The 51,442-nt window shown below is 39.1% G+C and overlaps 2 long non-coding RNA genes and 1 gene segment (V, D, J or C); all 3 read left to right on the top strand.

Annotated features, from left to right (window-relative positions):
• The first annotated feature begins 3,272 nt into the window (after positions 1 to 3,272).
• On the top strand, positions 3,273 to 4,009 carry LOC149982059 (uncharacterized). The gene is made up of 3 exons (XR_016482544.1): positions 3,273 to 3,417; positions 3,520 to 3,639; positions 3,809 to 4,009. It is a non-coding gene; the product is annotated as an uncharacterized LOC149982059 (long non-coding RNA).
• Positions 4,010 to 5,125: 1,116 nt separating this feature from the next.
• Positions 5,126 to 5,814, top strand: LOC149982060 (uncharacterized). 2 transcript variants are annotated; one of them, XR_016482538.1, is made up of 3 exons: positions 5,126 to 5,320; positions 5,496 to 5,536; positions 5,655 to 5,814. It is a non-coding gene; the product is annotated as an uncharacterized LOC149982060 (long non-coding RNA). The 2 variants fall into 2 exon arrangements; XR_016482537.1 differs by having other exon boundaries at positions 5,676 to 5,814.
• A 2,948-nt stretch (positions 5,815 to 8,762) lies between these two features.
• Positions 8,763 to 24,325, top strand: LOC149982061 (T cell receptor alpha variable 3-like). The segment is given in 3 exon segments: positions 8,763 to 9,344; positions 10,993 to 11,119; positions 24,229 to 24,325. Coding segments are annotated over 3 exon segments (528 nt in total).
• Positions 24,326 to 51,442: the final 27,117 nt, after the last annotated feature.

Here is a 51,442-nt window from a genome sequence, read left to right on the forward strand (position 1 = left end):
TAGACAGCTGTCCCTGATTGAGAACCATACCCGGCTAAAACATAGAAATACACAAACCAAGAAAACAGAACATAGAATATCCACCCAAATCACACCCTGACCAAACCAAATAGAGACATAAAAAGGCTCTCTAAGGTCAGGACATGACAGTACCCCTCACCGCCCCACCCAAATGTGCGACTCCGGCCGCAAAACCTGAACCTGTAGGGGAGGGTTCGGGTGTGCATCTATCCACGGTGGCGGCTCTGGTGCGGGACGTAGACCCCACTCCACCTCTGGCTCACCCCACTTTGGTGGCGCCTCTGGTGCGGGGACCCTAGTCGCCGACCCCGGACTGGGACCTTCTCTGCGGGGCCCGGACTGGGGACCCTCGTTGCAGGCCCCGGACTAGAGGCTTCTTGCCATGGATCATCACTGAAGGCTTCGTGCCATGGATCATCACTGGAGGCTTCTTGCCATGGATCATCACTGGAGGCTTCTTGCCATGGATCATCACTGGAGGCTTCTTGCCATGGATCATCACTGGAGGCTTCTTGCCATGGATCATCACCGGAGGCTTCTTGCCATGGATCATCACTGGAGGCTTTGTGCCATGGATCATCACTGGAGGCTTCTTGCCATGGATCACAACTGGAGGCTTCATTCTGGGCACAGGCACAGGACTAACCAGGCTGGGGAAACATACAGGAGGCATGGTGCGTGGGCCCAGTACAGGTGGCACCGGGCTGGTGACACGCACCTCAGGGCGAGTACAGGGAGGAGGCACAGGACGTACTGGACTGGGGACACGTACTCCAGGGCGAGTATGATGAGGAGACAAAGGACGTAAGCTGCATTTCTGTCTTGCTAGTACAGATTGGAATATGTTCTGGGATTCCTCTGATGGCATTGAGGAGTACACCACATCAGTCATTGGCTTCATGAAAAAGTGCATCGATGAAGTCGTCACCACAGTGACCGTACGTACATACCCCAACCAGAAGTCATGGATTACAGGCAACATCCCTACTGAGCTCAAGGCCTGAGTTGCCACTTTCAGGGATCAGGAGCTTATATGAAATCCTGCTACGCCCTCCGACAAACCATCAAACAGGCAAAGCATCAATACAGGACTTAGATCGAATCGTACTACAAAGGCTCTGATGCTCGTCGGATGTGGCAGGGCTTGAAAACCGCTACAGACTACGAAAGGGAATCACAGCCGAGAGCTGCCTCCCAGACTTGCTTCGAGGCAAATAACACTGAAACATGCATGAGAGCACCAGCTATTCTGGAAGACTGTGTGATCACGCTCTACACAGCCGATGTTAGTAAGACCTTTAAACAGGTCAACATTCACAAGGCCGCAGGGCCAGACGGAATACCAGGACGTGTACTGCGAGCATGCGCTGACCAACTGGCAAGTGTTTTCACTGTCATTTTCAACCTCTCCCTGTCTGAGTCTGTAATACCAACATATTTTAAGCAGACCACAATAGTCCCTGTGCAGGTAACCTGCCTAAATGACGACTGAACCGTAGCACTGACGTCTGTAGCCATAAAGTGCTTTGAAAGGCTGGTCATGGCTCACATCAACACCATTATTCCAGAAACCCTAGACCCACTCCAGTTTGCATACCGCCCTTACAGATTCATAGATGATGCAATCTGTATTTTACTCCACACCGCCCTTTTCCACCTGGACAAAAGGAACACCTATGTGAGAATGATATTCATTGACTACAGCTCAGTGTTCAACACCATAGTGGTCTCAAAACTCATCACTAAGCTAAGGACCCTGGGACTAAACACCTCCTTCTGCAACTGGATCCTGGACCTTCAAACAGGCCACCCCTAGGTAAGGGTAGGTAACAACACATCCACAACGCTGATTCTCAACATAGGGGCCCCCTCAGGGATGTGTGCTGAGTACCCTCCTGTACTCCCTGTTCACTCATGACTGCACGGCCAGGCATGACTCCAACACCATCATTAAGTTTGCAGATGACACAACAGTGGTAGGCCTGATCACAGACAACAACGAGACAGCCTATAGGGAGGAGGTCAGAGACCTGGCTGTGTGGTGCCAGGACAACAACCTCTCCCTCAATGTGACCAAGACAAAGGAGATGATTGTGGACTACAGGAAAAAGAGGACCGAGCACGCCCCCATTCTCATCGACAGGGCTGTACTGGAGCAGGTTGAGAGCTTCAAGTTTCTTGGTGTCCACATCACCAAAACACTAACATGGTCCAAGCACACCAAGACAGTCATGAAGAGGGCACGACAAAACCTATTCCCCCTCAGGAGACTGAAAAGATTTGGCATGGGTCCTCAGATCCTCAAAAGGTTCTACAGCTGCAACATCGAGAGCACTGGTTGCATCACTGCCTGGTATGGCAACTGCTCAGCCTCCGACCGCAAGGCGCTACAGATAGTAGTGCGAACGACCCAGTACATCACATAAAGAGTGAATGCACGCAAACATCAGTCTGAAGATGGAGAAATCAATCAGTGTTTTGATCGTTCTGATTATGACTACAGGTAAACAACACCTCAACATTTTTACTCCTTGCATGCTCATATTCAGATTATTACATTATGGTATTGGTATTAAAACAACTTTTGATGAAGTAAAGTCATTTAAATGTGTTTTTAAATCAGCTTTATTATGTATTTTTCCTCTGCAGTAATGGTATGTGGAGATGGTGTGACTTCTGACAAGGAGGAGTACACCCCCCTGAGGGATCATCAGTGTCTCTGAGATGTATATATGAAACAAGCAGCAGTAACATCTACCTTTACTGGTACCAAAAATACCCTAACCAGGCACCTTAGTGCCTACTGTATAAAGGTGCCAGAGCAAATAGAGTTGACCATATCTCTAGTCATCTGTATGAATCTACAACGTCCCAAACGTAAACTACACTCAAGATAAAACAAGTGACTCTGGCAGACACGGCTCTCTGCTACTGTTCCCTGAAGGACGCCCAGTGATACAGAGTTTCTGAGAGGATGTACAAAAAGTAATAGAGTGATAAATGACTTGTCAACAGAGGGTCTGTAGATGTGATTATTGTGGTAACACGTGCTGTTAGAGTAAGTAAAAACACATTTAGCATAGAGAAACGTATATTACTAAAAATAGAGAATGTTATAAAGATGGATAACAAAGCATTTGAAAATGCATTTTTAGTCCTATTATTCATTCACTTCAGAAGATCCTCTGAAAAAATGAGTTGTGTTTAGAGGAGGAGCTAATATGAGAATGAAAAGGAGACACTCAAAATGGCATGAAGGTCTTTCCTCAACTGTCAGTTAACATTGACAAAGTAGCCAAAACGTGTGGATCTGGAGATCTTCTCTGCTGAAGTGACAGACTCTGCTCTGTACTACTGTGCTCTGCAGCCCAGAGTGACAGGAAACCCATAAACACTGTACAAAAACATAAGACACTGCATATAGACATTTAATTATTTATGTCATATACAACACAACATTTCCTGTCTGGGTAAGGTACATCCCCTTTCTCTCTGCAGAAAACTATCCGCATCAAGCAATGCAGCAACAGAATCCAGAAACCAAGGCTGAGATCTAATCTGGTATTTCTATGTTCCACATGGAGAACTCTCTGATACTGGTTCTCATTCTAGCCTCAGGTAAACAATATGTAATATCATGTTTTATATAATGTGGGAATGTGTAATATGTTTTCTGTCCCTTTTACTTTGTTAATAATATATATTTACTGTTAATACATTTCCACCCCAATTTCTACAGCACATATCTTTTACACTTTGTTACAATTTCACTATTCTTTCTTTACAGGACAGATTGCTGGGGATCACATTAATCCTGTAAATAATGAAGTGATCAGTACAGAGGGAGAACTTGTGACTCTGAGCTGTTCATATGACACAAGCAGTGAATATCCTCTGCTTTACTGGTACCGACATTATTCTAACCAGGCTCCTCAGTTTCTGCTGTATAAAGGTGCCAGATCATGGAGCTCTGAAGAACATATCCCTGATAAGAGATATACATCCACAACATCCCGGACATCAACTGAACTGGTGATAACAAGCCTAACCCTGGCAGACACAGCTCTCTACTACTGTGCTCTTGACACAGTGATACAAAGTGTATAATACACTGTACAAAAACCTGCAGACCAAAATGCTTTGATGAAGTGGAAATCATAATTAACCATCAACCACATTTGATGTCATAATGGCAGAAGTTGAGATCAGAGAAATGTGGTCACACCTGTGCTGTGTTCAATCACCAGGCGGTCTAGTTTGTCTCTGTCTTCATATTCAATGCACTGTGAGAAATATGTATTCTTCACTCTTCAATCAGTAGTCTTCAATTTCACTTACCGTAGGCAGTTTTTTTTATATATTGGTTGGATAATCACTTTGGAATATTGTTATTTATTGATGGCCTTATTCACAATTCACACAGCTTGGTGGTGTAGTAGGAAAGTCAACCTGCAGGGTGCAACCTAACAAAGCACACACACTCCTGAATCAGAGGATGTCATACAGACAGACACCTCCCCATGGTCTACTACTTCATGTAATACAGAACATGAAGCATCAACAGTAGGACAGAGTGTGTCAAAGCTCTGTGATAGAGAGATCAGCATTGTTCTGCTCCTTACCTTTTCCACTTCATACTGACTGACTAGTCATGAGAAATTGGCTGATCCTGCATATTCTGGCTGCATGCTGTTTTGGAATAACATCACTCTGTTCATCTGTCTCTTTCTGCACATTTGTTAATTTAATTTGAAGTGATGTAATTTGTAATGATGTAATGGTCGTAGAAGGACAACCAACAACACTCACTTATCTGTTTGATACAACTTCTCAATCACCATATCTCTTCTGGTACAAACAACTAGCAAATATCAACTGCATGTTTATGCTGAGAAGAAATGTTCACATGCAGACAGTACTACTGAGTTCAAGGAGAGATTTGATGCCCATCTGAATGTCACAGCAAAATCATTCCCCTTGAAGATCCAGAGGTTACAGCTGTCTGACTCTGCTGTGTATGACTGTGCTCTGAGGCCCACTGTGACAACAGGATATACTGCCCCTTTACAAAAACGTGTGTTTGTGTGTGTGTAAAGTATTTTGTGTTGTGTGATGTTTTTTAAGGGGAGGTGTTACATAATTGAGGCGGAGGAAGAGAAATGCATGTTAGACTGTAGCTGGCAGTGAGAAACCAGGGGAGTCATTTTGTCATAATTATACTTGTGTTCACTCTTTTCACTGTGTCAAGTAACACTTACCAGCATGTTACTAGGATACATTTTAATATATGCACTAGTGGGTGAGTATGATACTATTCTTCGTATCTAATTACATATCCAATGTAATTACTGGAGCCTGGAGTAATATTACTGTGAAGGATCTTTTATACATTTTTAAGACACTTCATTGAATTAAGAGTTGAATTTTATGATCATTTCCAAATAAAAAATATTGTTTTCATAAATGTTTTACAGGTGGCTGTCAAGGGAAGGACATTACTCCAACAACAGATAAGGTGTTTGGGTTGGAGGGTGATATCATAAATCTGTCCTGTAACTACTCCTCTGCTAGTACTCTCCAGTGGTATCAACAGTACCCTGGATCACCTCCCATCTTCCTCCTCCTCACTACAGTCTCCTCAAACCCCTCTATAGTGAACGCTACTCCTCCATACCCACGACTGTCTGTTAAACTGAATAAGGAGAGAACCCGTGTGGATCTGGAGATCTCCTCTGCTGTTGTAACAGACTCTGCTCTGTACTACTGCGCCCTGGAGCCCACAGTGACAGGAAATCCTGAAACACTGTACAAAAATCTGACAGCTCATGATAAACACGTCTTGTGCATATTTTAGTGCAGAGGTGGGGCATCCTACTGTATGTTCAAGAAAATGTATTATCTTTTATTAAAAAACTGTGTTGGGACTTCACTCCAGCATTTAACCTCAGCAACAATGGCTCTCTACGGAGTTATTTTACTTTCTGCTCTGACAGGTTAGTAAATTAATGTATTACTGTCATTATTTTTACAACATATATTATTTCCTCATTTCAAATACATTTCTCTTGTAATTGATCTGTCACCTATTCATATTTGTCGATGGCAGTTTTCAGCAGACCTTCCAGACAAACCAACATGAAGTGTATGAAGAGGAGGGCAGTAATGTTCAGCTTTCCTGCTATTACACTCAGCATACAGTGTTTTGTGGTATAAACAGTATCCAGGAGCCCACAGTGACAGGAAACTGAGAAACACTGTACAACAACCATACAACACTCTGCACTATACTGCTGTGCTGTGACGTCCACAGTGACGCAAAATTTACTGACTCAGCAGTGAGCTGAATTTTATGGATTTACAAGCATCTGCTGTCGTCTGTTAGACAACAGTGCCATCAATCGGAGTCTCTAGTGAAAAAAATCAAATGTATATGAAACATCTTTGATTCTACATTGTCAGTAGGAGGAGCTAGAGTAAAAAAACTCAGGATTAGATTATGAATCCTCAAGATAAAACATGATACACCATGAAGAACATAGACAGTTGATGCTGCACTTTTCATCAGCAGCTGGTGCTTATTCTACACATCCTGTCATCTACAATGTTGTTCTGTTCACTATTACTCTTCTTTGACTTGAAAGGTAAGTAATTACATTTTCATTCAAAATGAGTGTGATTATGTTGAGAGGTATTTATTTTTCAAATCGAAGATCATGAAGCACTACATGAAGATACATGTTTTTACTTTGAATACTTCTTATCGTTACACTGCGTTTGGAATTCATTCAATCTTCCATGTGGGTTTAAGTTATGTGACAGATCTTCTTTGTGTGTCCTCCTCTTATAGACTGCCCTCCACAGTCATGAAGTCCAGTGACAAGGTTTTTCTATGTATAATAATGATACAATAGTTCCATACAGTGTTCAACATTCTACCCAACAAGGTGAAACCAAGACATTGCTTGTATTTTCAAGGGCAAGTTACTAGTGAGAGTCAATAGGTGTCAGTAGAGTCTCATAGGTTGCTTCTATTCCTTTCAGCTGGAGATATAAGGTTTTTCATGGGCTGTGTCTCAATGCACCGCATCAGCCTATGGCGCTCTTCTGCATCGGCAGGGGAAGATGGCCAAGCTGCAGCGGTGTTTGTCAGACCATGAGACATCGTGAAAATCGATCTTCTCACAAATATGTCTGTAGCATCCGAACGGTTTGGCCTAAAAAATGTATGTGACCACTCTACCGAAAGACGAGACTCTCACTGTCCATGTGCCAACTTCTGTTTGTGGCGTACCACTAATGTGGCCCCGCTGTGGAAAGGGTAGATTCTCACGAACACGATGGCGAATTTAAGGGGTTAAATATGTGTAAAAAAAACAATATATACATATATATATATTTCCTGAGCTTTCTTATATCTCAGAGTTAAAGGACAGACACTTCATTTTTTGCCATTTATGAACGTGTTAAATCCTTTTATGGGATTTTGGTAGTATAGGGCAAATTCTATATTTTATCAAATCATCTTGTTATATATTTTATACCTAAAGGTGTCCTAAAATTTCAAATCAAGTAGCTTAATGATCCATTCAGTATGTCCTGAGAAGAGATAGTTATGCAGAAGGGAGAAATGTTGATGAGTTTAAGAAGAGGTTTGATTCAAGGCTAAATTTCACTTCTAGCTCTGTCCCCTTGACAATCCAGAGGTCGCAGTTGTTTGACTCTGCTGTGTACAACTCTGCTCTGAGGCCCACTGTGACAACAAGATGTACAGCCCCCCTACAAAAACGAGTATATCCTTGGCACCGGTGTAGAAAAAATGCAAGACTTACATCTGTGGTGGGTGTGACGTGACAGCAGGGCTGTACACCTCACACAGTGACACACAGAAGGATATTTCAGAGGAGAGTGAATGAATGCAAACATTCGTCTGAAGATGGAGAAATCAATCAGTGTATTGATCATTCTGATTATCACTACAGGTAAACAACACCTCAACATTTGAACTCCTTGCATCCTTTATCACATTATTAAATTATGGTATTGGTAGTAAAACATCTTTGTTGATGTAAAGTCATTTAAATGTGAATAACTTAGTCGATTTCTAAAAAGTCTTTAAAAAAGCATGTTATCAATCAGCTTAATTATGCATTTTTCCTCTGCAGGAATGGTATGTGGAGATAGTGTGACTCCTGACAAGGAGGAGTACACCATCACTGAGGGATCATCAGTGACTCTGAGATGTACATATGAAACAATCAGTGATTATATTTCCCTTTACTGGTACAGGCATTATCCTAACCAGGCTCCTCAGTTTCTACTGTATAAAGGTGCCAGATTAAGGAGCAGGGAACACATCCCTGATAAGAGATATAAATCCACAACATCCCAGACATCAACTGAACTGGTCATAACAAGCCTAACCCTGGCAGACACAGCTCTCTACTACTGTGCTCTTGACACAGTGATACAAAGTGTATAATATACTGTACAAAAACCTGCAGACCAAAATGCTTTGATGAAGTGGAAACCATAATTAAACAGCAACCACATTTGGTGTCGCGATGGCAGAAGTTGACACCTGTGCTGTGTGCAATCACCAGGTGGTCTGGTGTTTCTCTATCGTCATATTCAATGCACTGTGAGAAATATGTATTCTTCACTCTTCAATCAGTAGTCTTCAATTTCACTTACCGTAGGCAGTTTTTTTAAAACATTTTGGCTGGATAATCACTTGGGAATACGATTAAATGCAACAATATGGCTTGGTGGTGTAGTATGAAAGTCAACCTGAAGGAGTAAATCTAACAAAGCACACACCACTGAATTAGAGGATGCCATACAGACAGGCACCTCCCCATGGTCTACTACTACTGCATGTAATACAGAACAACATGAAGCATCAACAGTAGGACAGAGGGTGTCAAAGCTCTGTGATAGATCAGCATTGTTCTGCTCCTATTCCACTTAAAACTGACTGACTAGTCATGAGAAATTGGCTGATCCTGAATGTTCTGGATGCATGCTGCTTTGGTATAACATCACTCTTTTAATCTGTCTCATTCTGTGCATTTGTTCATTTGAATTATATACATTATCATTACATGTTGTGAAGATATATTTATCTTTCTTTTCGGGGTGCAGAGCAGAAGAGAATGTAGCACAGTCAACAGAAGAGGTAATGGCCGTAGAAGGACACCCAACAACACTCACTTGTCTATTTGATACTTCTCAATCACCATATCTCTTCTGGTACAAACAAATAGCAAATTTGCAAGCCCATCTTTATGCTGAGAAGGGATACGTTTTCACCTGGGGAAACTGCTACTGAGTTCAAGGACAGATTTGATGACTGAATTTCACAGCAAATGTCACGCTGTAGATTGCGTTGTATGTTTCTATTTTTAGTTTGGTCAGGGTATGATGTGGGTGGGTAACCTATGTTGTAGGTCTAGTTTTTTTTATGTGTTTGGCCTGGTACGTTCTCAATCGGAGGCAGCTGTCTATCGTTCTCTGATTGAGAGCCATACTTAGGTAGCCTGTTTTCCCATTTTAAGTTGTGGGTGATTATTTTCTGGTTAGTGTTTGTTGCACCTGTCAGTACTGTTCGTTGGTCGTTTTGTTGTTTTTGTTCGTGTATTCATCTTGATTTAAAGTATTATGGATACGTACCATGCTGCACTTTGGTCCTCCTCTCCTTCTCCCGACGACAATCGTTACAGCAAAGTCAGTCCCCTTGACGATCCAGAGGTAGCAGCTGTCTGACTATGCTGAGTACTACTGTGCTCTGAAGTCCACTGTGAATAGTATTTACAGGCTCCTTAAAAAAACTATAGGTTTCACGTGTCCATAAAAACGTACAGAACCACTGAAAAATTGGGACCAAAGCACAATATGTATTTCAGATTACTTTAAGTACATTAGCAGTGTAACAGCTGTTTGAAGAAGAGGAACCAGGTGCAGCATGGTACGTGTTCATGATTTTTAATAACACTGAACACTAGAACAAAAAAATAAAGCGGAACACACAAAACAGTTCTGTATGGTGCAGACACACAAAACAGAAAATAACTACCCACAAAACACAGGTGTGAAAAGGCTACCTAAGTATGGTTCTCAATCAGAGACAACGATAGACAGCTGCCTCTGATTGAGAACCACAGCCGGCCAAACACACAGAAATAGAAAACATAGCACACAAAACATAGAATGCCCACCCCAACTCACGCCCTGACCAAACCAAAACAGAGACATAAAGAGGATCTCTAAGGTCATGGCGTGACAAGTAGACCTGAATTATAATACAATATGAGTACTTTTTCACCTAAAAAAAATATACGTTTATCATACTCACTTCATGGAACATTTATGTAATTTTCAATTGCTTTAAGCTACTTTCATTTCATGTGAGCTTTTCACTTTGACTAATGAACTGCAAAGAGTGCTTATATCTAATATTGACGAGGTAATATTGACTCATACATTTCTTTACAATCTTTCCACTCTTTGAACAGGCTCCTCCTTCATGTCTGTCAGTTGATGGTGATATACAGGCTGAGATTGACATGGAAGAGAGAGAGAGGATCTCTACCTATTACTGTAACTCACCAGTCACTCTCAGTGTGTTCTGCATAACCATGTTACTCTGTCTGATCATCTGGCTGGTTCTTGATGTATTCTGCTTCGGTATGATGGAACCTATTCTCTCATTTGTTTATATAATCATCTATCTAATTTTCATTTTTTTTATTTTTTATCTTTCATTATCACTCACTTTATCTTTTTTTGTCTTCCAGAGTGCACAGGAGACCATGTTCAACAGCAACCAGGAGGTGTAATTGCTGCCGAAGGAGGATTGGTAACACTGAGTTGTCAATATAACACCAATGCTAATAATGCATATCTAAATTGCTACGAACAAGATGCAAATGACTTCCCTAAACATATGCTGAGACTTCTCTTTTGGATCTGGAGACAATGCTGCAGGGTTCAACGCAAGTCTTTATGCCAAAACACAATCAGTTCCCTTGACGATTCAGAGGTTGCAACTGTCTGACTCTGCTGTGTACTACTGTGCTCTGAGGCCCACTGTGACAACAGGGTATACAGGACCCTTGCAAAACAGTGTGTGTGTGTGCACATGGGTGCGTGTGTAGAGTACTTGTTGCGTGCTGTTTTTTAAGCCAAGGGGAGGTGTTATTTAACTGAGGTAAAGGAAAGGTTTTGCCTTTTATAGCTGACTGTTGGAGATCTCCTCTGTTGAAGAGACAGACTACTGTGCCCTGAAGCCCACAATGAAACAAAACCCAGATACACTGTACAAAAATGTGAACTGAAAATACTGACATCCCCTAAGAGAAACATGTTCATTATTAGGTTACCTTCAATAGACAAGACATATACATGTAGGGTAGAAATGAATAGTGAATTAAGTGACAGAAACTAATTTGGGTATCTGAAAATGTTGCAGATTTAGACTGTAGATTATACCTATAAAGATGAAAACAAAAATATCTGTATTTTTTGTATATTCCAGTTTCAGCCATAATGTCAACCTACATTTATTTTGCTTTTAGTAGTTGCATCTAAGTACTCTATAATCTGTCAATTTATATTGGTGTTATGTTGAATCTAAACTAAGTGTTGATGCGTTCAAATATAAAATAAGAGGTTTTCATGTTAAGTCTCATGCTTGTTTTCTTCTCCTTCACATGTGATACTTTAGAGGATGATAATACTCCAACCAGTCCTGAGGAGTATTATTTAGAGGGTACCATAGTTAAGATCTCCTGTAACTAACTGTGGTACAGACAGTACTCTGGATCATTTCTCCAATTCCTTTACTTCGTAACAACTAACAATAATCCATATGAAGTGAGAGGTGATCTGCAAGACTTTCTACTGTCTGTTACACTGAACAAGGAGAGAACCTGCATGGATCTCCTCTGGTAAAGTGATGTACTCTGCTCTGTACTACTGTGTCCGAGGCCCACAGTGACAGGAAACCCAGAAACACTACAATAACCTGACTGTAATAAAGTCCTACTAGTAAACACCATGTAATAGGCAAGCATATTTATACAAATAATCATAGATCATGTTCATGATTATCCATCAATTAAGTCATATTTGTTCATCACAGATTATAATGATGATGTAATGTGGGTCCATTTACTGAATAGGAGGAGCTAAGTTGAGAGGTGGAGAGGTGATTCTCCTCTAACTGACTGGAACAGTGGGATGTCTTCAGTTCTGCCTCCTGATAACACACTGTTACACCCATCACCATGTTTCTCTACCCAGAGTTTCTCCTCTCTGCACTTGTTGGTGAGTATTAGTCTGACATTACATATTTTTAGTTTATTTAATGTAACTGTCAAGTGTCATTTGAAAATAGCACTTCCTAGAAGAAATGTAAATGACTGATTATAATTTCACTTGTTTTGAAGATGACACAGAGCATTTAATAATGCCCTATGAACTGAAAATGTTTATCTAAACTTAACTTTATTACATGTGGCAGTTATGAAAATTACATAAACCCAACTTCAGAGAGAGAACATAGCGTGGAGGGAAGCAGTGTTAATCTGTCTTGCAACTACTCTGACTCAGTAGACTATCTTCAATGGTATCGTCAATATCCCAGATCAGCACCGCAATTCCTGCTCTAAACTACAGTCTCCTCAAAGCCCTCTGTATTTAGAGCTGAACCTGATGACCCTCGACTGTCTGTTAATCTGAATAAAGAGAGAACCAGCGTGGATCTGGAGATCTCCTCTGCTGAAGTGACAGACTCTGCTCTGTGCAGGGGGGTGCGTCCTACCGTAGTTTCAAGAAAATCAGTTATCCTGTAAAAAACTGTGTTGGACTTCACTCCAGCATATAACTTCAGCTACAATATAATGGTTCTCTACTGAGTTATTTTACTTTCTGTTCTGTAAATTACGGTATTCCTGTCCTTCTTTTATCTTAATGTTTTGGCTATTGTATAGTTTATCAGTATTTTGGTATTTTAACTACTTTCTTCATAATGACATATAACATGAATGGAGTACCACTGTATCAAATATCCTAGTTTCATAAGTTAAAAGTTTTCCCAAACTTCATTTAAAAAAATAATAAGTAACAAAATGTATAAGTAATAAATGTAACAAAATAACAAAGTTAAATGAAATAAAATACAAAACACAGCAACAATTGCACTGTATTGATTTTAAACTTTTTTTCTTCATAATGTAGCACGAATGAAGTAGCATTGTTAAAAATGAATGAATGCATCAATCCTACGATTAAGGTAAGGATTGCATGGCACACAGATAAAGAAATGTGGTTGTTCACCAACCCGTTTTTGGCAGTAGGTGGCGTTACAACATTGTATCCAATCATTAATAGTGAAAGATAGCTAAAGAGAGAGATATTCAACTCTGCCTGTTTTGTGTTAGAAACTTTTGTTTACTGTATCTATCTCCATGTTGCTGCTTTCATAATTTCTCCTCCTCTCAGTCCTTATTGGTGAGTGATGTATTTTTGGGTCCGTGATGTATTCACAAGCATTTCGCTACACTCGCATTATCATCTGCTAACCATGTGTATGTGACCAATAAAATTTGATTTGATTCAATTTCATCATTTTAATTTAACTCCAGCATATATTTGATTGTTGTCAAAAAAGCTAGCAAAACAGCAGCATGTTTTTCCTTTCTTGACAAGTAGCAGATCTGAAGATGACAAACCCACTAGGCCTATGGTGGGTGGTGTGGAGGGTGATACCATCACACTATCCTGCAGATACACTGGCTCTGTAGACAATCTACAGTGGTATAGTTAGTATCCCAGGTCTAAACCAGAGCTCCTGATTCTCATCACAAAATCATGATATGTCCAGAAATTTGTCCCTCCTCACATGTCAGCTCAGGTTCAAACTGACTGCATGGATCTGGAGATCTCCTCTGCTGAGGTAACAGGCTCTGCTCTGTTCTACTGTGCAATAGAGCCATAGACCCCACAGTGACAGAAAACACTTCCTCCTACAAAAATCTGACAGCCTGACACAAATTTACAGATGGTATATATAGTATAGCATGGTATAGTATTGTGGATCTATTGAAAAAACAAACAAAGATAACAGCAAAAATATGACATTTTCAGATAGGATTTAAGTCTAAAATAATCTAAGGAGGAGGCCAATAGGAACTGAAAACCCTTAATCACAAACCACAGAAGAAGAGTTACATATCTAGTTATCAGAGGAGGGGCCTCATAGTCAAACACTGGTATAGGCTGGGTATACCTGCAACCATGAGGATGTCTCTGTAGAGGATCAACTCAGCTTTCTCACTGTCGTATCTCTCAGTTAGTTTATCTAGTCTGTGTCAGGATGTCACTCATATTACTGTTGCTCCTGTCAGCATTTATAGGTGAGTGCTGAATACTCAGTTTAAACCAAATAACATTTTGAATACAGTGACATTGCTTTTTTTCAGTGAATGATTGCATTATAAACTAAGTGGTATTTTATTGGAAAGTTTAAATTCTTTCTCTTGTCATACTTTATGGGCACCTAATCCACATATTTTTTCTCTTTAGAAAATAACATTAACACAATGACAATACTTATGTTGTTGCAGGTGATAGTATGGAGCAGGAAACAATAACTCCAGTGAAGCCTGAAGTCAATGCTCTCCAAGGAACAGACATCACTCTCTCCTGCAACTACAAGGGCAACATTTTCAATTTGCAATGGTACCGTCAATACCCCAGATCCAGACCAGAATGTCTTCTATGGATCCTACCAACCAATAAGTATGCACAGAATACATCCATTACGACTCCACGACACACTGGTAGACTGAATGAAGAGAAGACCCGTGTTGACTTGATGATCTCCTCTGTTGAATTGGAAGACTCTGCTCTGTACCACTGCGCCTTGCAGCCCACAGTGACAGGAAACTCAGACTCACTGTACAAAAACCTGTCAAGACCCTTGGGGGTGAACAGTGCATTGTGTTCTGATCAATCAGTTACTATTTAGAGTACATTAATACATAAATAGTTTTCCTGAATATCCACATTAATTGAAAAAGTAGTAAGAAAGCACATTTAACTTAAATATTACTGAGGAAATAATACTTTACATTTTCTTCCTGTTCTGATATAACATGATCAAAGATCCTAGTCTGAATAAATACGGAATAAAGAACATTTGTGGTGTTGTTTTGCTTCCTTTTAGCAGGGGATCCCAAACATTTTTAATCGGCGACCCCATTCCAGCATTGTTGAACATCACGTGATGTTTATTCATGTGATATTTGAATGGGCTAAAAAAACATAATAAAAAAAACTTTAGCTGACATGGGCTTGTTGATCTGTTCATTGCTGACAAGTTATAAATAGCTCTCTAAGGTATGCAATGAATAACATGACAAGAGGAACTGATAGTGTCCGAACGGTTTTGCCTAAAATATGTATGTGACCACTCTATGGAAAGATGAGACTCTCACTGTCGATGTGCCAACTTCTGTTTGTAGCGTACCATTTGGGCTATCAAAACATCTTGTTATTTTTGTATACCTAAAGTGGTTAAAAAAATCCAAATCAGATAGCTTAATGATCCATGGTATGACCCAAAGTTAAATGATGCACTCGGCATGCCTTTGCACATTTCGGTGTGGTATCATTTCCCCCAACATTTCCACTAAACAATTGAATATACAATAAGCTCCTCCCATACTGCAGAGCCCCAGAATTATGAGACTTCTCAGCTACAGTGGATGGAACATAAAGTCTATAACAGTCTATTCTTCCTCTATCTTTATATCACAATGCACATTGGCTTAGGAATACTTTACTTATCCTGGCTACATGCTATTTTGGTACAGTATACTGCTTCTCCTTCCTATTCTCTTTGTCAGAATTTTAGCTAATAAGTTATTACATATGATTGATTATTAAACAAAATTATTATAACTTTTTCAGAGTGCAGATGTGATGAGGCTGTTGACCAGCAGAGTGGATATGTTACTGCCCTTATCGGAGGACTAGTAACACCCAGCTGTAACTACACTACCAGTAGTCCATCTCCTGATCTCTTCTGGTACATCCAGTTAATGTCTGCAAAACACCAGAGTTTACTCTGGAACATGATAAAAAGGCCAAACTTGTGTATCTGGAGATCTCCTCTGCTGAAGTGACAGACTCTGCTTTGTACTACTTTGCACTTAGGACCGACCCACAGTGACAGGAAACTTAGACACACCGTACAAAGATATTTAACATCTGATTAAGGTGAGAAAGTTATCAACAGGCACATTAATGAATATGTCCAAAACACAAAACCCCTCTAGTCATAGCCCTAACCTTAACCCTAGCTTTCTGTACACACCCCGGATCAACCCTAACCCTGGCCATAACCCTAAACCTGGCTTCATTTCCAGATCAACTGTCATTGTCTTCATAATGCATTTATAACATTAATGGAGTGTATTTGTAGCATCACTTCTACAATGTAAGGATTGAAAGGGACACACTCCAACACATTTGGTTGTCTACCACCCCCAGGGTTGTGGAGTAACTGATTACAAAAAACTGTAACTGGAATAAGTTACATTACCAGCAAAAATATTGTAACCAGATTAGATTAAGAAAGAAAATACATGACGACACATTTCTGTTTTCTTAATGACATTCAATTCAGCATTGAAAAATGGCACAAGTTTAAGTTTGTTCTGCCTGAGTGAGTCCGAACACAAGTCAGAATCAGAGACCACTATGATGACACACCAAATGCACTTGATGGGGCCCATTGTTGTCTTATTCACGTAGAAATGTGAGTTATAGATCTGTCATTCTCATTCAAAGCAGGTCTAAGAAGTTGTAATTCTTTTCTATGTACGCTATTTCTATTCTCCCCGTTCGTTTTTTGCGTATTTTACTTTCGGTTTTGTACACCAGCCTCAAACTCCTGAAAATACAATATTTTTGGTTATATAAAATATATTTCACAGTGATTTAGATGGTACTCTACACAATGATTGCTTGTTTTGTCACATAAACTGAAATTCGGCAAACTATTCAAATTTTAACAACCAGGAAATGGCAGAAAGATTTCTACATATTGCATATTTAAGGGGAAATAGAGTGCCGTGAAAAAGTATTTGCCGCTGCTAAAATGTTCTCTACTTTTGCAAAAAAAAAACATTTATAGTGAATGTTATCTTCTTATGGCTGCAGGGCAGTATTGAGTAGCTTGGATGAAAGGTGCACAGAGGTGCCCATATTCAATGGCCTGCTCCTCAGTCATGCTAATATTTGCATATTATTAATAGTATTGGATAGAAAACACTCTGAAGTTTCTAAAACTGTTTGAATTATGTCTGTGAGTATAACAGAACTCATATAGCAGGCAAAAACCTGAGAAATTCCACTTTCTGTTTTTTTCCTGGAGGTGTCAGATTTTCAACCAAGCTCTCATTGAAATTATAGCGAGATATGGAGGAGTTTTCACTTCCCACGCCTTCCACTAGATGTCAACAGTAAATAGAACTTTGTCTGATGACTCTAATGTGAAGGGGAGTTGAATGAGACAGGAAATAGTCACCACTGCCATGAGTGGACCATGCTTTCACCAGGCGCGTTTACAAGGGAAGGACTTGCGTTCCACCGGTCATCTGAAGTAATTCTAATTCTCCGGTTGGAACGTTATTCAAGATACATGTAAACAACATTCCAAAGATTGATTCAGTACATCGTTTGACATGTTTCTACTGACTGTTACGGAACTTTTGGACATTTCGTCATGTTATAGAGGACGCGCTTTGTGACTTTGGAATTGTTCACCAAACGCGCTAACCAAAGTAGCTAATTGTACATAGATAACGGACATTTTCGAACAAATCAATAATTTATTGTGGAACTGGGATTTCTAGGACTGCATTCTGATGAAGTTCATCAAAGGTAAGGAAACATTGATCATGTATTTTCTGGTTTCTGTTGACTCTAACATAGAGGCTAATTTGGCTACTGTTCTGAGCGCCATCTCAGATTATTGCATGGGTTGCTTTTTCCATAAACTTTTTTTGAAATCTGACACAGCGGTTGCATTATGGAGAGGTATATCTATAATTCCATGTGTATAACTTGTATTATCATCTACATTTATGATGAGTATTTCTGTTGAAACGTTGTGGCTATGCAAAATCACTTGATGTTTTTGCATTTAGTGAATCTAATATGCCAATGTAAACTCAGATTGTTTTATATAAATATGAACTTTATCAAACAAAACATGCATGTATTGTGTAACATGAAATCCCAAGAGTGTCATCTGATGAAGATAATTCAAGGTTAGTGATTAATTTGATCTCTATTTCCGCTTTTTGTGAATGCTATATTTTGCTGGAAACTGGCTGTGCTTATTGTGGTTTGGTGGAGACCTAACATAATCGTTGGTAGTGCTTTTGCTGAAAAGCATATTTGAAATCGGACACTTTGGTGGGATTAACAACGAGAATAGCTTTAAAATGGTATGAGACACATGTATGTTTTAGGAATTGTAATTATGAGATTTCTGTGGTTTGAAGTTGGCGCCCTCTATTTTCACTGGTAGTTGTCATATCGATCCCGGTAGTGGGATTGCAGCCATATGAAGTTATGAGATCTTCAACCAAAACCTGAAATTAGATTAAGAGAACTTCAGTGAACAAATAACACAACAACAAAATACTTGTTTCATTTATTTTCATAAACAAATTCATGAAATACCCAATGCGCCAGTGTGAAAAAGTAATTTCCCCCTTACACTCAATAACTAGTTGTGCCACATTTAGCTGAAATGACCCCAGCTTCCTGTAGTTGTTGATCAGTCTCTCACGTCGCTGTGGAGGAATTTAGGGTCACTCTTCCATGCATAACTGCTTTAACCCAGCAACATTTGTGGGTTTTCAAGCATGAACTGCTCGTTTCAATTCCTGCCACAAAATCTCAATTGGCATTAGGTCTGGACTTTGACATTCCAAAACTTCAAAAGTGTTGCATTTTTTTGCTATTTTCTTGTAGACTTGATTATATGTTCTGAAACATTGTCTTGCTGCATGACCCAGCTGTGCATCAACTACAGCTCACAGACAGATGGTCTGACATTCTCCTGTAGAATGATCTGATACAGAGCAGAATTCATGGTTCCTTCTATTGAGGCAAGTCGTCCAGGTCCTGAGGCAGCAAAGCATCCCCAAACCATCACACTACCCCCACCATGCTTGACCATTGGGTATAATTTTCTTCGTCTGGAATGTTTGCTTTCCACCAGGTATTTGTTGACAATTTCACCAGACATTTGTTTTGTTGTTTTGATTCCTTAGAGGATTAATGTCTCTAGGGTAGGGGGCAGCATTTGGAATTTTGGATGAAAAGCGTGCCCAAATTAACTGCCTTCTACTCAGGCCCAGAAGATAGGATATGTACATAATTAGTAGATGTGGATAGAAAACACTCCAAAGTTTCCAAAACTGTTAAAATAGTGTCTGTGAGTATAACAGAACTGATTTGGCAGGTGAAAAGCTGAGAAAAATCCATTCAGGAAGTAGGATTTTTTGTTGTTGCAGTTTTCAATTCAATGCCATTACAGTATCCATTGACTTAGGACTCAAATTGCAGTTTCCAAGCCTTCCACTAGATGTCACCAGTCTTTAGAAATTGTTTCAGGCTTGTATTCTGAAAAATGAGGGAGTAAGAGCAGTCTGAATGAGTGGATCCTGCCGTGTCACAGAGCTTTTCATGCGCACGACTGAGAGAGTGCCTTTCTTGTTTGCCTTTTATATTGACTACGTTATTATCCGGTTGAAATATGATTAATTATTTAGGCTAAAAACAACCTGAGGATTGAATATAAAGATCTTTTGACATGTTTCTATGAACTTCATGGATACAATTAGGATTTTTTTGTCTGGCTGTTGTGACTGCGTTTGAGCCTGTGGATTACTGAAGAAAACGCGTGAACAAAACAGAGGTTTTTGGATATAAAGAGAGACTTTATCAAACAAAAGGAACATTTATTGAATAAATGAATGTCTCCTGAGTGCAACCATATGAAGATCATCAAAGGTAAAATGATTAATTTAATCTCTTTTTCTGACAGGTTTAACTCTTCTACTTGGCTGGTTACTGTTTGTAATGATTTGTCTGCTGGGCTATGTTCTCAAATAATCGTAAAGTATGCTTTCACCGTAAAGCATTTTTGAAATCTGACACCGTGGTTGGATTCACAAGAAGTTAATCTTTAAACCTATGTAAAATAGTAGTATATTTTCTGAATTTTTATAATGAGTATTTCTGTATTTGAATTTGGCTCTGCAATCTCACTGGATGTTGGCCAGGTGGGACGCTAGCATCCCACATACCCTAGAGAGGTTAAGGACAGTACTTGTCTTATTCTTCTCCATTGGTTTTTGTGAAGATGTTGGAGGAAATTATAGTTGAAATGATTAATAATGTATACATTTCAATTAGAACCATTTATTCTAATACTATTATGTTATGGTGTGAAATGTATGGGTTCTTGGTTAAGCTGTTACTGAAAATGTAAGGAAAACAAATTAATTGTCTGTACTTTGAGGGAAGTTTAAGGGAGAGGGATGACGTATCTTTTCCGACAGATAAGAATGGTCCTTGATGTACCATTTGTGGAGGAGAAGATATCTTTTAGACAGATTGGAATGTCTGGTTTATGAGGGGAGTAGAAGACATCTCCGGACCTGAAAACACTGGGCTATTGTGGGAATCGGAGAGAGTGTGGGAAACTGATGATGTCATTTTCAGTTTATAACCTGTGGAAATATGTGTATGTGGTTAGTACTCTCTTGAATTAAACGCTGTTACCTGACTTTTAAGACCGGGACTCTGTCCATTTCTTATAAAAATATTGGGTCTTACAATCCCTTTAGAATGCATTGACAGAGTAATAATTCTGATTGGAAAATAATAAAGAGGAATTTAGAATTCCACTAACAGAATAGCATACATTTTGAGGCAATACCAATAGAGGGCAGTCATTCATTATGTTTTCACCAATTCTTGTCACAATTGCATATTCTGTTTGTGCTACTTTTATTAACAATTTACATTTATTTTATAAATGTATGCGGTTTTCCAAATGCATGCAGTTTGCTGTTTCAGTGTCTTAAGATACTTTTGTCAAATGTTATTATGGAATACTGACATGTAATTTCAACCATTTCATAAGTGTCAAATGCATTTATTGACAATGACATGAAGTTGATGCAATGAGTCAATATTTGCAGTGTTGACCCTTCTTTTTCAAGACCTCTGCAATCTGGCCTGGCATGCTGTCAATTAACTTCTGGGCCACATCCTGACTGATGGCAGCCCATTCTTGCATAATTAATGCTTGGAGTTTGTCAGAATTTGTGGGGTTTTGTTTGTCCACCCGCCTCCTGAGGATTGACCACAAGTTCTCAGTGGGATTAAGGTCTGGGGAGTTTCCTGGCCATGGATCCAAAATATTGATGTTTTGTTCCCTGAGCCACTTAGTTATCACTTTTGCCTTATGGCAAGGTGCTCTATCATGCTGGAAAAGGCATTGTTTGTCACCAAACTGTTCCTGGATTGTTGGGAGAAGTTGCTCTCAGAGGATGTGTTGGTACCATTCTTTATTCATGGCTGTGTTCTTAGGCAAAATTGGGAGTGAGCCCACTCCCTTGGCTTTACTGTTGGTATGAGACAGGACTGATGGTAGCGCTAACCTTGTCTTCTCCGGACAAGCTTATTTCCAGATGCCCCAAAATATCAGAAAGGGTATTCATCAGAGAAAATGACTTTTCCCCAGTCCTCAGCAGTACAATCCCTGTACCTTTTGCAGAATATCAGTCTGTCCCTGATGTTTTTTACTGGAGAGAATGGCTTCTTTGCTGCCCTTCTTCACACCAGGTCATACTCCATCAGTCCTCGACTCACTGTGCATGCAGATGCACTCACACCTACTCCTCCATACCCACGACTGTCCTCTTGCGACGAGCAAACCCGTATCCGGGAGCGTAATCATAGCCTCAAATGCATTAGCATAACGCAGCGGACATAAATACCCCTAGAAACTTTTCCTATTCATGAAAATCGCAAATGAAATGAAATAAATATATTCAAACACAAGCTTAGCCTTTTGTTAACAACACTGTCATCTCAGATTTTCGAAATATGCGTTACAGCCAACGCTAGACAAGCATTTGTGTAAGTTTATCATGGCATAATGCTATGCTAGCTCTGCTGGCAGCAGGCAACATTTTTGCGAAAATAAGAAAATAAACCAAATGAAATCATTTACCTTTGAAGAACTTCGGATGCTTTCACTCAGGAGACTCCAAGTTAGATAGCAAATGTTCCTTTCTTCCAAAAATATTATTTTTGTAGGCGAAATAGCTCCCGTTTCTTCATCATGATTGGCTGAGAAATTGACCGGAAAATGCTGCAACTATAACGCCAAACTTTTTTCTAAATTTGCTCCATAATACCGACAGAAACACGGTAAACGTTGTTTAAGATCCATCCTCAAGGTGTTTTTAACATATATATTCGATAATATATCCGTCGAGGCAATTGGTTTCTCATAAGAAGCGATTGGAAAAATGGCTACCTCAGTATTTTACGCGTGATTTTCTGCGGGAGACACCATGTGACCACATGCTATATATGGTCCCTTACAGCCATTCTTCAATGGAAATGCCTAAAAAGACATCACAATGCTGTTAGACACCTTGGGGAATACGTGGAAAATGTAAGCTCATTCGTAGCTCATTCACAGCCATATAAGGAGTCATTGGCATGAGGCGGTTTCAAAAATGCGGCACTTCCTGGTTGGATTTTTATCTGGGTTTCGCCTGTAACATCAGTTCTGTGTCACTCACAGACAATATCTTTGCAGTTTTGGAAACGTCAGTGTTTTCTTTCCAAATCTGTTAATTATATTCATAGTCGAGCAAGTTTTCGTGACAAAATATCTTGTTTAAAACGGGAATGTTTTTCATCCAAAAATGTTAATAGCGCCCCCTAATGCATAACTGGTTAAACTGAAGAAGGATAGACCCTGTGTGGATCTGGAGATCTCCTCTGCTGATGTAAAATACTCTGCTCTGTACTCTTGCGCCTTGCAGTCCACAGTGACAGGACACCCAGAATCATTGTACAAAAACCTGACAGTTCATGATATACTCCTGTTGTGCATGTTTTAGGGCAATGGTGTGTCTTACTACTGTAAGTAATAAAAAAGGCTACACAATCATTTTACTTTGTGTACCGACAGCTTAGTAAATTACTGTATTCCTGTCATCCACTTAAGGATACGCCCCTTTTTTTCCCAAATATTTGCCTAACCCAAATCTAACTGCCTGTAGCTCTGGAACTGAAGCAAGGATATGCATATTATTGGCACCATTTGAAAGGAAACACTTTGAAGTTTGTGGAAATGTGAAAGTAATGTAGGAGAATATAACACAATAGATCTGGTAAAAAATAATACTAAGAAAAAACCAAACGTTCTTTTGTATTTTTTTGTATCATCATCTTTGAAACTCTTGAGAAAGGTCATAATGTATTATTCCAGTGCAATTTCAATTTTGGCCACTAGATGGTAGCAGTGTAAGTGCAACGTTTTAGACTGGTCCAATAAACTATTGCATTTTTGTTCATAATTTGGTATCAAGTCTGCCCAAATGTGCCTAATTTGTTTATTAATAACTTTCCATGTACAAAGTTGTGCAGTCTCCTCAAACAACAGCATGGTATTCTTTCACTGTAATAGTTACTGTAAATTGGACAGTGCCGTTAGATTAATAAGAATGTAAACTTTCTGCCAATATCAGATATATCTATGTCCTGGGAAATGTTCTTGTTACTTACAACCTCATGCTAATCGCATTAGCCTACGTTAGCTCAACCGTCCCGGGGGAAGGGACACCGATTCCAAAGGTTTACATTTTTTAGGCTAATGTATTTTTTTTTAATCAGTATTATTGAATTTTAGAGTAAATACTAAGATCTTTCCTGATTTCAAAAACATCATTTCAAATAGACCATCCAGACAAACCGACATGAAGTGTATGGAGAGGTGGGTAATTATGTTAAACTTTCCTGCAACTACTCCTCAGCATATAAAGAGTAAGCAGGATCAGTTCCCCAATTCCTCATATTCACCCTCCATGCCTCTAGGACTGTAGTGAGAGCTAATTCTCTGAACTCTCACAAAGAGAAGACCCGTGTGAATCTGGAGATCTCCTCTGTTGAAATGAGAGACTGCTCTGTATGACTGTGCTGTAGAACCACAATGACAGGAAACTGAGAAACACTGTACAAATAACATACAACTCTCTGCACTATACTGCTGTGCTGTGACATCCACAGTGACTTATTGACTTAGCAGTGAGCTGAATTTCATGGATTTTTCAAGCATCTGCTCTCTTCTGTTAGACCACAGTGCCATCAAGTGGATTCTCTAGTGAATAAATAAAATGAATATGAAACCTCTTTAATTCTACATTGTCAGTAGGAGGAGCTAGAATATGAAACTCTGGATTAGATCATAGAATCCTAAAGATAAAACATGATACTACCATGAAGAACATAGCCAGTTGATGCTGTGCTTTTCATCAGCAGTTGGTGCTTATTCTACATATCCTGCCATCTACAATGTTGTTCTGTTCACTTTTACTCTTCTTTGACTTGATAGGTAAGTAATTATATTTTTTCATAAAAAATGTGTCTGATTATGTTTAGGTGTATTTATTTTTAAAATCAAGGAATATAAAGATAATGCACAACATGTTTATCTTTACACTGCATTTGGAATTAATTCATTCTGCCATGTGGTTTTAAAGTATTAAATGTAATATGTGTTTTATGTTTTACAGGTCTCAGTTCTGAACAGATATTAACACCCTACACTGATGTAGAAGTGGCTTCAGAAAGGGAAATAATTACTCTCTCTTGTAATTACTCTTCTGGTGTCACTCTTCAATGGTATCGACAATATCCACAATCAGCACCACTGTTGCTGGTCATGGAACATATACTTGCAAAAACACCAGGGTTCTTACTAAATCATGACGAAAAAGCCAAACGTGTGGATCTGGAGATCTCCTCTGCTCAAGTGACAGATTCTGCTCTGTACTACTGCGCCTTGCAGCCCACAGTGACAGGAAACCCAGAAACACTGTACAAAAACCTGACAGCTCACGATAAACTCTTCTCATTCATATTTTAGGGCAGGGGTAGGGCTTAGTCAAGATAATACATTCTTCGTTAAAAAACTATGTTGGAATTCACCCTAACATCTAACCTCAGATACAGTATGGCATTTATCCACACAATTATTTTACTTTCTGCACCCTCGCCTCACTGTAAAATGAATAAAGGGAAAACTTGGGCAGATCTGGAGAGCTCCTTTGCTGAAGGGAAAGACTCTGCTCTGTATTGCTGTGTTGTAATGTCCACAGAGACACATAAGTCACTGACTCAGCAATCAGCAGAATACAGACCTGTCAGTTTGTGGATTTACAAACATCTGCTTTCTTTTGTTTGACCACAGTGCCATCAAATGGAGTTTCTTGCATAAATACTTTGTCAACTGCTTTCAAATCTATATAACACCTTATTGTTTGATTCTACATAGTCAGTAGGAGGAGCTAGAGTAGGATTAGATTATGAATCCTCAAGATAAAACATGATACTACCATGATGATTATAGCCAGTTGATGCTGTGCTTTTCATCAACAGCTTTTGCTTATTCTACACATCCTGCCATCTACAATGTTGTTCTGTTCACTATCACTCTTCTTTCACCTGATAGGTAAGTAATAACATTTTTATTGAAACGGAGTGCTATTATGTTAAGGTGTATTTATTTTTCAATTCAAATAATATAGAGATGATGCAAGACATGAGGATACATCTTTTGTTCCTTGAAAATATGTTCTCTTTAATCTGCTTTTGAAATTAATTCAATCATTCATGTGTGTGTAGAGTATTACATCATATATAGTATTATGTTTTACAGGTCTCAGTTCTCCACAGGTAATAACACCCTACACTGATGCAGTGCTGGCTTTGGACGGGGACAGAGTTACTCTCTCTTGTAACTACTCCTCTGGAACCTATATTCAATGGTATCGTCATTATCTGAAATCTGCACCACAGTTTCTGGTTATGGGGTATGTGGATATTACACCAGGGTTCACTCTAAATCATGACAAAGAAGCCAAACGTGTGGATCTGGAGATCTCCTCTGCTGAAGTGATAGACTGCTCTGTACTACTGTGCTCTGAGGCCCACAGTGACAGGAAACCCAGAAACACTGTCAATTAATATGTCCAGAACACTATTGTAGCCAAACCCTGACACTATCGTAATATCCACATCCCAGACCAATCCTAACCCGAGCCATAACTCAATCCCTAAATCCAGCTTAATTTCTACATTTGTTTTTGTATTTGTATTTATTATGGATCCCCAATAGATGCTGCCATTAGTTCACGTTTTCTTGATAATGCAGTATAAAATGAATGGTCTGGATTCATTCAAAATAAATACATTAGTTTAATGTATATTAAGTACATTAAACAATGATTGCATTGCACACACAGAAAAAAGTTGGTTGCTCACCACCCCCTGTATTTGGGAATATATGGAGCTACAACATTTTCTCCAATCAGCACGACTGAAAGATTGCTATAGAGAGAGGTATTCAACTCTGCCTGTAAGTCCTTGTTTGTGAGTGCTGTATTCAATTTGACCATTTTAATTCCAAATCCAGATTGATAGTTGTCAAAAAAAGCTACCAAAAATAGCCATGTTTTTCCTTTTCTGGCAGATGGTAGTTTTGAAGATGACATTAAAACTTCTTAGGGCTGAAATCCCGTTAACGGGATTGATATGACAACAGCCAGTGAAAGTGCAGGTCTCCAAATTCAAAACAACAGAAATCTCATAACTAAAATTCCTCAAACATACAAGTATTTTATAGCATTTTAAAGGTAATCTTGTTGTTAATCCCATCACAGTGTCCGATTTCAAATAAGCTTTACAGCGAAAGCACCACAAGTGTTTATGTTAGGTCACCGCCAAGTCACAGAAAAACAGCAATTTTTCCAGCCAAAGAGTGGAGTCACAAAAAGCAGAAATAGAGATCAAATGAATCACTAACCTTTGATGATCTTCATCAGATGACACTCATAGGACTTCATGTTACACAATACATGTATACATGTATGTTTTGTTCGGTAAAGTTCATATGTATATAAAAAATTCTCAGTATACATTGGCGCATTATGTTCAGTAGTTCCAAAAACATCTGGTGATATTGCAGAGAGCCACATCAATTTAAGAAATACTCATTATAAATGTTGACATGAAAATACATGTGTTATACATGAAAATGTAGATAAACTTCTCCTTAATGAAACCACTGTGTCAGATTTAAAAAAAACTTTACGGAAAAAGCAAACCATGCAATAATCTGAGAACAGTGCTTAGACGACAAATACATATTTCCGCCATGTTGGAGTCAACAGAAGTCAGAAATAACATTATATATATTAACTTACCTTTGATGATCTTAATCAGAATGCACTCCCAGGAATCCCAGGTCCACAATAAATGTTTGATTTGTTCGATAATGTCCATCATTTATGTCCAAATAGCTACTTTTGTTGGCGCGTTTGGTAAACAAAAGAAAACTCACAAAGCGCGTTCACTAGTTGCAGACAAAATGTCAAAAAGTTCCATTACTGTCTGTAGAAACATTTCAAATGATGTATGGAATCAATCTTTAGGATAATTTTCACATAAAACTTCAATAATATTCCAACCGGAGAATTCCTTTGTCTTTAGAAAAGCAATGGAACGGGAGCTCCCTCTCATGTGAATGCGCTTGACTGTGCGCTTGGCTGCTGGCAGACCTATGACTCATTCCCCTCTCATTCAGCCCGCCTTCTTAGTAGAAGCCTCAAACAAGTTTCTAAAGACGGTTGACATCTAGTGGAAGCCTTAGGAAGTGCAAAATGACCAATATCCCACCGTATCTTCAAAAGGGGCTGAGTTAAAAATCGACCAACCTCAGATTTGCCACTTCCTGGTTGGATTTTTTCTCAGGTTTTTGCCTGCCATATTAATTATGTTATACTCACAGACATCATTCAAACAGTTTTAGAAATTTCAGAGTGTTTTCTATCCAATACTACTAATAATATGCCTATGTTAGCATCTGGGACTGAGGAGCAGGCAGTTTACTCTGGGCACCTCTGGGCACCTTATTCATCCAAGCTACTCAATACTGCCCCCAGCCATAAGAAGTTAATTCTATGGTAGGTGGTTTGAGGGGTGGTACCATCACACTATCCTGCAGCTACACTGGCTCTGAAAACGATCTACAGTGGTATAGTCAGTATCCTAGGTCTAAACCAGAGTTTCATCACCAAATCAGGGTATGTCCAGAAAACTGTCCCTAAGGTCCATACCGACCGTGTGGATCTGGGGATCTCCTCTGCTGAAGTGACAGACTCTGCTCGTCCTCACTCTACTACTTTCATTTAACTTTTTCACCCCGGAAGGATAATCTGGACATAATGTTACTACTTAGCTTTTTGTCTTTTGGAGGTCCTGTAGAACTAACTTTATGCCCTCTACTTGAAGTCGCTGTACTCATAAAATGCAGCAGAACAATCATCTTAAGTATTCTTAAGAGTTGCAATCTCAGCTTCAGAAGAAATCATTAGGCAAGGGCAGTTTCAGTGTACGAAAGGATGAAACAGCATATGTGCCACAAGTAAGTGCATATAGTTGTGTTAAAATGTCTTATGGCTGGGGGGCAGTATTGAGTAGCTTGGATGAATAAGGTGCCCAGAGTAAACTGCCTGCTACTCAGGCCCAGAAGCTAAGATATGCATATTATTAGTAGATTTAGATAGAAAACACTCTAAAACTGTTTCAATGATGTCTGTGAGTATAACATAACTCATATGGAAGGTAAAAACCTGAGAAAACATCCAACCAGGAAGTGGGAAATCTGAGGTTTGTAGTTTTTCAAGTCATTGCCTTTCGAATATACAGTGTCTATGGGTCATATTGCACTTCCTAAGGCTTCCACAAGATGTTAACAGTCTTTAGAAGCTTGTTTGAGTCTTCTACTCTGAAGTGGGGGCGAATGAGAGCTGTTTCAACCAGAGGTCTGCCAGAGTAGCATGAGCTGATCACGCACGCTCCCGTGAGAGCGACCTGCGATCCATTGCATTTCTAAAGACAAAGGAATTCTCCGGTTGGAACATTATTGAAGATTCACTTCTTGCAGATCAGTGGGAAGGTAGCATCCCACCTGGCCATCATCCGGTGAAATTGCAGAGCGCCAAATTCAAATTGAAATACTATAAATATTAAACTTTCAGGAAATCACAAGTGCAATACGTCAAAATAAAGCTTAACTTGTTAATCCAGCCAAGGTGTCAAATTCCAACAAGGCTTTATGGCGAAAGCAAAGCATGCGATTTTCTAAGGACAGTGTCCAGCACGCAAATGCATAATAAATCATTTTCAAACAGGGAATAACGACACGAAAGTCAGAAATAGCCATATAATATATGCCTTACCTTTGAAGATCTTTTTCTGTTGGCACTCCAAAATGTCCCAGAAGCATCACAAATGGTCCTTTTGTTCGATAATGTTCTTCTTTATGTCCCAAAAATGTCAATTTATTTGGCATGTTTGATTTAGAAATACACCGGTTTCAACTCGCCCAACATGCCTACAAAGTATCTAATAAGTTACCTATAAACTTGGTCCAAACATTTCAAACAACGTTCCTAATCCTTTCTCAGGTATCCTAAAATGTAAATAATCTATCAAATTTAAGACAGGATAATCTGTTTCCATTACCAAAGAAAAATACCACGAAGCACGCTCCTGTGTACGTGCAATTAAAGAATTCAGCCCTTCACAGTGAAACGAACAATTTACAATTTACAACAAAACCACACCAAACGATTGTTAGGTCATCACCTAGTCACAGACAAACACAGCCATTTGTCCAGCCAAAGAGAGGAGTCACAAAAAGCAGAAATCGAGATGAAATTAATCACTATCCTTTGATGATCTTCATCAGATGACACTCATAGGACTTCATGTTACACAATACATGTATGTTTTGTTTGATAAAGTTCATATTTACATCCCAAAATGTGAGTTTCCACTGGCAAGTTATGTTCAGTAGTTCCAAAACATCCGTTGATTTTGCAGAGCCACATCAATTTACAGAAATACTCATCATAAACATTGCTGAAAGATACAAGTGTTATGCATGGAATTTTAGATCCACTTCTCCTTTAACTTCTTGATGCTACCTATCCCGTTAGCGGGATAATTGTCATCAACAACCGCTGAATTGCAGAGCGCCACATTCAAAAATATTACTAAAAATATTTATATTCATGAAATCACAAGTGCAATATAGCAAAACACAGTTTAGCATTTTGTTAATCCACCTGTCGTGTCAGATTTTGAAAATATGCTTTACAGCGAAAGCAATCCAAGTGTTTGTGTAAGTTTATCGATCACTAGACAAAGCATTATGAACACCTAGCATCAAAGTAGCTTGGTCACGAAAATCAGAAAAGCACTAAAATGAATCGCTTACCTTTGATGATCTTCATATGTTTTCACTCACGAGACTTTCAGTTATACAATAAATGTTCCCTTTGTTCCATAAAGACAATTTTTATATCCAAAATTCCTCCGTTTGTTTGGCGCGTTATGTTCAGAAATCCACAGCTCGAGCGGTCACGACAATGCAGACGAAGATTCCAAATAGTATCCGTAATGTCCACAGAAACATGTCAAAAGTTTTTTATAGTCAATCCTCAGGTTGTTTTTAAAATATATAATCGATAATATATCACCGGCAATGTCGCTTTTTCAGTAGGAGAGGGAGAGTCAATGGCTGCCCCACTGTGTTGCGCAAGCAAAACTCATAGGAACACCCAGCTATCCACCGACGCGATGTTTTCGTTCTCGCTAATTTTTCAAATTAAAGCCTAAAACTATGTATTAAGACTGTTGACAACTTGAGGAGTGGGGCAGCCATTGACTCTCCCTCTCCTACTGAAAAAGCGACATTGCCGGTGATATATTATCGATTATATATTTTAAAAACAACCTGAGGATTGACTATAAAAAACTTTTGACATGTTTCTGGAAAAGGAATCTGGTTGATATCCCTTTAAATGGAGCAAAGGCAGGCTATGGAACATGGAGCTTTCAAAATAGAAGCCACTTCCTGGTTTGATTTTCCTCAGGTTTCGCCTGCAATATCAGTTCTGTTATACTCACAGACAATATTTTGACAGTTTAGGAAACTTTAGAGTGTTTTCTATCCTAATCTGTCAATTATATGCATATTCTGGCATATGGGCCTGAGAAATATGCTGTTTACATTGGGAACGTTATTTTTCTAAACATAAAAATAGTGGCACCTAGCTGAAAGAGGTTAACCAATAAAGCAGTTAACCCGCCTCTGGTGTTTAAAGTAGCTCCCAGACCCAACCCATCTGTATGTCTACAGTGGAATCTAGTCTTTCTCTCTCTCATTAGCTCCGCTTCATTTGTCAGTCATGGCGTCTTCAAGTTCACCCATTATGCAGCAGGACCTCACGCGGGAGAACTGTGAACCCACCAAGAAGAGACATGACAATCTTTATCGCTACAGGTGCTGTAAGGAGTACTGTGTGTGGACCAGACCAACGCTGGCTTCAACACCCCCGTTTGGTGTATCTTGATGTACACTCAATTTCCAGAATTGAGCCCATTCCCTCCGTTATCTCCTGCTGCTCATGTGCTGCTTTCACCTGAGGATATACATACTGCAATGCATGGGTCATTTCCTGAAAACATAGACTCTCCCATTATGGCAAGATGACAAATTTTACACCTGAATAACAGCCCCTGGTATTTTCATCGGAGTCCCAGTTACCAGCTACCAAGCCATTTGACCTTAATTTATGAGCCCCCACAGATCTCCACCCCAGTCACATTCCATCCCACTTAGCAGCCCTATGTAAACATTCTGTCTCAAACACAGGCCTCATGTGTACCTCGCCTCCTGCTACAGATACATTTGCGCATATATCATTCCATCTAACCCATGACACAATAGTCACTACTCCTAATGCACTTCTAAAGTTATAAACATACTAAATCATTCCCACATCCATTAGTCAATATAGATCAGTCCCTCCTTTGTAACAATGATCACTCTTATGTTCCACGAAACCTAAAAACATTTTTACTTAAACAGGAAATAGAAAATGTACATATTTAATAATTTCACACCACCCTTGATGCGACTAAAACTGGGGAAAGAATCATCCATCCGTTACATTCTATGCCCATGTGATACTGGTTTCCATACCCGTCTCCTTCATTTTCATGTGTGTTAACGCAAAACACAGACTCTGCCTTGTATGCAATTAATTGTGCCGTATCATCCAGCAATCTCTGTGTTGATGCATTTTGAAATTAAAATTCTGATGACATGGTAAAAAAAATACAACAAAATACAAAAACTTAATGTTTCTACCAAGCTGTCATCCAGTGAGTTCTCAAATAGGCCTAATAAATCTGAGCAGTAACCCCACCCCTCACCGTTAGATAGCAACTCTCATTCGCTGTATCCAAAACATTTTATACATTATCCAACTCAAATTTAGAATGACAGTCCTTTGTGCTTTTCTTTGAGTATGACTTGAATTCAAGCTTCTCAACCTAGCACACATCATCCTGGTTAGAATGTAAATGTATAAACAGGACCTTTTATTCTCGTGACAACACCCCTTTGTCCCTGTTTTCCTGTTGTGAGTGGCATGGTAATGAAAGATTGGTATTTCAATGCATTCTCAGTCTAAATTGTTTGCAGTGTGTAGTTCTTCCTCGATACCACCACCCCTCCTCCTGGCACTTCCTCCTTCCCAACGGCACATTTCTATGTAAGACTTGCCTGTCACATTTGATGGCCCTTGGTAATGTCTTGATTTTAATATCAAGTAATCAGTTTTTCCCACATACACAAGTCTCACCTGAGCCACTACCACCATTCTGTCTGGTTCATTTCTCCCACAATGTTATCTCTTTCCATGCTCACTCCACATGTGAGGTCTCAGGACTCAGATTGGATTGTTAACTTCTTTGGGACTGGGGGGCAGTATTGAGTAGCTTGGATGAATAAGGTGCCCAGAGTAAACTGCCTGCTACTCAGGCCCAGTTGCTAATATATGCATATTATTAGTATATTTGGATAGAAAACACTCTGAAGTTTGTAAAACTGTTTGAACGATGTCTGTGAGTATAACAGAACTCATATGGCAGCTAAAAACCTGAGAAAAAAATCCAACCAGGAAGTGGGAAATCTGAGGTGTGTAGTTTTTCAAGTCATTGCCTATCGAATATACAGTGTAGACATATGGGGTCATATTGCACTTCCTAAGGCTTCCACTAGATGTCACCCTTCTTTAGAACCTTGTTTGATGCTTCTACTGTGAAGGAGGGGGGAATAAGAGCTGAATGAGTCAGGGCTCTGCCAGAGTGCCATGAGCTATTCATGCGCGCTCACGTGAGAGCGACCTGCGTTCCATCGCATTTCTACAGACAAAGGAATTCTCAGATGGGAACATTATTGAAGAGTTATGTTAAAAACATCCTAAAGATTGATTCTGTTCATCGTTTGACATGTTTATACGAACTGTAATATGACTTTTCGTCTGAACTTTCACCTGGACTTTCCCGCGCCTCGTGAGTTTGGATTGTGTACTAAACGCGTGAACAAAGAGGAGGTATATGGACATAAATTATGGACTTTATCGAACAAATCAAACATTTATTGTGGAACTGGGATTCCTGGGAGTGCATTCTGATGAAGATCATCAGAGGTAAGTGAATATTTATAATGCTATTTCTGACTTCTGTTGACTCCACAACATGGCGGATATCTGTATGGCTTGTTTTGTTGTCTGAGTGCTTTACTCAGATTATTGCATGGTGTGATTTTTCAGTAAAGTTTTGTTGAAATCTGACACAGCGGTTGCATTAATGCATCATATGAAAGGATAGATGTTGGTGTAATTGTACTCTGCCAATCAGGTGATGTGCCTATCAGGTGGCAATGGAGGAGATGGGGAACAAAGTGAAAATGACATGGCTTGGGAACACCTCTCGGCTCTTGGGGCCGGAAAGGGGAAGACTGGGCGAAACCTTAAGGAGGCTTTTTAGGGCTTTCATTTTTGTGGAATGCAGCAGAAAAGTATCCTGGAGGCATTGAGTCAGGTGAAGAGAGAGTGGGAATTGTCATGGTCTCAGACTTTGGGTTTTCATGCATAAATCATTATGCATAGCTTACCACATTGTTAATACTGTTATGTTTTGTGTTTATTTTTGCTTTTCAAGTCTTGTGCTATCATTCTCTTAGGAACCAGAAGAGAAACACTGACCTGGAAGAAGTCAACATATCCATTGGACACGTTATTATCAGTGTACTATGAGAAATGGAAATAAGAGTGTGCATGTTGTGACTATAGAACAGAGGCCTTAAGTCTCTGAGTTTGTAAACCTCAATGTTAATCATGTTTTATCCTTTGTTCATGTTTTGTTATCCTACTGTAAGTTGAACAGTAGGAAGCTATTGTTCAAGAGGGGGGACTGTTGGGTTCTGAGAATATGAAATATACTTATTCATGTCACTGGGGGAGAGAGGGTAATGTATAACGTTTACATTATGTCAGGATATGTTATTGTTAGCTATCAGGCATCTTATGGTAGGGATCCTCTGGGACGAGAAGAGACACAGTCTGGTACCAGTCCCCATGACAGCCTTGAGTTGGGGAGGAGTGGGCACTTTGGGGCAGAAGTCAGGTCAGATGAAGTAAGGAAGAACAGATATCACTAAGGTTATTTATAGCAACAGAGATGCATTGGTTGTTTAGAGGTGTAGGAGGAGACTCAGCAAAGCAGATAGAATTAAATATCAATGCTTGTGTGAAATGTCGTCGTCTACTGCAGCTGTATTAACCTGTCTACGATACTGGTTCCCAATTGGGGATCAACCCTCCCACGTTCAGCTGAAAAGGTGGCGCATGGAACGCAAAAGTATTCTTAAAAATATTTAACCTCCACACATTAACAAGTCCAATAGCTCAAATGAAAGATAAACACCTTGTTCATCTAGCCAGCAAGTCAGATTTCTAAAATGTTTTACGGCGAAAACATAGCACATATATATGTAAAACTACCACCAGACACAGCTCATTTCAATAGCCAAAACATGCAATCAACAAACGCAGGATTAAAAAATAAATCGCTCACTAACCTTTTGAAAATCTTCATCAGATGACAGTAATATGACATATTACACAGTACATATTTTTTTTTTTTCAATAATATGCCATTTATATCCATAAATGTCCATTTACAGTGAGTTCACCTTCAGAAATTACTCAAAAATGCCCGCAGGAAATCTATGTAGCGCGGCAAGATAACGTAAATAGACATCATAAACTTTGACTAAATATACATGTTCTACATATAGTTAGAAAGATACACTGCTTCTTTATGCAACCGCTGTGTTAAATTTATTTTTAACGTTACAGAAATCGCACACTATTCCATATGCTGAGACAGCGCTCAGTTCCAAGCTACATTTCCACGTAATGTTGGAGTCAACAGAAACACAGATTTAAGCATAAATATTCCCTTACCTTCGATGGTCTTCGTTCAGAATGTTCTGGAAGGCTTCATACTTACCCAATACATCGTTTGGTTTCAAGGCTTGCGTCTTTGTATTAGCTACTGCTAATAACATCAGCTGAAATGCACCCAAAACGTCCTCTGGTCCGGAAAAGTTGCGCATCAAAACTTCAAAATTACACATTATATGTCGACTAAACAGGTCAAACTAAGTGCAGAAGCAAGCTTTATGATGTTTTAGACACGCAAAACAAACTTCAATTCAATCGGCCATCGTCTGCCCTTCTCTTGAGTGCTGGAACAAAGGAATGGCTGGGACCAATTCGCGCCCATACGCACAGCCTATTCTCTCGTGGCACGCACTAATTTCACTCCCATAGGGTCAATTCAATTCTCGCGGGATTTGAACGATTCAAAGCTCTAATGAAAGAGGACATCTAGCGGAAGAGATAGAAAGTGTCCCCAGAATCATAGCTGGTTGGGAAGGGTGGGGGCCATGACGTCAAAGTTGCTCCAACTTTCATGGCCACAAAAACTAGTTTGGAAGAATGCCTGCCCTGTGAGTTCTGCTATACTTACAGACATAATTCCAACGGTTTTAGAATCTTTAGAGTGTTTTCTATCCAATAATAATTTATTTATTTATTTATTTATTTATTTATTTGCATGTATTAGCAATTTTTGACAGATTTTTTTTCCAGTTTACTAGGGGTACCCAATCTCTCCAAAGGGGGCGTATGTCTGCCATATCCTTAACAGGTAACCCTCTGGGAAGAATAAACTTGGTTTGAGCTTTCATAGTGTCCGTTGAGTTTTTGTTCTGAGAATTAAAACAACAGTAACAACTGCAACAACAGTAAATGTTAATTATCTCCAGTGATACAGAAAGTACACTGGATGAGCATCCCAATTCCTCCTCCTCAGAGACACTGTAAATCTGCTTGTAGTGGGAGCTACTCATCCATACCCAAGAATGGCTGCTAAACTGAACGATGTGAGAACCTGTGTGGACCTGGAGCTCCACATAGGTTGCTGTAGTGATAGACACCACTGTGCCCTGGAGCCCACAGCAACAGGAAACCTGCCAACATTGTTCAGAAACTGCTATCTATTCAAGAGGAGAAGCTAAGCAGACCACATGGGGATATCATTTAGTTTGTTACAGGGGAGAGGTACCTCAGTGTTACTGAGAGAGCTGCTGAACTTCCACCATCATGTTCCTCTATCCACTTTTATTCATGTCTGCACTTGTTGGTGAGTTTTCTCAATGTTCATTATAGCCACTGTTTAATCAAGGTTCCAAATTAAAAGAGTAACGCTGATAGTGTGCTGCAGTTTGAAACGTTAGTAAATAATGATGGTGGAGATGGATTTTTTCAAATGCCTTAAGCATGAACAGAGTCCAGCACTCAGATTCAATCTCTTTTTCAGGTGTCAGTTACCAGGATGAAATTCAACCAACAGCAAAGATAATGCATGGTGACAAAGGAGGTTTTGTTACACTGTCTTGCAACTACTCTGGTTCACCATACAACCTCCAATGGTATCGTCAGTATCCCAGATCAGCTCCCAAATTCCTTCTCCTCACTACAGTCTCCTCAAACCCCTCTATAGTGAACGCTACTCCTCCATACCCACGACTGTCTGTTGAACTGAATAAGGAGAGAACCCGCCTGGATCTGGAGATCTCCTCTGCTAATGTAACAGACTCTTCTCTGTACTATTGCGCCTTGCAGCCCACATTGATAGGAAATTGAGAAACACTGTACAAAAACCTGACAGCTCATGATAAGCTTACTACTGCAGGTTAAAAAAAATCTCCAGCAAAAAAATGATTTTCCTTTGTGTACCGACATATTAGTAAATTACTGTATTCTTGTAATTCTTTTAACTACATTTTTTTAGGCTAATGTATAGTTTATTTGTATTATTGGATTTTAGAGTAAATACCAAGATCATTCCTTATTTCAAATACATCTACCTTGTGATTTATCCAATACCTCCTCACATTTGTAGGTGACAGTTTTCTCCAGACCATCCAGCCAAACCAACATGAAGTGTATGGAGAGGAGGGTACTAATGTTCAACTTTCCTGCAACTGCTCCTCTGCATACAGTGTACTGTGGTATAAACAGTATCCAGGATCAGTTCCCCAATTCCTTCTGCTCATCCACCATGCCTCTAGGACTGTAGTGAGAGCTAAACCTCCATACCCTCGCATCCCTGTTAAACTGAACAAAGAGAAGAACTGTACAGATCTGGAGATCTCCTCTGTTGAAGTGAAATACTCTGCTCTGTGCTACTGTGTTGTGACGTCCACAGTGACAAATAACTTATTGACTCAGCAGTGAGCGGAAATGGATGGATTTACAAGCATTTGCTGTCTTCTGTTACACCACAGTGTTATCAAGTGGAGTCTCTAGTGAATAAATCAAATGTACATATCTTTGTTTCTACATAGTCAGTAGGAGGAGCTAGAGTATACAACTCAGGATTAGATTATGAATCCTCAAGATAAAACATGATACTACCATGATGATTATAGCCAGTTGATGCTGTGCTTTTTGTCTTTTTTTTTTGCTTTTCTGTTCACTATTACTCTTTTTTTGACTTGATAGGTAAGTAATTACGTTTCCATTGAAACTGAGTGTGATTATGTTAACCTTTTGCGTGTAGGGGGCAGTATTTATGTTTTGGGCTAAAACACATACCCATTTGAAACTGCCTATGTCTCAGTCCCAGAAACTAGAATATGCATATAATTGTCAGATTAGGATAGAAAACACTCTAACGTTTCAAAAACTGTAAAAATATTATCTGTGAGTATAACAGAACTGATATTGCAGGCGAAAACCTGAGGAAAATCCAATCAGGAAGTTCCTCTTATTTTGAAACCTCTCTGTTCCTATGCATGCCTATCCTCCATTTAAAGGAATATCAACCAGATTAATTTTTCTATGGCTTCCCTAAGGTGTCAACAGTCTTTAGACATAGTTTCAGGCTTTTATTTTGAAAAATTAGTGTGAAAGACCACATTGCGTAAGTGGATAGGTGGGGGCTCTCAGAGTGAGTTTTGCGCTACAGATTAAAGTGGCCATTGTTTCTCCCGGTGTTTTTTAAAAAACCTACACACCAGGCTGATATATAATCAAATATATATTTTAAAAACAACCTGAGGATTGATTATAAAACACATTTGACATGTTTCTGTGGACATTATGGATATTATTTGAAATATATGTCTGCGTTGTCATGACCGCTCTTTCCTGTGGATTTCTGAACATAACGCGACAAACAAACTGAGCTATTTTGGGTATAAAAATCATCTTTATGGAACAAAAGGAACATTTGTTGTATAACTGGGAGTCTCGTGAGTGAACACATCCGAAGATCATCAAAGGTAAACGATTAATTTGTTTGCTTTTCTGATTTTCGTGACCTAGCTACCTAATGCTTAGTGAACATAATGATATGTTATGCTATCGATAAATTTACACAAACGCTTGAATTGCTTTCGCTGTAAAGCATAATTTCAAAATCTGAGACAACAGGTGGATTAACAAAAGGCTAAGCTGTGTTTTGCAATATTTCACTTGTGATTTCATGAATATGAATATTTTTTTGTAATATTATTTGACTGTGGCGCTATGCTATTCAGCGGTTGCTGCCGAAAATGATCCTACTAATGGGATGGGTAGCGTCAAGAAGTTAAGGTGTATTTATTTTTCAAATCAATTATTACAAAGCCAATACATGATATATGTACGAATGTCTTTAACTTTGAAAAGGTTTTCTCTTAAACTGCATTTGATTTTCATTTAATCTATCATTTGCTTTAAAAAAAAGTGTTAGATTATATATAGTATTATGTTTTACAGGTGTCAGTTCTGAACAGGTATTAACACCCTACACTGATGTAGAAGTGTCTTCAGAAAGGGACAGTTTCTCTCTCTTGTAACTACACCTCTTCTGATAACTTTCTTCTATGATATCGACAATATCCCAAATCAGCACCACAGTTACTGGTTAAGGAGTATGAAGATATTACACCAGGGTTCACTCTAAATCATGACCAAAAAGCCAAACGTGTGGATCTGGAGATCTCCTCTGCTGAAGTGACAGACTCTGCTCTCTACTACTGTGCCCTGATGGCCAATGTGACAGGAAACCCAGAAACACTGCACAAATACCTTCATATGTGATTCTCCCCAGTGGAGGGAACGAGAGATGCAGTATCACTGAAGAGAGGACAAATGAGAGGAGAGGAGAGATTGAGTATTTTTAGAGCAACTGTACTTTGGGGTGGAGCTTGTAGCGAAACTAAGCAGGAACGATCAACAGAAAACATTTGCAGATTCATTTGGTTTGGAGTTTTCAGGTTCTGTTGTGCTATTAGTCAGTTTGACATCCAACCATAGCCATGTTGTTCATCTGGTCAATTATTACCTTCTCAGTAATAGGTAAGTTATGGCTTTCAAAGTAGTGTCATGTTTTCTGTTAAGAAAATTACAACAATACAATTTAATTTTAATAAAATAATTTCTCATTGTTCATCTCTTCCCATTTACAGGTGGCAGTTATGAGCAGACTATAGAGCCAAACCAACATGAAGTGTATGCAGAAGTGGGTAGTAATGTTCTTCTTTCCTGCAACTACTCCTCAGCAGAAAGTCTACTATGGTATAAACAGTCTCCAGGATCAGCTCCCCAATACCTTCTGCTCATCCCACACTACAGTGGGGCTGGACAGAGAGCTGATTCTCTTGACTCTCGCTTCTCTGGTAAACTGAACAAAGAGAAGACCCGTGTGGATCTGGAGATCTCCTCTGCTGAAGAGACAGACTCTGCTATGTACTACTGTGCTCTGAAGCCCACAGTGACAGGAAACCCAGAAACACTGTACAAAAACTTAACATCGCCTGAGAGAGTTTCTACACTGTAGTTACAGGTTTCATTTGACAATAGCGCCATCAAGTGGAGTCAATATGCAGCCATTATATTGTGTCAAGAGGAGGAACTTAGTTTTACAAATCATGTGTCATGAGAGGAACTGAGTGAATGTTCCAAGAGAAGATTATTTAACAGAGAAGTCTCTGTCTCACACCCAGTCGCTATGATGCTGCTCTTTTCAGTCTTGTTTTTGTGCACTTATATGTAAGAATTCCCTGTCATTAACTGAATGTGTACAAACAGAATGTACAATGTTCAGCATTCATTACAATATGGTATTATGAATATCAAGAGGTAAAACACTTTGAAACACCAAGTGTGTATATATTGTACGCTGTCTAAATTTACTCAGTGATCCATATTTTATTTTTTACAGGACATAATTTCTCCAGATTTAGTGGATGTTATGGAGGGTAGTAGTGTTAAACTCTCCTGTAGATACAACAGCTCATTAACCAACAGTCTGTTATGGTACCTCCAGCAACCTGGATCCTCTCTACAGATCCTCATTCTGGACTTCTCTGGGATCATAACCAACACTGATAGTACAAAATGGACCCTCATACATGAAGAAGAGGAAAACCGTGTGGATCTGGAGATCTCCTCTGCTGAAGTGACAGACTCTGCTCTGTAATACTGTGCACTGAAGCCCACAGTGACAGGAAATCCAGATACACAGTAGAAAAACTGATATTGACCAGTGGTGTAAAGGAATTAAGTTAAAATACTGTAAAGTACTACTTAATGAGTTTTTGGGGTTTACTTTCTTTTTTATATTTTTGACAATACTTTTACTTCACTACATTCAGAATTTTGCATTCTGAATGTAAATCCGAGATACCAAATGTGTGTAGAGGGTAGTTTTGCTGTCCTGCAACTACTCCTCAACATACAGTGTTTTGTGGTATAAACAGGGTCATCTCCCCAATTCCTCCTCTTCATCCGCCATGACTCTATATTCTCAACTCACTTTTAAACTGAACAAAGATCTTGAGATCTCCTCTGCTGAAGTGAGACTTTGCTCTGTACGACTGTACTGTAGCGCCCACATTGACATGAAACAGAGAAACACTGTATAAAAACTATACGACAGTCTGCACTGTACTGCTGTGATATGACATCCACAGTGCTTCAAAACTTATTGACTCAGCAGTGAGATCAATTTGATGGATTTACAACATCTGCTGTATTCTGTTAGACCACAGTGTAATCAAGTGGAGTTTCTAGTGAATAAATCAAATGTTTATGAAACATCTTTGATTCTACATTGCCAGTAGGGGGAGCTAGAGTATACAACTCAGGATTAGATTATGAATCCTCAAGATAAAACATGATACTACCATGAAGAACATTGCCAGTTGATGCTGTGCTTTTCATCAACAGTTGGTGCTTATTCTACACATCCTGCCATCTACAATGTTGTTCTGTTCACTATTACTCTTCTTTGACTTGAAAGGTAAGTAATTACATTTTCATTCAAACTGAGGGTGATTATGTTTAGGTGTGTTTACTTTTCAAATCAAAGATTATAAATACAAGGCACAACATGAGGATCCATGTTTTTATATATATATATATATATATATACATATATATATATATATATATATATATATATATATATATATATATATATATATATATGTATATATATATATATATTTTTTTTTACTGCATTTGAAATTAATTACATTTTCAATATGGGTTTTACAGGTCTCAGTTCTGAACAGGTTTTAACACCCTACAGTGATGTAGAAGTAGCTTCAGAAAGGGACAGAGTTACTCTCTCTTGTAACTACTCCTCTGGTGACACTCTTCAATGGTATCGACAATATCCCAATTCAGCACCACAGTTACTGGTTAACGAGTATGTGGATATTACACCAGGGTTCACTCTAAATCATGACAAAAAAGCCAAACGTGTGGATCTGGAGATCTCCTCTGCTGAAGTGACAGACTCTGCTCTGTACTACTGTGCCCTGGAGCCCACAGTGACAGGAGACCTGCCAACACCGTTCAAAAACTGCTATCTATTCAAGAGGAGGAGCTAAACTAAGCAGACCACATGGGGATATCATTTAGTCTGTCACAGAGGAGTGGTACCTCAGTGTTACTGAGAGAGCTGCTGAACTTCAACCATCATGTTCCTCTATCCACTTTTATTCATTTCTGCACTTGTTGGTGAGTTTTCTCAATGTTCATTATAGCCACTGTTCAAACAAGGTTCAAAATTAAAGAGTAACACCGATATTGAGCTGCAGTTCGAAACGTCAAAATCCATTGACAATGTTAGTAATGACAGGTCTCAGCGAATTTTGTATTCTGAATGTAAATCCGAGATACCAAATTTGTATGATATGTTATGAATTACAATTTGTATTTTAACCATCTGTCTTCTGTAACCATACCAAACATAAAATCATACTTTTTTCACTGTCCCGGACTAACATTTACTATGTTACGTCTAGTCTATGAGACCAGGCTGTGTATTAAGCTGTCATATCACAGAGCAGTAGTGAACCTATTCCTGATAAGAAATAATCATCCACAACGTCCCGGCCCTCAACTGAACTGATCATAACAAGCCTAACCCTGACAGGTTCACCTCTCTACTACTTTGCTCTCAGGGATTGTTATAACCAGAGTATATCTACTCTGTAGGTTTTATTTCACAATATTGCCATCAAGTGGAGTCAACACGCATCCATTCTATTGTGTAAAGAGGAGGAGCTCAGTTTTACACATGACATGTAATGTTCACCCAGAGAGGGAATGTTCCAAGACAAGATAATTCTACAGATAAGTCTCTGTCTAACACACAGTGGCTATGATGCTGCTCTATTCAGTCTTGTTTTAGTGCACTTGTACAGTGCCTTGCGAAAGTATTCGGCCCCCTTGAACTTTGCGACCTTTTGCCACATTTCAGGCTTCAAACATAAAGATATAAAACTGTATTTTTTTTGTGAAGAATCAACAACAAGTGGGACACAATCATGAAGTGGAACGACATTTATTGGATATTTCAAACTTTTTTAACAAATCAAAAAATGAAAAATTGGGTGTGCAAAATTATTCAGCCCCTTTACTTTCAGTGCAGCAAACTCTCTCCAGAAGTTCAGTGAGGATCTCTGAATGATCCAATGTTGACCTAAATGACTAATGATGATAAGTACAATCCACCTGTGTGTAATCAAGTCTCCGTATAAATGCACCTGCACTGTGATAGTCTCAGAGTTCCGTTAAAAGCGCAGAGAGCATCATGAAGAACAAGGAACACACCAGGCAGGTCCGAGATACTGTTGTGAAGAAGTTTAAAGCCGGATTTGGATACAAAAATATTTCCCAAGCTTTAAACATCCCAAGGAGCACTGTGCAAGCGATAATATTGAAATGGAAGGAGTATCAGACCACTGCAAATCTACCAAGACTTGGCCGTCCCTCTAAACTTTCAGCTCATACACGAAGAAGACTGATCAGAGATGCAGCCAAGAGGCCCATGATCACTCTGGATGAACTGCAGAGATCTACAGCTGAGGTGGGAGACTCTGTCCATAGGACAACAATCAGTCGTATATTGCACAAATCTGGCCTTTATGGAAGAGTGGCAAGAAGAAAGCCATTTCTTAAAGATATCCATAAAAAGTGTTGTTTAAAGTTTGCCACAAGCCACCTGGGAGACACACCAAACATGTGGAAGAAGGTGCTCTGGTCAGATGAAACCAAAATTTAACTTTTTGGCAACAATGCAAAACGTTATGTTTGGCGTAAAAGCAACACAGCTGAACACACCATCCCCACTGTCAAACATGGTGGTGGCAGCATCATGGTTTGGGCCTGCTTTTCTTCAGCAGGGACAGGGAAGATGGTTAAAATTGATGGGAAGATGGATGGAGCCAAATACAGGACCATTCTGGAAGAAAACCTGATGGAGTCTGCAAAAGACCTGAGACTGGGACGGAGATTTGTCTTCCAACAAGACAATGATCCAAAACATAAAGCAAAATCTACAATGGAATGGTTCAAAAATAAACATATCCAGGTGTTAGAATGGCCAAGTCAAAGTCCAGACCTGAATCCAATCGAGAATCTGTGGAAAGAACTGAAAACTGCTGTTCACAAATGCTCTCCATCCAACCTCACTGAGCTCGAGCTGTTTTGCAAGGAGGAATGGGATAAAATGTCAGTCTCTCGATGTGCAAAACTGATAGAGACATACCCCAAGCGACTTACAGCTGTAATCGCAGCAAAAGGTGGCACTACAAAGTATTAACTTAAGGGGGCTGAATAATTTTGCACGCCCAATTTTTCAGTTTTTGATTTGCTAAAAAAGTTTGAAATATCCAATAAATGTCGTTCCACTTCATGATTGTGTCCCACTAGTTGTTGATTCTTCACAAAAAAATACAGTTTTATATCTTTATGTTTGAAGCCTGAAATGTGGCAAAAGGTCGCAAAGTTCAAGGGGGCCGAATACTTTCGCAAGGCACTGTAGGTAGGAATTCACTCTCCATTAACTGAATGTGTACTAACAGAACGTTCATTGTTCAGTATGCAGTACAATATGGTATTATCAATATCAAGTGGTAATATACTTTGAAACACCAAGTGTGGATATACTGTACACTGTCTATATTGACTCAGTAATACATGTTGTTATTTTTTACAGGTACAAGTGTTGAAGACATAATTACTCCAGACAGAGATGTAGTGGACGTTACGGAGGGTAGTAGCATTAAACTCTCCTGTAGATACAACAGCTCATTAACCAACAGTCTGTTATGGTACCTCCAGCAACCTGGATCCTCTCCACAGTTCCTCATACTGGACTACTCTGGGAACATAACCAACACTGATAGTACAAAATGGTCCCTCATACATGAAATAGAGAACAACCGTGTGGATCTGGATATCTCCTCTGCTGAAGTGACAGTCTCTGCTCTGTACTACTAAGTAGCAATTCTGAAGATGACAATTCCACTAGGCCTATGGTGGGTGGTGTGGAGGGTGATACCATCACATCATCCGGCAGCTACACTGGCTCTGTAAACAATCTACATTGGTATCATTAGTATCCAAGGTCTAAACCAGAGTTACTGATCCTCGCCTTCCAGCTCAGGTTCATACAGACCGCATGGATCTGAAGATCTCCTCTACTGAAGTGACAGATTCTGTTCTGTAAACCTGTGCCATGGAGCCCACAGTGACAGGAAAAACTTCCTCATACAAAAAGCTGACAGCCTGACACAAATATGCAGATGGTACATATTGTATAGCATAGTATAGTATTGTGGATCTATTGAAAAAACAAACCAAGACTACATCAAAAACGAGACCAATAGGAACTGAAAACCCTTAAACACAAACCACAGAAGAAGAGTTACATATCCAGTTATCAGAGGAGGGGCCTCATAGTCAAACACTGGTATAGGCTGGGTGTCCCTACAACCATGAGGATGTCTCTGTAGAGGATCTACTCAGCTCTCTCACTGTCTTGTCTCTCAGTTGGTTTATCTAGTCTGTGTCAGGATGTCACTCATATTACTATTGCTCCTCTCAGCGTTTGTAGGTGAGTGCTGAATTCTCAGTTTAAACCAAATAACATTTTGAATACAGCGACGTTGCTTTTTTTCAGTGAATGATTGCATTAAAAACTAAGTGGTATTTTACTGGGAGGATTCAATTCTTTCTCTTGTCATACTTTATGGGCACCTAATCCATGTATTTTTTATCTTTAGAAATAAACATTAACACAATGACAATACTTATGTTGTTGCAGATGATAGTATGGAGCAGGAAACAATAACTCCAGTGAAGCCTGAAGTCAATGCTCTCCAAGGAACAGACATCACTCTCTCCTGCAACTACAAGGGTAACATTATCAATCTACAATGGTACCGTCAGTACCCCGGATCCAGACCAGAATGTCTTCTATGGATCCTACCAACCAACAAGTATGCACAGAATACATCCATTACGACTCCACGACACACTGGTAGACTGAATGAAGAGAAGACCCGTGTTGACTTGATGATCTCCTCTGTTGAATTGGAAGACTCTGCTCTGTACCACTGCGCCTTGCAGCCCACAGTGACAGGAAACCCAGACACACTGTACAAAAACCTGTCAAGTCCCTTGGGGGTGAACAGTGCATTGTGTTCTAAACAATCAGTTATTATTTAGAGTACATTACATTACACATTATATATATAATACATATATTTTTTTCCTGCATCTCCACAATTAAACACATTTAATATAAATATTATTCAGGAACTACTAAATAATATTGTCTGCATCTTCCTGTTCTTATATAACATGATCCAAGGTACCAGTCTGAATAAATACAGAGTGAAAAGCATTTGTGGTGTTGTTTCGCTTCCTTTTAGCAAAGGTTCCCAACCTTTTTTACTCGGTGACCCCATTCCAGCATTGTGGAACATCACGCCATGTTAATTCATGTGATATTTGAGTGATACATTTTTTTACAATATTTATGGGATAAAAAACATAATAAAAAAACTTTAGCTGACATGGGCTAGTTGATCTGTACATTGCTGACAAGTTATAAATAGCTCTCTAAGGTATGCAATGAATAAAATGACAAGAGGAACTGATAATGCACTACCCAATTTCAAAATTGCAGCTTGTGCATTCTACTTTTACAACTTTCTAGAATGAGTTTAAAGCCGGACTGGCTGACCCCTCGCCTCACGATTTGGGAACCACTGTTCAGAGGATGAAGAGCAGTAATTGTCTTATTGTTCTTATTTTGGTGAACAGCATACATTTTAAGACAATACCAATAGAGGGCAGTCATGAGCTGACATTCTTCCATTCAGAACTAGAGCAAAATCATGAAGATGACATTTAGCAGCAATCCAACCCAGAAAGACAATTGAACTAAAATACCTGACTCTCTTTAGTGTAGAGAGGTAGAGCTACATAGTCAATGAGTGCTTTGACATTACAGTATGTAGTCTACAATATGTAGTCTACAATTGAAGAGAGGATAGTGATACACTCTTACTTGACAGCGCATGAAGCCAGCCATTCAGACCCCCTGAAGATGATTTTCGCAATTCTGCTTTTTTCAATGTTCATTGGTAAGTGCATAGGTTTTGCATTGCATTTTTGTATTGCAGACATATGTCTATATGTGAATCTGGAGATCTCCTCTGCTGAAGTGACAGACTCTGCTCTGTACTACTAAGTAGCAGTTCTGAAGATGACAAACCCACTAGGCCTATGGTGGGTGGTGTGGAGGGTGATACCATCACATTATCCTGCATCTACACTGGCTCTGTAGACAATCTACAGTGGTATAGTTAGTATCCCAGGTCTAAACCAGAGCTCCTGATTCTCATCACAAAATCATGATATGTCCAGAAAAATGTCCCTGCTCACATGTCAGCTCAGGTTCAAACTGACTGCGTGGATCTCGAGAACTCCTCTGCTGAGGTAACAGACTCTGCTCTGTACTACTGTGCAATAGAGCCATAGAGCCCACAGTGACAGGAAACACTTCCTCCTACAAAACTCTGACAGCCTGACACAAATTTGCAGATATATATAGTATAGGTATATATATATATATAGGTATATATAGTATAGCATTGTATAGTTTTGTGGATCTATTGAAAAAACAAACAAAGATAACAGCAAAAATATGACATTTTCAGATAGGATTTAAGTCTAAAATAATCTAAGGAGGAGGCCAATAGGAACTGAAAACCCTTAACCACCAACCACAGAAGAAGAGTTACATATCTAGTTATCAGAGGAGGGGCCTCATAGTCAAACACTGGTATAGCCTGGGTATACCTGCAACCATGAGGATGTCTCTGTAGAGGATCTACTCAGCTTTCTCACTGTCTTATCTCTCAGTTAGTTTATCTAGTCTGTGTCAGGATGCCACTCATATTACTGTTGCTCCTGTCAGCATTTATAGGTGAGTGCTGAATACTCAGGTTAAACCAAATAACATTTTGAATACAGTGACATTGCTTTTTCAATGAATGATTGCATTGCAAACTAAGTGGTATTTTATTGGAAAGTTTAAATTATTTCTCTTGTTATACTTTATGGGCACCTAATCCACATTTTTTTCTCTTTAGAAATTAACATTAACACAATGACAATACTTATGCTGTTGCAGATGATAGTATGGAGCAGGAAACAATAACTCCATTGAAGCCTGAAGTCAATGCTCTCCAAGGAACAGACATCACTCTCGCCTGCAACTACAAGGGCAACATTTTAAATTTGCAATGGTACCGTCAATACCCCGGATCCAGACCAGAATGTCTACTTTTGATCCAACAAAGCAGCATGTATGTACAGAATACATCCATTACGACTCCACGACACACTGGTAGACTGAATGAAGAGAAGACCCGTGTTGACTTGATGATCTCCTCTGTTGAATTGGAAGACTCTGCTTTGTACCACTGCGCCTTGCAGCCCACAGTGACAGGAAACCCAGACACACTGTACAAAAACCTGTCAAGACCCTTGGTGGTGAACAGTGCATTATATTCTGATCAATCAGTTACTATTTAGAGTACATTAATACATACATTTTTTTCCTGAATATACACATTAATTGAAAAAGAAGCAAGAAAACACATTTAACTTAAATATTACTGAGGAAATAATACTTTACATTTTCTTCCTGTTTTGATATAACATGATCAAAGATACTAGTCTGAATAAATACAGAATGAAGAACATTTGTGGTGTTGTTTTGCTTCCTTTTAGCAGGGGATTCCAAACATTTTCAATCGGCGACCACATTCCAGCATTGTGGAACATCACGTGATGTTTCTTCATGTGATATTTGAGTGACAAAAAAATGAATGGGCTAAAAAAACATTAAAAAAAAACTTTAGCTGACATGGGCTTGTTGATCTGTTCATTGCTGACAAGTTATAAATAGCTCTCTAAGGTATGCTATGAATAGCATGACAAGAGGAACTGATAGTGTCCGAACGGTTTTGCCTAAAATATGTATGTGACCACTCTATGGAAAGATGATACTGTCACTGTCGATGTGCCAACTTCTGTTTGTAGCGTACCATTTGGGCTATCAAAACATCTTGTTATTTTTGTGTACCTAAAGGGGTTCAAAAATTCCAAATCAGATAGCTTAATGATCCATGGTATGACCCAAAGTTAAATGATGCACTCGGCATGCCTTTGCACATTTCGGTGTGGTATCATTTCCCCCAACAATCCAACTAAACAATTTAATATACAATAAGCTCCTCCCATAATGTAGAGCCCCAGAATTATGAGACTTCTCAGCTACAGTGGATGGAACATAAAGTCTATTAACAGTCCATTCTTCCTCTATCCTTAAATCACAATGCACATTGTCTTAGGAATACTTTACTTTCCTGGCTGCATGCTATTTTGGTACAGTATACTGCTTCTCCTTCCTATTCTCTTTGCCAGAATTTTAGCTAATAAGTTATTACATATGATTGATTATTAAACAAAATTATTATAACTTTTTCAGAGTGCAGATGTGATGAGGCTGTTGACCAGCAGAGTGGATATGTTACTGCCCTTATCGGAGGACTAGTAACACCCAGCTGTAACTACACTACCAGTAGTCCATCTCCTGTTCTCTTCTGGTACATCCAGTTAATGTCTGCAAAACACCAGAGTTTACTCTGGAACATGATAAAAAGGCCAAACTTGTGTATCTGGAGATCTCCTCTGCTGAAGTGACAGACTCTGCTTTGTACTACTTTGCACTTAGGACCGACCCACAGTGACAGGAAACTTAGACACACCGTACAAAGATATTTAACATCTGATTAAGGTGAGAAAGTTATCAACAGGCACATTAATGAATATGTCCAAAACACAAAACCCCTCTAGTCATAACCCTAACCTTAACCCTAGCTTCCTGTACACACCCCGGATCAACCCTAACCCTGGCCATAACCCTAACCCTGGCTTCATTTCCAGATCAACTGTCCTTGTCTTCATAATGCATTTATAACATGAATGGAGTGTATTTGTAGCATCTACAATGTAAGGATTGAAAGGGACACACTACAACATATTTGGTTGTCTACCATCCCCAGGGTTGTGGAGTAACTGATTACAAAAAGCAGTAACTGTAATAAGTTACATTACCAGCAAAAATATTGTAACCAGATTAGATTAAGAAAGAAAATACATGACACCTTTCTGTTTTCTTAATGACATTCAATTCAGCATTGAAAAATGGTGCAAGTTTAAGTTTGTTCTGCCTGAGTGAGTCCGAACACAAGTCAGAATCAGAGACCACTATGATGACACACCAAATGCACTTGATGGGGCCGATTGTTGTCTTATTCACATATAAATGTGAGTTATAGATCTGTCATTCTCATTCAAAGCAGGTCTAAGAAGTGGTAAATATTTTCTATGTACGCTATTTCTATTCTCCCCGTTCATTTTTGCATCTTTTACTTTCGGTTTTGTACACCAGCCTCAAACTCCTGAAAATACAATATTTTTGGTTATATAAAATATATTTCACAGTGATTTAGATGGTACTCTACTCAATGATTGCTTGTTTTGTCACATAAACTGAAATTCGGCAAACTATTCTAATTTTAGCAACCAGGAAATGGCAGAAAGATTTATATATGGCATATTTAAGGGGAAATACAGTGCCGTGAAAAAGTATTTGCCGCTGCTAAAATGTT

Source organism: Oncorhynchus mykiss, chromosome 8 (genome assembly GCF_057628025.1).
Source record: "Oncorhynchus mykiss isolate SJ-2025 chromosome 8, ASM5762802v1, whole genome shotgun sequence".
NCBI lineage: Eukaryota > Metazoa > Chordata > Actinopteri > Salmoniformes > Salmonidae > Oncorhynchus > Oncorhynchus mykiss.